This window comes from Malurus melanocephalus, unplaced genomic scaffold, assembly GCF_030028575.1.
Source record: "Malurus melanocephalus ecotype Western Australia unplaced genomic scaffold, MMel_1.1 scaffold_131, whole genome shotgun sequence".
Taxonomy (NCBI): Eukaryota; Metazoa; Chordata; class Aves; order Passeriformes; family Maluridae; genus Malurus; species Malurus melanocephalus.
In genome coordinates, this window is record NW_026623363.1 from 1,280,379 (window position 1) to 1,352,467 (window position 72,089).

Here is a 72,089-nt window from a genome sequence, read left to right on the forward strand (position 1 = left end):
CTTTGTAAAGGGTGTGAAACAGAAGTATTCCGCTAGGTCCTGCAATATGTGCCACCAGGTACTGTTATTCTCACAGCCGCGGTTCTGAGACAGCATCCTCAGAACCCTCAGGGGTGACAAACTGTGGGAGCAGAGGAGACGTGGCTGCAGAACTCCAGCGAAAGTTGAGAGAGGCGGCTGCTGGTGCTCGGGAGAGGCACGGCTKCCCAGGGCACCGCAGTCACTACCGTGCTGCAAGCGTAGCTTTGCGCGTAGTCTGCTTTAGGTTAGCACGGTAGGCAAGGGTGAACATAAAACTAATGGATTTTCATTACCCTTTCCCAAGTGCAACTTTAATGTGCCTTACCCGTCTGAGTCTTGGGGTTTTATTTGACATTTCTATAAAAATGTTTTTCTTAATTAATAATCCCTGAGAAACTGGTCATTATCAGCAGTTTATGAGCAGTTTGAAATGTAGGTCTGTCAGAGGATTATTTCCTCAAAAAGATGAGTCTTTGGGAGTTGTTGCTTTTTTAATAGTTTCCAACTCTTTGTTTGATAGAGGTAGATTTGGAYGCTGCTTGAACATTTGTTCAGGATAATCTGTGGCTTCAGACTGCCTTCCATCATCTGAGGAAACATGAGAGATTAAGTTTTTCGAACTCTAACCTTCCCCTTGTCTTCCTGTCTGAAGGAACACATTTCAGAGCATAGTCATTTAAATATTTAGTAGTGACTTTACTGCTTACTGCTCTTCATTTCAAAGGGGTTAGCCCCAGAAATAAGCACAGCTGCTGCATACTCAGGCATAAGTGTTTTCAGGATGGCGCCTTAGCACAGCATTTGTACAGGGCTTGTATGGTATTATCAATTTTAGGTCCTGAACCTGCAAACACTTACATGTTTCAGTAACTTTACTCCTGAGAGCAGTCTAGCAGTACTCACATGAGTGTGATTATGGACACCAGTAAGTGCTCACAAGATCCTGGCATTAGTTTTCAAAGGGACTGTAAACTCTGTGGACCATTGYAGAAATATATATACTGCAATGATCTGTGAAATTGCCACATGTATATGTAACTATATGAAGCAAACTGTGCAATTCCTTGTACTTAATTCTGTGAATGTTTAAATGAATGAGTAGATTTACTCATGCAAGTCAATCCAAGCAAACATAAGGAATGGTACAGGATTGCTTACAAGAGTAAAGTGGGACATGAATGTGTTTGCAAGTCTGTCCTGCACACTTTAGTGTTAAAAGCCGTGGTTTTATTCCATGTGTAGAATCACAAATGCAGTGCTCAGGTTTCAAATACCATGAGAAAAATAAGCTAGTGACTTTGTAGGGTGACACAGAAGCTACCAAAAATCTCTGCTGAAAAGGTATCTAGTAATTTAACAGTGAATTAAAAAATTATTAGAAAAACAAGTAATTTTATTTTTGTTTTTAAATTTTTAAAAAATGAATGTATATAAAATCTGTAAACATTAAATGATGTCACAAGACCAAAAATGGCACAATGATATTACTATTTCCTGCTTCTTTTTGTTCCCTGTCTTCTGTTGCATTCGGGTGAAATTCCCCAAAACGTTATTTATAAACKATAATATGTTGTGTAGTTATCTTTTCATTAAGAAATAATCAGCATTTCATGTTTCTGAGCACTTAAAGATAAGAAAAATCAAGAAAAGGCAATATCTCTGTTCTTTAGTATATAGGGCAGATAATACAAAAGACAATAAAAGAAAGAGATCTTTTTCTTGTTACCAATGGAAAAAGAAATAATTTCTTAAAACAGAACTGTGAGGTAGCTTTCAGTCATAGACAGCCCAAAGTCATAGAAAGTCATATTTGTAACTGCTGAGATAAMGACCAAGATTCTTCTCTAATAGATGTAAGAGAGACAATTCCATAAAAGCAACTTTAATATTTTCATCATGTTTTAAAAGGCATTCTTGTCAGTTTGTCCCATTTGTTATAGTACACAGGATAGATACATGTCTGTGTTCAGATGCAAACCAGGCTTTTGCTTCACAGAGCTACCTGAATTTAAAATATCAATGTCTGAGAAGTGAGTAATTCATTCTACTGTTTAAGAAAGTTGTGATAACATATCAAGCATTTAAATATCAACGATGCTTTTTTGAGCTATTATTGGAGAGTTAYTTGGGGACTGCTATTATGCTTTGTAGTTGCTATGGAAACTTTTCAATACATGCAGTTTGGGAACAAGAAATTGGAAGTAATTTTTGCATTCCTAAATCCAGTTTCCTAGTAATAAAAAGGACAATTGKGGATTATCAGATTGTTACCAAAGCTTTCCACAAGATCTTAAGGTTATTAATCTCCAGAAACAGGAGAGAAAAAAATTATGCTAATAAACTTCTATAAAGAAATAGGAAGAAATTATGATAACTATTTTTTCATCATGTGGAAACTAATCAATTCAGACCCCAGGAATTTAATACACTCTCATGAAAATGAATAGCCGATCAAAAAGGAGTTTTTTTAGAAAACAACTTCTTAATTATTTTAATAAAAAAGTGAGCGAATTATGAATAAAAATTGCTGTCTAATTATTACATGAAACATATATATTTTTAAAGTATTTATTTTCTTTATTCCCTTAATGCAGTCTTGTCATAGCAGAAAACATTTCTTAATATCATATAGATTTTACACTCGTTTAGAAGCCTGATCACAGGGGTCTTTTCTTTACTTGTGGTTTTTAATGCAGTAATATACAGAGAAAGATTGAAAAATGCTAAAACAGTTTTGAGAACAAAAATGCTTGAGCTGGTTAATATTTTTTTTTAATACTAAAAGGTAAACCACATCCACTGAAGAACAATAACAATCTTAATTTCTTTGCAAAATTATTCTAAAGGTGGTATTTTCTTGGTTTTTTTCCAGTTAAAAAAGGGTTTTAAAGTTTTTCAAAGTTTTTAATTGATTCTTATGCTCTAAAGTTTTTGGTGTTAATTTCCAGTGATAAAACATTAGTAAACAAGATTTGTAGGAAAGTATTCTGTTTTATTTGAATTTGAAAAATTGTTTCCCAGCATATTTTTTTTTAATTAATATAACTGTTGTTTCGGTGTTTATCCAATTTGGTAAAAGTTCGATTTTTTTCCTGGTAACGTAACTAAATTTTGGCAAGTCTAACTGCTTTAAAAAAATGTACAGTATTGCTGCTCCTCTCTTTGAGAAGAATGTCTTTCTTAAGAATCATAATTGGAATTTTTAAAAAGTGGCATCAGAAATAAAGCATTAAAAATGTAACCTGCCTAGGTACTGAAAATTTTCTTAAATTATTTCATTTTAATAACATACTTCTGTTTCAAACTAGTTYGAATTTCACCTGGAGGCTTTGTGTTTGAGGAGGCACATAATGTTTTATAAAATTAATGTTCAAAGATATAGTAGTGTAAAAATTTGAATTTAAATATTGATTAGATCTCTTCATTTTGCTTTCCTGCTTGTGAACTTGTCGATTGATTTCCACAGGGATATGAAAAATAGGTTTTAGACAGAGATAATCCACTATAATCCCAAAACAGAAATCAGAGGACAAAATGGTCACAGCAATAAATTATTCTTTTAAGCATTCTTGTTACCTTGATTCCTCCAAAATTTTCCAAATCCCCTGCTTAAGGTCACAGGAAATATGAACCTCACCAAAAACTTAAAATAAGGAGGTTGATACTACACAAAAAATTATAGATTATTTAAAATAACATTAGTTAATTATGTTAATTATCATTTATTCTTTAATTTGTTAGTCATATTTATTGTAGTGGAATTTTTTACTATATCTCCATGGCCTGGAAATTCTGTTTTCATTGATTAGATAAAGCTTTAAAATATTCCAGACAGTTCAAAGTTGGCTCCAGTCATTTCACATCAATCTATAAGAAAACATGTGTTCTCACAGACAGATGGGCACAGACCAACTTCTGTGAATGGAGTCCTGCAGTTAGAATTTTAAGGTGGGGGAGACTGAATTCACGAACGTGTTTTTTGTGATTTTCCCTTCCCTCCTTACTTCAGTTAGCCYACAGTTAGAAAAATTAATCTCTTTATGCTACTTGCATATTCTCTGTTCCATGGATATATGATGACTGGCATTTGTTTGTAAAAGAAACTGTTTTGCACAAATTACCATCTGTTTAAGGAAGTCAATATTGTACGCATGTCATGCTCTAAAATGATCATAGAGATGCAAATGACATTTTAGGAAAGAAGAGTAAAGATTTAGGAGCAAAAATTTGATGTAGTAAATATAGGCATTTTTTCAGTTGCCTTAAATATGAACATTAGTGATGATGGTAGGACTTGTGTTTAAAATGTTTGCAATATAATTTGTTGCTAGTAATCAATATATTTGGTAGAGGGAATGTGTAGTGTTGAATATTGTATAGATAGTTCATGGAATAGTAACTTAAATTGCAGTGCATATAAACTATCATCCAGAAAAATTGCCATTTCATTASAGGCATAAATTGCAAGTAGAAATTTCTGTTCAATAGTGTTACTTCAAGAAACAAGGATATAGGGCAGTTAGCACATTTCACTGTGCACTAATTTAAGACACATAGTAAATCAACCAGCACACAAAATTTGGAATTTGTATTCTGCCAGTATTTTAACTTCCGCTTTATTTCAGTGTAATTATTCAAATATTGTTAAAGCATGTACCAAACCGACTATGACAGTTGATATTGCATTAGAGGGTGTGTGTGAATTGCAAGGATTCCAACAGAAAGGAGGATTCAAAATCAATACATTCTCAGCAGCGAGGTAAATTTGAGCCAAGCTGACCTCTCTTTGCAGCTAATGTACAAGCTAGGAATTATTAGTGTTCACTCAGAGAAAAGTTTGAATGCAAACTGAACATACTTATTTTAGAGCAAACACGGAAAATTGAAGGACTTGCTTACCTATTTGATTAAATGCAAAAACGAGACTGCACATAGGATTTTGTTGTGCTGTGATAGAACTTATTTTACCAGTCACTTTCATAACCTTTAAACTGCCTTAAATAGTACATATGAAAAACACATTCATAACAGATTCCCCATAGGGAATTTTCTTTGGTTTAAGAAAATTTTATTAAAGATTGGCATTGCAAATAACATTTTTCATAACTATATGTAGACCTGTTAAAATTTTTATTAAAACTGGAGTTTGGCCTGTTCTTTTTCATCATTCTATCAGATATTAAACTCCAGCAGCAGCTGTAGGAAATGGAGAAAGGGATTTTCAAAGGGATTTGAGTCTCCCTGTCTCCGTGCCTTTAGTGATCATATTATCATAACTATCACACATAACAAAGCTCTAAATCTGTAATTCAGATAAAGTAGTCAGGACTTTGAAATACAAAAATCCAAACACATGCTGTAACATTTTTTTTGCTATGCTGGTTCCTTTAACATGGATTTTGTAAACTTGGGGAGGTATCCAACAGATTTTGTATACTAACACATGCTAAACGTCTTTATTACTTAAACGTTTGATGGAGATTTAATTAAAGGTATGTTCTGTTATACCTACAGKAGTTCCACTAAGAGTAAACGAGATACTGTTCTACCAGATGTTGAGCAAACCACTAAAGGTTAATAAGAAATGGTGTTAGAAGCTTTTTTTTTGGACTGAATTATGTAAGCTAAACTGCTGAGGAGGCAATGCCCATCTTTTCAACAGTGTGTGAGTCCTGTTTCATGAGGGGACAGCTCAGCATAATGCTGTGTTGAAATGGTAAGTGTGAACACAATTCTCTGATGAACTTATAAAGCTAAAGATGCAATGTAATAAAAGTTAAGGAGGCTAACTGGTTAAGTAAAAGCAATGTAGTACAAAAGAAATGGTTTCCAAAGTATTTTAAATATGTCTCTAAAGTTATTTACATTGAGAAGATGGTTTTGGTAYGAATTACCTAGGGAAAAAAGTAGATGTATTGTGAAAAGTTAGGAAAACTCTAAATCTCAATATCAAACCGGCTTGTAAATGAGCAGTCGCATATATATTTATTGTAACACTGCCTTCTGCTGGTCACACCTCATTTATGATGTAAGTGAAAGTGCTGGATAATAATGAGATGTTGTGTTTATCTCGAATTATTCTCAATATGAAATATTTGGTGCTTAGGAAATATTTATATGGAGGTAATGCACATCTAGAAACTATGTATGCATCAATTATAAAAACATTGCATCTGTGCTATATGCTTACAATTTTTATTTTGATATTTTCTTGACCTCAGTGGAGAGAAAACTTTTCATGTATAGCATACCAGAGAGTTATCAAATCCTTATGCTTTGTTGTTAAATTGATTCCTAGTTTTGGTTATTTGCATAGAGTTTGAATTTCTGCTTATTTCTGGTTTTTCAGCTGGGGAACTTTGGGTGTCAGAGAGCATATACCAAGCAAGACATCCCCTGAAAAATTTCTGTTTCGTAACAGAATGTCTGTGTGTAATAGAAGTTAGGARACTGTTAGATCTATGTGCTTATGTACACATTTTAGAAAGTGTTTGCATAAGCTGCACTTTTTGTTACTAAGTATTTTATTATTCCTTAGTTGTTCATTCAAAATACACACATATATTATGATAATTGCTCCTTAGAGGAAAAATACAGGATTTTGAATATGGTTCTGTTTTACTTCTAGCATGTCAAACATACTTGCCTCTAAAAATATCCAACAAACTGCTGTAAGAAGCATTTTCTGTTTCCTTAAGCATGCATAAATGGTGAAAAATGTAATGTGAATTTATATATATTTGACTGCMTGTTGTCAAAATTAGGGAAAATATTTATCACTGTATAGTAGCTTCATCATAATAGGTTTAGGAGGTATGAAATTATAATTTATTTCAGTCTGACATAAAACCCCAAAATTAAAAATCAAATATTTTGTAGGAGTTAACTTCAGTTGTACATAATATAATGGTTAAACCACACATTTACTTAGTGAAAACATTGGMTTGCATGTCTGGCTGCCTCCAGTAAAATTAATGACTAGATTGTGCAGTGTGGGAAAATTTTTATTTTACTTTGGTTTTCCTCAAGAACTGAAATCCTGCTTCTGTTGCCTGAGGCTACATTTTTAAGCACCTTTATTACAGCGCAGATAAAAACCCAGCTATCTGACAAAATGCATTCTGTTTTATTACAAAGGATTACTTCAAAAAGCACTATTCTGTACATTCTGGGAATAATTTAAACACCAAGAATCCCTATTGTATGGCAAATAAAAAGTAATTATCCATAATGCATACTAAAATTGCATTTTAATGGACAAGACCTATCAGAAGATATGCAGACTGAGAAATTTCCATTTTTAAGTTCCTTCCCAGAATTTGTGGGCCTTGCCTGACTGCCCGAGGAGGATTGTACCCTGACTCCATGGGATCTCTGTCTGAGCAGCAACTGCAGATTCCWACCCTGCAGTCCTCTGAGGATCTCTGTGGTCCCATCTGACCCTTGTAGTCTATGAACCTTAAGGTTTTAATAATCAAAGACCAGCCTAACCCCATGTGTCCATGTTTTTAAATTCCAAATCTCATCTTAGATGTAACAGTAATTAAAAAGTCACTTGCAAAGTGATAATAGAGTCAGACTTGTAAGAGCAGATAAAACAACAGGCATAATAAAGTACTCCTTGGCTGTGTGAGGAAAGACAAGGTACCRTTAAAGATAAAAAAGGAGGGAGAAAGAAAATATCTACAAGGTTTTAATCTTTGGCGGCAGAAAAATAAAGTTTTAATGGTCATAACCTGTCAGGAAAAATTTTGCATTAAAGGAGTTGCCACTATCTTTTTATGAATAATATTTAAACTGAATTGTTTTTTCCAGATTTATGGATTTTCAAGGAGATTCCTTATTCCTCAATATTTTTGTGTGTCTTTTATTTGCAAGCATCTGTCTGTGTCATTTGTTTGCTTGCATGTGTGTGAGCTCATTTGTGTGTGTACACACAGCGTATACGAGAATGAAAATCCCAGAGCGAGTTTATGTTTAGGGTGGTCACAGCAGCACASAAACACGTTTAAACCTGAGTGTTAAAGTGTGTGTATCCAGACAGATAATATGTGACAGTGGCAGCATAATTCACTCTCATTTCCCTGTGTTAGAAATGACTGCATAATTCATGAATGGCAGAACAAAGTCAAGCCAGGCGTGAGTCACACGTGGACATCCCTAATGAATGTGCATACTACCTACTGCCCATCAGATAATTCTTGAATCACAGATATTTTATGTCAGCATTCCCTTCTCCTCCTCCATTTTTAGTTGTCAAAGTGGTTTTACAACATTATGCTTATAAAAGTTTTTTTTTTTTTTTTGCATTACCCATGACAAAGTGTGTGGGGATTCCTTGCTCTCACTCAAGTCCCTTTGTATGTCAAGGCAGCAGAGTGCATTTGGCTTTTRGGTTTTCAGCTGTATCTTTATGCACATCTGTATTTTACCTTCACATTTGTGTCTATTGGCTCAAACATCTGTGTTTTACCTATATTTACTCTTATGCATAGTCCCTTTATTTCAGTCTTTTTCTTTCATGGTGATTTTGGGTTTTTTGGGGTTTGTTTTGTTTTGTTCATTTGGGTTGTGTGTGTGTGTGTGTGTGTTTTCCTACTGCATGTATTATTGTGCAACCTGTAATGAGCTATTTAGAAGTTCCCTTACTATATAAAGATAAGTAGAAAATCAGCAATTGTTGATTCCTTGAATGTAGCAACCTTAATAAATAGGGTCCAAACATGCATGTAACTGAGTGTGGTAATCTGTGTAGTGAAACATATTTCAAAGGTTTAGAAATAGGAGTGGAATTTTATCAAATACATAGATAGCACTTCAGAGACAAAAAAAAATGGAAGCAAATCAGCAATGACATTTTGCTTTCCTCAACACATAAGCATAAAAACAATTTTCAGTCCTTTTTTTTTGTTCATTCTGTCTGGAATTTGGAAAGAATAACGTAATTGTAAAATTGTTAAGTAATTTTTTTTCGCCTTRTATTTATTGATCTAACTTATTTACKAAATGAAATATTTTGTTGTGTGTAGCATGTGAGTGTTATAATATGGATAAAGTTCTTCCATTTGTAATATGGATTCCAGATTATACATWAAAAAATGTGGATTACTATGATTAAATATGTATAAAATCAGCATAATCCATTCATATGTTTGTAAGGGCCCAGAGTCCTCCAGAGAGAGTCACAAATCCACTTGATGTTCCTGAGTGCTGGATTTTTTTTCCTACCTGATTTTATCTAAAAGATGTGTAAAAATTCAAAAGTCAAAAGGATCCCTGTTGGTTACAGCTAAGTAGTCTCAAACATGTATATTTATCCTACCTAGACTAGGTGAAGTCCTGCACTTACATGTGTGGAACCGTTTTGGTTTTGGGGAGGTTTTGTTTTTTTGCTTTGGTTTCTTTGGGGGAAGATTTTCTTTTTGAGAGCTCTCCATGTCCGTTTCAGTAAGCAGTACCTGTCTTTAAGGTTTGAAGTATAAAATTTCTAAGTAAAATCTCTGTCTGTTGGGGACATTCTTCCTCATGTGTCTGTACACAATGAGAAGAGGTTCTGCATATTATGGGAGCAGTCTGTGCACCGTTTCATCATGTCTTAAATAAAACAGCTTCTTTCAAGTCATCCAGCTACCTATTTTGTCCAGATTTTCAGGAAAACGTAATATGAACAGATGGGTAAAATAACTAAACCAATCACATGAAATACTAACCTTTTTATTTATTTGCCTGCTTTTATTATTTTTTTATACTATAATTTGAAATTAGTAACCCAAAAATATGAGTTATGCATTCTCAGGAGAAAAACAAAAAGCTGCTTGTCTAAGAATGTGCGTCACATATGTGCTTATGTGTAATTACGCATACAATATAGGGAGAACCATCCCCCATTATGCCCACATTAAGTGTGTGACTCTTGCCCTTTTTACACCAGTTTTACACCAATGTGATACCTTTGATTGTATCGTACATTCTGCAAATCTCTCCAAGTTTCCACAGTTAAGTGAACTACAGAATAAACATTCTGCTATGTGATTACTGTATTACATAAGAATTTTAAAAAATAATTCTCTAGAAGAATTTTCCATGTTTCTTCTGCATTGGTAAGAATGAAACAAGTTGATTCCTTTCTTAACTAAGTGGAGCAGAATAAGTGTGATTTTTCAAGATAGCCATTGTTGTAAATCCTGTAACCAATACTATTGCGATCATTTTGGGGGCATCATACAGGTATTTAACAATTTGGTTCAGGTTGCCTAGGACAACAAAAATGCCACTATGCTGCATCTCAAAGCTTCTGGGATGAAATGAGTTGTGACATACCAGTGAAGATTAAATTTGTAACAGATAGAACACCTTTGAAGTACTAGCGTATGATTTCACAGTGGCATTAGGAGACTTACTGCAGTATTTAAGCAGTTAGAAAGAATGCTGGTTATTAGTGTTTGAATTTTGTAAAATAGGGTTTTACTGTCTTATAAACTGCCATGAAAGCAGTTTGTATTATCCAAGCACAACATTTTTATTGCTGTGTGTTACTGATGGAGAAGAGTTTTTCACACTGCCGTGTAGAAATTCTTAGCCACTTAAGCAGGTGAATACYTTTTGTCTGTTGTTCACTTTCAGCATCAAATTATACAACATTTTTCTTGGGCTCTTTTTGTTTCCTTCTCCCCTCTTTTCCTTGTCAGTGACTTAGACAGGGGAAAGAACAGAAACATTCAGTGTTTGTCTCAGATAACACTGAAAGATCATATGTCCAAAAATGTTCTAGGCCTGCACATTTTTGCATATGGTAAATTACTTTTAAAAAATAATAGCATAATTTCAGATGTCAGATATGCCTTTATCATATGGCTTTATGACATGGCATTACCAGGGCGTAAAGTTACTATGCTTTATGTCTGAATCGGATCACATCAAAATTTCCTGCCATATCATGTAACAGAAATAGAAACTTGTTCCTAAAAATAATGTCTAGAAATCTTCAAGTATTCATTAAACCATTTGAGGGGAAGCAGGCATGAGCCTCTTTCTCTGCAGTAATCTCTTAAGGATCACTGGACTCCATATTATAATTTCCAGTGTTACTAATTTGTGAAAGTTACTTTAAAATATTAATCTCTGCATTGGCAGGATTTTTTAATGAGCCTCTAGACTTCAATGGGTTAATTTTCAATGAGGGTCGGGTTTTATATGTTTATATTTTCTTAGCCTTGGTCAGGAGAAGTGGCTTTGCTTGCCCTTGTGCTGTGCCAAAGTGATAGGGTTTCATTCGTTTGAAAACCTAGCACATCCCAAGAGGTTACCTTGGTGTAGATTTCTTTCTTTCTGTATTAAATCGCTCATTGTCGCAAAGTGACTGGTGCTGCTGGGCTTTGAAAAGAACTTCTAAGAGGTTAAAAAAAAGCTTCTGTATAGAAGGATTTTTCAGTTCTGCAGACAGAATACAGTTTGCAGCTGTTTGACTTGCGACAGTGATATGGATCTGATTGTATACAGTATACTAGGAGCCGTGGATGCAGCTGGAATAGAGGTTATAAATTTTAAAAGCAATGCAGATTTTGGCCATTAATTGGCTGCTAATAAAAGCAAACTCAATGGGTTCTAACTGTGGGAGCCTGTAGCCTCTGTATCTGATATCAGGAATTCATACACATTACACAGTTTTAGTGATTCAGACCACGACTAATTGAAATATGAGGCATACTGATCAAATTTAGCATTACCAGCATGCACTCTGGTTTGGGACTGTATGGCGACAAGGTAGCATTTATTACTTATTCTCCATAACACTGCCTGATTGAAATATCTAGCTATGTTGTCAGCAGAGGCCCAGCTGGGCTTTAGTACAGCTAATTAAGTCATTAAAAGAGAGGTCAAGCAATCTAACTCTTGCATACTAAACTACATAAAAGTCTTTATTATTTTTTTTAATAAGTCAAGATTTGAATTTTTAAAGAAGTTTGTTTTAATAATAAATGCATTTGCTGACTGCTTTGTCTGGAGCTTGATTGAAATACGCATTTGTTAGCAACAAAATGAAAACTTCTTGAGGCTTAGTTTAATAAAACAACCCAGCAGAACTAAATCTTGTGCGATTTTTTTAAGTGTCTGAAAACTAAGCCTAACACAGGATGATAACGGGAACATGACTGTCCTTGTGCAGGCAGATAGAACTTAATTCTCAACTGCAGAAKGTAGCAAGGCACAATCTGTGCAGAAACCACTTGTGTTTCCCATGGAATATCTGTTCATTGACACATTGTGTGGAAGAAACACACCTAAAGGGACAGGTTTCATAAAACTAAGTACACAATAATGTTGGGTGACTATTGCTACCAGTTTTATGAATTAAGATGGAAGAGTGTGTAAGATGGAGTGAAGCAGCAGCAATTTATTCTTGGACTTGAAGAGCAAGAGGCTGTGGGTTGCCTGAATTTGGAAGAGTAAAGCAGTGAAAGGATAACAGTACTAGTGGTTGGCTGTGAGATCCTTCTCTATGGAACTTACCCTTCACAGCATCAGCAACCTTGCATGTTTCCATTGGTACAATACTGAAGCCTGAGGACCTCAAATAAAAAAAATGACAAAAGTATTCTGGAGCTGCAAATGGCAGCTTTGATGATTCTGTGTTTCAGTGAAAGGCCTATGAGGAACTCAACTATTTCCTTTGGAAATTTAGGATGTTTTGGTTTAGMAATACAAATTCTGGTCTCCTGTGTTCTTTCTTCTGCATGTTATGTTACAGCARCTGGGAAGAGACACCAGTAGGTCAGGTTGGTTATGGATTCAAGGCAAATGCCTGAGAGAACACCAGGAAATGAGGAATTGTTGGTTTTTTTGGTTTTTGGCTTTTTTTGGTTTTTGTTTATTTTTTGTCCTCCAGTTTATACATTATCCTTTAATAGCTAAAAGAAGCAAGTCTTGAAACCCCAAATCCCTGATATTAATCAAGTGGTTCCTCTGAGGTCAGGCTTTACTGCTGTGAAGTGGGAAAGTGCAACTCAGCAAGGCATATATTTCTAATGATAGCACATATTAGTATTGACAAGCTGCATGTTTCCAGTGTTGCAGCAAATGGATCTTACTCCTCTTCTGTTTCTTTCTTTGTTTCAGACTTTGAAATTTGTTACTCTCAATCTCTGAGCAAACCATAGAAATTGTAGTGTCTGGTTTAGAAACATGATGCTTTGGAAAATAAAAATCATGACAAAAAAGGTGGTTAGGGATTTGGAATATAGGTATAAGGAAGCAAAGATATTAGAGGGAAGTTAATAAATAATCCCAGTGGTGAGTTGCAAAATATTTTTCTCTTATTAAAGTGATATAGTGTTTTTAGAGAAAACTATTTTTATAGGATAAGAAGAGGATTATGACAGTAAATGTTTTGTTCCCTATACCTTAAAAATCYGGCAAAATCAACTTAGCGTGCTCTTCTTTATGAAGAGCACAACTATGGACTTGATGTGAATATTTTCCTGGYTTGGTTCATTTTATTGCTTGCAACAAACATGGTATATTTGCACCTCAATTTAACGTTCCAGGAAATACAATAGTTTGAGCAAAGAAGATACCTCAAGAGCAGTTTTCTGAACATCAGAAGATGCAGTGCAAGTAACTCTATACTGAAGWAGAAGAGGTCTACATGATGTTGCCTTGTGAATTCGTATTTTCTTATATAAATATTGGATGTTTTTTTCCTACCAGAATTATTAGAATATTTTACACTTTCCATTAATCCTTTGGAAAGATTAAAAAATTATAAAATATCAAATCATTATACTCATTGCRGGCAACTGATCTAAAATATACTGGATTTTAAAAATCTTTTCTTCATTACAATGGTGAGAGAAATTTTCAGAATAACAAAGGCCTTCTACTTAAAAAAAACTTCCCTGCCTTTTTAGCTTCTGAAAATAGACACCTGTTCACAAGTAGTATTTCAGAACTTTGCTCTTTTTCATCACTCTATTTCACAAACTAAAGCTAAGATCCAGATGCAAAAATCCAAATGTTTATAAATATGTAAAAAGATGTGCATGTTAAGTAGGAACTCCAAAATAAGCAGGTTTTTTAGATCTGTTATCTTCCCCCTTCTTAAAATTAGCAAATTATTGGTATAGACAGTAATTTTATTTTCATTTGGAGTCTTCAGCAGGTTGGAGCAGACAGTTAAATTTTGCATATTGACATAAAAAAATATTGTTTAGATCAGTGAATAGACATAATTCATAATAAAAAACCTCAGTTAAGAGAATRTAATGGTCAAAGTGATAATGTGTGTCTGACTGGTCCAGCAAAATGGACTGGAGCAGTAGCAGCAGGTAGCAAGAATGACTTTATAAATACTCTCTCAAGAGCATCTACCTCATCTCATGSTCTGTCTCTGATGATGGCCCTAAGTGTGTGCCAGGGAAAGAGCAAGAACAGAACCAGCGTCTATAATAACACTTTGCTTTAATGTCCTCTTGGCCTCTGATCATTTCAGAAGTTATCCAGAGCTTGTTACACATTGTCTATCTAATGTTTCCTAATGGCTTKCTCTTCCAAATACTTATTCCATCTTTCCTGGTCTTTCTCTATGACAGCTATTTACTCTGAGCTGGGAGGTGGGAGACACAAAGTAAAMGTAAAGAAACATGAGCATTCAGAAGTAAATTCAAGTGTGAACGAAGYCCTAGAAGTAACTATTACACTGAGCTAGAATAATGTACATTCTTTATTGTCAGTGAGAACAGCAAGGTATGGTTATGATGAGCTGGGCTGTAATTATTGTTCTGGTATTCCTGACTAAATTGGTATCAGGGAATCTTATAATCTGTTCTAATGGATGAAACTGGGACTGTTTTTACAAAGAAAATTCAGAAGTGTTCTCATAATAGTTTGCTGTCTTGGCATTTTCTCTTCAGAACCCATCCTCCAAACCTGTTGAGATGTGTCTATGAGTATTATGCATATGGGTGTGCATCACAGTACTCTGTTGACTGTAATTAATAATTCATATTATGTGATCATATTTCACTGTTCTTCTAAGTGCAGAACAAAGCCATACACAGGATGAATTCCACAGCTGAAATCAAAGACAAAACCTCTGTAAGCTTCAACAGGGTCAGAATTTTCCTTCATATGTTAATACGTTTGTTTGCAATGTAAAGATAAATTTCAACAACATATTTTCCCTTCCTTTAAATTTGCATGATACCGGGAGATTCTATTTCCTCAATAAAAAATTATTTAATTTTTTTTAAATTTTTGACATAATTTTAAAATTATTTTCTACCACTAGAAAAGAAAGTTATTTGATGGATTTATAAGTAGCACTAGGCTAGTACATTTAGGGAATGTGCTGAGGTCTTTGTGCTAGGGTTGCGTGTCTGTCTCCATTTGTCTGTGACACAGAGAACAGCTCAGAGGTGGTTTTGTGGTTCCAGCATAGGTGGAGCTCCATGTAACAGAGATGTGARTAGAATAGGATGATGTGCAATGTTATACCTCTGTATCACAACTGGGTGAATATAGAAGAGTKTTGTTCACCTATTCCTTTTTTCCGCTCAAAAAGTACCATAGAAACCCTATGGCAAAAAAAAAACCCACCTCTATGGTGTGACAGAGTGAAACACTTCAGTACTGTGACAATGACTGTGCTCAGAAACCTTAAATCTCTCCTTCATGTGGGTAATACAGTTTTTAAATAAGCTATAACATTCYTGTTTTCGCAAACTGTGCACATCTCCATTTTCCATTTCTTCATTGAGATTTGCTAAGTGTCAGGTTTTTTCCACCTTAAAGTCTCTTGGTCAGGATATCTGATACAGGGTTAGATTTACTCTTGTCCTATACAGATATTATTTGCAATAATGTGTCTGTCTCTTCTTGTGTCCTTTTGTCTTATACTTCAGTTCCCATGTATGATTATCAGTGGAAAAAGAGTAAGATAAAAAAAAATACTCCATCAGTAAACCATAGTTAATGCACCTGGAGCTCATCATCTGTGTTTTTAGGCTACCAAGAGAGAGCTCACCCGTGGAGAAGTAACAGCTCCAGCCACAGATTTCATGGTCTCTTTCAGAAGTGTTGGTTCAACAGTGATGAAAAAACGCAGCGTTTTAAACAAGCTGTGCTGYTCATCTTGAGACACCAGTCTGACTGAAAAATGAAGTGGTAGAGATAAAGACCATTGATATGCTGCTGAAACTCTTGTTTTTTAAATGTTCTGCTTAGGGTGAATGATTAAGATTCTGGACTGGTTGTACAAAAAAAAAAAAAAAAAAAATTAAGAAAAAAAAAAAAAAAAAAAAGGCCATGGGAATTCTGTCTTTTTCCCCCTTTAATTATTTTGGTTAATTCAGGACTAATGGATATTTTCACCTCTTTACTTTATTGAAAACATCCTTCACAAATATATGAGACAGCCTTGTACAAAAGGAGAGGACTTGAGATAATTCTTAGAGGCACAAACAGAAAACTCTTTGACTCATGTGCTTTCTCCGCTTTCTCAGAAAACAGAGGGGCAAACATGGCTCCACACTTTATCCAAAGAGAGTTTTCAGTTTCCTCAGCAGTATAAAGGTTTTTTCCAGTCTCAGCAGGCATTCCAACTTGGTAGTTTCTATACTGACAAACCATTTCATCACTACCTTAAACCCAAAGSGTTGTGAGAGACTGGGCCAAAAGGAATCTGGGTGGGAACGGAGGGGAATAAGAAAGATGGTAACACCTTCAACCCATTTTTTTGTCCATTTCTCTTTTGTCACTTGWTGTCACTTATGTTTTCTTAGTAATTCTGATCATTGAGTGACAGCCGAAATCAAACCAGACCATCTTGTAAGAAAGTATGTACTGAGCCATCTCCACTCCTCCCAGTGGAGACWGAAGAAAACCACATGAGTGCTGCTAGGCAGTCAGTTTTCAGTACAACGACTAGAGCACATAGAGTGATGCTAAGGAGTGCTTGAAACAGCAAATCTGTAACTTCAAAATCCTAAGCCAGGATTTTGGGTGCCAGCTGACCTGTAGCAACATGCTGTCCTGTACACAGCCCATGCCAAATGCTGTGATGCCTTTTTTCCAGTCTCTGGAGAATTAAGTGGGGTACACCTACAGTACCCCACTGTACTACTCCTCCTCCTGCCCCTGCCTGCAAAATATTTTGTGTTTTTGTTTGATAAGGCCCGTGGAAAGGACCATGAGAGTTTGGAAAGAAGTTGCATTTCTGATGAAAGAGTATTGTGTTTCATATCTCCTTTTGGTTTTAACTTTCCTGGGCAGAGCTGCCAGCCAAATTTATTCCTTTTGCCTTAAATCTGAAACCCATTAGRTTTACCACTAGAAGACCTACACAATTTCCTACCAGGACTAAAGTACCTGGGTATGTATTGTAAGCTTTCCCAGTCTCCCTTCCACCACCATTTCTGAAAAGAAGTTGCGCAGGCACTTTTCTCCCATCTCTTTGCATAGACTTCCATCCTGCTTTGTCCTTGCCTGAGCTGTTGYTCACAATCACAGGATTTATCCCATTGCAGCTGGTGCTAAGCACAGGATGACAACCCTCTTCTGGGAGCTGCCCATACCCAGGGAGTCCTCACCCTGACCATCAGACCTTCTCCTTTGCAGTTTGTCTCCCTTAGTAATTGTAAGTTACGGGTGTTGAAAGAATACAGAGAGAGAGTGAGACTTTTCCTTTCTGGGCTTCCAGAAAACCTCCGAGAGGGAAAGACCACACCAGTTTTAAATTATTGAAGAGGAAAAATTTTAGAGGCACTCATGAATTATGATGCTAATTATAACAGCAGAATTCAGAGAAGATCTGAAGAGATTTTAATCTAGGTATTATAACTGAAGTGCTCAGAAAAACCTGTCTTTACATAGTATTCAATGTGTTTAAAATCCTACCATTTTGAAGTTACTTATTTTTCTTTTAGAAATGGAGATAGCTCTGGAATAATATTATTTCTGCTTTTTCCTGTTAGTGGTCTGTGATTCCAGATAGTGTCATAAGGAGGTTGTAATTAAGTTGATGATAAGATACAGTATAATTAAAAATCCTGTCACTCCATCAGAACAAGAGGTTCACTCCAAAAGAGCTGTATTTATAATTCTAAAAAATATTTCTTTTACAATACATTTTTTGTTCTGTCAGACATTTGGCAATATTTTACTTTACATTTTGTAAGTCAAACACCATGGTATAGAGTCTAAATTCTTTGTCTGAAAGTCTTTTTGTTCTCAACCGTCAGAGAATATAAAAAAATCAGCTGTGGTATTTTCAGTCATCTCATATTTCAAATGCCTTTTACTCAGTTCTTTTACGACCAGTTGCTTGACAACATATAGATATAGTTACTTCATGTGAACAATGCCCCTGTGCAATTGGTGCTGGTATGTATTTTTCAGGGCATATGTCGATACACAGTAGTTCCCAGCCAAACGAGTTTTTTTGAAAGGGCTTTGCTGCAGCACATTTTTATATGGTGAAGTGATGTTTTCATTGAAACCTTTCCATGACATCCTCTCTAGGTTACATCTATTTTAAGATACAAGCTTTAGTAATACAAAGTATGCTAGGCCCTAGTGGTACAGCATTTTAATGTTTAAAGCATCTTTTACATGATGTTATCACGGTGTTACAATAAAAACAATGGCAAACAAAAAGAATTACCAACAACCATTCAAGAAATAATGAAAACCACTTTTGCTAAAAAGACTTTTTTGGTGAAAGGGGAAAGGATAATATTAAGAAAGAAAAATTAGAAAGTGTAAACAGAAATACTAAAAATCTTTGTAGGCTTACTTTCACTTCATATGATAAAAGAAGTGGTATTCTTTCCAGAAAAAAAATTCTTTGAAAAGTTATTATATTCTGTTGGAGTTTGAAATYATCTTTTAGAAAAAAATATGGCCTTGCTATATGCCATATGATAGTTGTGAGGAGCCTATAGAAAGTATATGATTACATGGTAAATGCTACCATTTTTTTGTACTAATTTCTACAAAATCCCACTTAATTTCTGTAGAACTCCAGCAATTTTATGCTTACTGTATTCCTTTTTCATGAGGAATTTGAGATTATTGTTTTAACCTTTTTCCCCCACTGAGTGGACAACAAGTGAGAATGACTGTGAGATTGTTGGATTTTTTCTTTTTTTAAAATTTTTGTTGTCAAATCCRTCTGCAATTTTTACACATTTCATAAAAGGGATTAGTCATGAGTACATTAAAATAGAAATAACTACATTAGTCTGGAGAAGTTTGAGCATGCTGCCTTTCTGAGTAGTGAGTGTTTATTTTTTTGGGCTATTTCCAAAAAAAGGCAGAATTATTATACAAGGAACTAACTCTGGAAAACCCCAAATGTAAACATTACTGTAAATTTGCTAGTCTTAAGGTCCTGGTTCATTTACTTGGAATTTAAGGTTTTCTGTCTTTGACAAACATCTTCGCTTGTCAGGTCAATTCTCTCCATCTTAAACAGAACAGGAAGGGTTTAAGCCTTTGCATGTGTTTACAAATTTGCTCACTACTGACTTTTGGTTCATTGGCATCAGGTACCTGGGGATTCCTCCTGGGTCTCCTAGCACAAGAGAGCAAGCATTTTGCATTTTGTCTATTCCATGCAGGAAATAGTCATGGGAGTGAATAAAARCAGTGCAGTACAAAATTGATAGGCTTGGTTAAACTATATATAGCTTTCAAAGTAGCTCTGACATGATTGTAGGTAGGATAATCCATCATATTTTTATTTTAGTGAATAAGTTAAGGTAAGTTACCAAGGCTATTTGTGTGGCAGTAAAGATGTTCTTGGGAAATGTGTTGTATTAAGTGAGTTTTGCAGCCATTTTCAGTGTTGATCCTAAACAGTTGGGTTTTTTCCTAATACATCAAATATAGTTTAGTGGGTCACCAAACAGTAGATTTATACAAAGAAAAAAACAGTTGATGGAAAACACAGAGAACTGATATATTTTCAAGGACTAGCCTGCTGCACTTGCAAGTGATGATAGATGTGTGTGAAATATAATCCTGATTAAAAATGCATGTGTGAAACTGCTTCAAAAAAAGTGCTGTGTCTGACAACATGTTCAGAGCTCCTTTATGTGAGAAGCACAGGGTAATGTAACAGCCCTTGTACCATTCACTTTCTCTTCATCACTTGCTAAACGCATTGTTCTTCCAAAATTTTCAGCTGTTGTAATGCCAAAGAGTTATGAATGCAGAAAGCAGCATGAGGAATTGTAAGGGATTTGCATTGGAAGTAGAGATTTTGAAAATACACCTAAACCGGACTAATGCTCACCTATGTCCAGCGTCTGCTTTTGTGTATGATAAGGAGTGCCATGTCTGGGATCGGGGACAGATGTGGTCATTTGGCAACATGAACATGTTGCCATAAAATCCTCAAACTGCTTTTGCTAGCAGTTAACTGCATTGGAAACATTTATCAAAGTTAAAGCAGTGGAAACCGATAAGGAATATTTGCTTTTAGGGCCAGATGAAGCCTCAGTGAAAGGGGCTGAGTGGCACCTGACAGTCCTGACTCTGTAAAAATAGGAAGTTGACAGAAATGGCAACCATACAAGAAATGGGGTGGTCTGTGCTGTTTACAGGGCCAGATCCTGCAACCATTTATACATATGCACGTTTTCTGCTTTTCTAGGACACCTTTACTCTTGATCCCCCAAGGCTGCTGCTTGGATTTTGTTTGCAGGAGCTCTTGCAAGTAGCAATTGACTGAATTATGAGGTTGTTGAGTGTTGTTCCCATCTGCTTCTGACTTCACTGACTGTGGACTTTCTGCATCCCTGGTTTTCCCTTAAAAAGGTTCGTAACTGCAAATGAGGATTCATGATTGCTTTGGTWAAGTGCTCCCTCTAAGCAAAGACTGCAGGAAAGCCAGGCTGGGGTGGATAATGTTTGAAAGCTGTGTTTTGGTGGAACTGTGCTCTTACAGGCACCTTTAGTTATAAGGTACAAAACAGCAACTCCGCCATGTCAGATGAAGCCTGGGGAAGAGCTATGCATTTGCGAGGCATTTCCTTCCTTTCCCTCTCCCTTGCCTGCCATTATTAAATGCCAGGGCCCACTCAGCAGTGCAGCCTGTGACATTTGAGATTTGCTGCTTTGCCCCTTCCTCATGCCTTGGAGGCAGYTTTGCATCCAACTGCATGAGAGGGCTTAGTGCTGCGCCCGGCCCAACACCTGCAGCAGCCATTAAGGTGGAAAGAAGTCWCCTGTGGGAATGTGGAAGAAAGAAAAAGGGGTGTCAGCCCTTCTTGCAGCATGTGAGCTATTAAAGCGGCATTTGGGGCCATTTTTAGAGGTATCCAGATGCCTACAGGTGCTGATAGGCACCCAAAGGGATTTTCCAAAGCTCACACTTTTAAAGGTATTTAGGCATTAATCCAACRTTGGAACGTCTAATTCTCAATTTCAAAAGTGCCTAAGGGCCAGATTCTTAAATATCCTTAGGTAGCGGGCTCCCCATGAAATCAAACAAAAGTTACAACAAATGATCTTATTTCCCAGGACAGTATTCTTAAAGAAGAATATTAATGCATTAAAGACCCAATTGATCTGAATTGGGAGGATATCCACAAGTTACTGTACATGTCAGCTTTACTCAGAAACCACGTCTTAAAAGATTCTTTCTCAGATAAAGATCTGCTCGCTCTTTAGTAATCTGGCATGATGACAACAGCCTATTAAGTTTGTAACTCAACTCAAAATAACTCAACATTCATTACGTGCTTTTAATATATAATTTTTGTGAATTATAGAGGTTATGACTGAGCAATGGCTAMGAGCCAGGGTGAATATAGTGTGTATTTCAGCCTTCCTGCCCAGCACATTATTTCCTCTGTTATGACAATATTTTCCCCATAACTTGAGGTTACAAACTTGACGCTGGCTTTATACATATAAGTATGTATATGGCAAAGTCTTGAGTGATCCTCTAAGGTTTTTCACTTTGCATGCAACCTGAATTTTGAACACAGGCCTCAGAGAGGGGGGAAAAATGCCCAGGTTAAACTGCAATTTGAAGCTTTCTTTTTTCTTTTGCTCTCCTTTGAAATTTAATTATATGCAAGTATTTCCATTTCAGGCAAATGCTTATAGAAGTAAATCTTCCTGTGCACAGTAATCCATGTGCTTATATTTGCCCATTATACTTAGCCCTTTACACAGGGCACTGAGATACTGAGACTTCAGTAAAGCTCCTCAGCCATGAGGAAATGGAGTTGTGTGGTGAACCCAGTGTGCTCTTCCTGCTTTGCCTCCTGCTCTGACCACCTGCAGAAGRGAAACTGAGTCAGAAAGTTCAGAAACTGAGGCACAAGAGCAAATTAAATCCCCTACCTTGGCATAGGAGCGAGCTGGCAATACAGTTCAGCCACATGTTTGGGAGCAGAGGGCCAGGCTGCCTGTACCTGCCCCCTCCTGCTGCAGATGCCGCTGGCACCTGCTCTGCTTCCCCTGCACACAGCTATGAGTGTCCCATGTGCGATGTGGCACAGAAAAGGCAGGTCAGCATTTGGTGAATTTTCAAATAAAAGCCTGATCTAGCAGTTGTTATTYGCAGGAAGGATCATGTGCAGGATCAGTCCCTGAAATAGGGCTGAGGAAATTCAGTACCAGCATTATTGCTTTCTTGATCTGCATGAAGAGCAACCAGCCGTAAATATCAGAGAGGAAAGGTATAACTTGCTTGCTTTTTCCTGCTGTCTCCTGTCACTGCTGGAGGGAGCTAGTTTGCCATAACTTATACAATTACCAATAGTCTTTTTTAATTTGACATTTTAAGAGCTGTGTTGGGCAGCGGATAATTAATAGCACTTGCTTGCTTTGAAGTTGAGCTTTAAATTATATATAGCATAATTATGTCTAAAGCCTCTAACTCACTACTTACTCTAGTAGATATTTCATCTGCRTTTTACAGTAACACAGCTCCTTCTGTACAGCAGCACTAATTCTTTACCTGGACTACTTAAGCTCAGAAACATTGATTACATGTTGTGATTTTCCTGCAATAACCTTAATTAATTCCTGATGTCTCTACCTTGTTTCAATTATTTTGAGTTTCAGCTCYACATTAAGGGAAATAAAATGGTGGATGAAATTTCATAACAAAATTTGTTGCAGGTAAAAACCAATGAATAAAAATTACCATCTTCAAGACCCAAACCCACCAACCTTCTAAAACCTTTAAGACCCTGAATATTTTTTCTAATCCCTGGGTGCCTTTTAACAACTGAAACTATTTTTTATTTTTTATAAAATTGTCAACGGCTTTTCTTCAGATTTATTGTGGCTTCTGTTTAGCTTCAATAGTTGACTTCTGTGTTCCAGCGATATATGCACTGATACTTCAGTATGTGATTGCATTTTTTTCTGTTATCCTGATAGCAGAGAAAATAAAGATGTAAAAATGAAGGCTCTACTTGTATAACCTACACAGAAAATTGTACAGTTGGGGTTCATTTATTCATTGCACACACGCTCACACAATCTGCTTTCCAATAAATATGCAGACATTAGTGACAATGAAATCTTGCTTATCCTTAGTATTCTGCAAATATTAATTTGCAATTAATTGTCTTACCAGGTTACATCTATATTAGTATATGTTTCCCTTCAAATTCTAAAGAGAGTAGAGTCTCTAATTTATTTCCCATCCTGCAGTTGATATAAGCAGGGTTTTAATGCTGGTGATCTCTTTCTTAGTTACAAATACACACTCTGAGTGCTCTGAGATTTATGTAAGAACCTGGAATTCAGACATGGGGTTTTGCACTGCTTCTTCAGTTAAGATTAATTAGCAATTATTATTAATAAAATTCGCAGTGTGAATAAAGTGTTGTCTTTCTAGTCTCTCTTGCARCCTCTTTTATTTGGACTTCAATATTGACATGGCTGTGAGTAGGGAAGGATGYTGTTGCCACCACAGTCACAAAAATTTATATTAAGGAAAGGCAGATGGTTGCTTAATATTATGCAAGGGGTAAATTGCAGTCTTGATTTAATTTTGGTTTAGGTGATTTTAGGAGTAGGGAGGGAAATCATTGACTGCCGAAAACACAAATGTACTTTTAAATATTTTAAATTTCTAATGAGCTTCAGCTTCTCAACTGAATTTAAAATGAGTAAGCTTTTCACTGTGCTCTAGATAATCAAGCTTGAAAACAGAATTTACTAGAAAGATGCCGTGCTATCTGAAGCAGCATTTTAGAGCACAATTAAAATAAACTCCCCTAATAATAGCAAATATCAGGTGATACCAAAAGCACTGCCATAAACTTTTGGCTTATTGCTGAGAGTGGGTTGCAAAAGTAAATAAATATACTGTTTAGAATGATAAAAATAATATAACATTAAAAGTCATGTGACCCATATTATTTCAGAATTTGTTCAGAGTTATTTTAACTGGAAAATGCACAACTTTGCATTGTCTTTCTTTCCCTCTCCCTCTCATTTTTAATTCGTGTGTTTTTAAAATATTTGGACCTGAGAAGTTTGTCCAGAGGAGCTGCAGGGTTCACCTTTGCATTTTAATGGACAAGAAATAATTTCCCACTGTCAAGCTGCACATGGCAGACTTTCTCTTGAATGATGATACAAGCTGGCTTTTGGCATCATTCCTTTGGCTCTAAGGAAAAGGCTGTGTCGATGCTCAAGGTCAGATAGGCTGTCACAGGTGTGGGGCTACGAGAGAGCCATTTGGGGCCAGACAATTCTTGGGAGCATTTGCTTCTGCAGGAGAGAAGCTTGGCCAGTTCTGGGCATGTTGTAAATAAGGATTAGACAAATTACYCTTTGGTTCTGATTGACCTTTCCAATATGCACTATACATAGGGAGGTTGTATGCTTTAAATGGCTCGTAATACTGATTGCTTATATAATAAATAAATTTTCCAAGTAAATGTGTTTCTTCTTAACCCTAACCAATGGCTACAGGGAATGATAACATGCCTACTGGCCTATAGTCCTTAGTTAAATCATCAGTTTGTTAACTGCTGTTTGCAACCTAAACCCTCCCTCTGGAATGGACTTCTTTAAAGCAAAATGAAATAAAATAAAGGTAAGTAAAAGTAAATAGATTTTCCTATTGAAAGTTATTACTTCAGGAATGAAGAAGATGGATATTGATCCACACCATCCTTTGCCATTACAGTCAGGTTCACATAGATAGCTCAGACACTTTATTCTAAGCAAACAGCTATTTTCTCTTCTGACTTGGATTCCAGTGAGAATTGAAAAAAGTAAAAGGTTTGTAAAAACATTTTTCTGTCCTTCTTACAGGGACAATTTATGTTGAAGTAACAGTTTCTGAGATACTTGCACCTGTTATTGATTTATTTCTTCTTTGTCATGAACAAGCTCCTGTTTTATAATACAGTTACCCTCATATGCTGCCCTAAGGTAGTTACTCAGAAATAGTTTAGCTAAAAGAAGTCCTAAAAGACTTCAAAAGATAAAAAATCATTCTGAATAAAGGAAYGGCCATTTGTCTATACATTGGGTTTTTTGCATCTTAGATGGCTTGTCCCAGTAAATTTAGTGTTTGTTTCCAATAGTAGTGAAGGGTACAACMTGACATGCAATTGTCATAACCCTGCAAATGATGCTGGGAATCTATAAGGTTCTTTTCCAACTTGGAAAATGACCTTGGGAGTCTGTGGAATGGAATATAATTGAGAAAGTGAAACAAAACAAACAGAAATTGTAAAGTGAATAAAAATAACAACATTTCTGTGTGCTGCATTCTGAAGTGCACTTTCCTTTCAGGAAAAAAAAATACATTGGGTCTGCTAATGAATCGGAAGTGAATGTAGGGTGAAAAAAAAAATAAGCATCTTTCACATATTAATGTACATGTAGGCATGCATAACTGTGTKCTTGTTTTAGTATATTTCCATTTTTCCTCTGCAGTGTACTATTTTATAGCTGGAAATAAATGTGTGACTTCTGCCTTCTTGACTCAACTGATTAYTACAGAGGAATTACTGTTTTTACTTTTTACCACATCTTCTGATATTTTAGTGAATAATACTTGACAGCTATGAATATCTGCAGAAGTTATTGTTATCATAACTTGAGCTCAACAGAGCTACTGTCTCTGATGCTTAGGAGAGATCACATTGCAAAAAAGATGGGGAATGTTTACATTCTCTTTTTAAAAAAAATCTTTTTGCATTTATCTTAGTTACGTTTGATTAGTGCACTTTTTCATCACTAAAGGCATGTCTCTTTTATATTTAAAAATGATAGGTGTAACACTTAYATTGCTTGACCATAAGTTTGCAGGCTAGCCAGGCTACTTGATGGAGCAGTTTTCTTTCATGTAAGATTTTTACACACATTGTGAAATTACTAGATTTGTTTGGTTTTTGATTTTTTTCCCCTTTCCCTTTTCCTTACTCATTTTTCAGTCTACTGGGCAAAGAACTATTCMTGGGCTAAGAGTCTCAAAGCAGATTTAAATAGTACAGCCTGTGAGTTATTTGTGTTAAAATAATTCCACTTTGTCCGATTGCTTATTCAGTATGCACCCGAGGAAACTGTTAGAGTCTCCTTGAAGACGGCAATGGAGACAGCAAATGCAGATAGTCATTTATGTGCATATTACAGTATAAATCACAAAGATTAAGGGCAGTCATTTTGGGGAGCACTGCAATTTTGCAACCAAAAGCACTTAAATAATTACCTTTTTAAGCAACTTTTATTGACTATGTAGGAGGATAAAAAGTAATCTTACTTGTTTTAAATGGCATAAAGCAACCAAATGCCATTAACAGAGTGTTACATTTCTTATTTCACTCAGATTGCTGAAGCTTACCAGCAAGAGATAAAAAATGTATAAATTCAGGAGCACTGGCTAGCAATATCCCAAGCCATTGTCAGTGGACTCCTACTTTCCCCTGCCAAAATATGTGGAAGCATGCATGGATTGTGCTAGATTAGTACGAAGGGCTTGTTTCCGTGGCATTAGCCAGGTATCTTAGCAACAGGATCATACCAGATTCTCGCAGTGCTCTGTGGTGGTGCATGTAATATCCTGGACATAATCTGTCTTTTAATTTTCTTTGGATTGTAGTGATATTACAGATACATGTGTTCAGTTATAGATCTTTATTTAATAAGAAGAATGCTTTAGCTGAAGATTTGTACTATGTCAGAAGTGGGCAACTCACAATAATGTTACTGGAGGTTTAGCCCAGGTACAGCCTTGTCTTGCATTTCAGATTGACAGGAAAACTTACTCCCTTCATTAAGATGTGCCTCGTAGTTCATATCTTTATGCTATGGAGACAGGGATGCTGCCAGAATTCATAATAATGAGAACGTTATTTAATGTCAGATAGAATGCAAATTGCTTGTACAATTGAAATGTCATCTAAAACATGCCACCGTATGCAACACCACTTTATTATAAGTCACTGAGAGCAATATCTTAAATTTGGAATTGCACTAATCCTTCATCTGCTTTTGTTTACCTTTCATCTATAATAGAGATGTCGAATTTCCTCCAAACTGCATTTGCATGTTTTAACTGCTTGCGCACACAGCTGAAAATGTGTGGGAGACGCATGAGCGAGAACTTGCTTTTGATTTTCATCATTTTTTSCTTGTTTGTTCAAAGCAAATTTATAGGAAAAGATAGCTTTCAAATACAAGATACAATGCCATGTCAACSCTTCTTTAAAAATAAGCTGAAGCTTCGATAAGAACACTTTTTGATTTAAGTATGTAATGCAATACAAATTTCATAGTATTGATTAGATTGTAATTGATTTTCTTGGTAATTTAGTTCCATACAGTAGTTTGTTTCATATAATTGRAACAATAACAATAACTTCACAATATTAACTTGCTTCACAGTAAGATGACATTTAATGTATTTAAGATTTTTTGCTTACTTTTCCCAGAAAAAATATCCAGAACAATTATTTTGTAAATTCAATATATGTGGAAAATACAGTTAGTGTACCAGACAGGACTGCACAACTTTGTTCATAAATATCAGTCAGATCAGGAACCCTTTTTAATTGGAAAGGTAATTTTTGAAATATTTGAAACAAAACCATGGTGGCACCTTCCCTCTGTTACTCTGCCCTGGCAGCCCTTCTTCCTGTGCTTGAGCAGGAGAGGTGAGAGGGGGAAAATGGAGTCCAGCTTCCCATTCTCGAGTGTGTCTACTGAGGTGCCACTAYACCGCCCATCTGGACACCTCTGCAAGTGCAACAGCACTTCTTTTTTCCCTTGACAGTGATTGGAGCCAGGGAATCCCATACTGAACACTCTGGGAATCCAGTTTTACAGAAAAATATTGCCTGGCTGGGGTTGTCTGGAGATCCTTAGCAGCCCCACAGTTGGCAGGCTCTGGGCAGTGCCCTTGCACTGAMGCCAGCTGCAGCCTCTGTTTCTGTTTGCCTTGTGGGCAAGAAAGAAAAAGAAGATGCTGGGGACAGGCTGTCAGATTTAGGAGCACCAGGTTTCCCAGGTGTGCTAAAAGTTTTAGCTTTTGACTTATTTAGTCTAAGACTAAGGAACCACTGGAAAATTTGTTTCAAAAATGTTCATACTGAAGAATAATAGAAGCTCTTTAAAGCTGAAAATCTATTATTTTAGGAAGCACTTTTTGCCAGAACTGTGCAGTATTGCTTAAAGGCAGACTTACTTTCCTGGACAAAAGGAAGGCAAGTAAGGCAAAGAATAATGTATCTTCTGTCTGGAAGTTCATCTTCCAAGTCCAAATTTACAGTGGGAAAATCTATTCTGTTGTATCCATATGCTTTACTTCAGAGCCAGATCTCATTTTGAGGATGCTCCTYTTGGTTCAAAAGGAATTTAATTTTATCAAACTCCTGCCTCTCTTCTGTTCCTTTTCCTCAAATCAGAGATTGGCTGAAACATCTACTAGAAACAGCCAGCCTTTAAGTGAAGACAGGAAAGAACTTGTTTGCATTTGCTGTGTAATTCATTTGTCTGCCACATCTCCCACTGTGGGACTTCTGACCTTTGTTTTACAATTAAGAAAAAAATGTGACCCGCTGTTTCAGTGGAAAACATGATGTCCAAAGAAACTATGTCTCAGATACAAAGAGCACTTTGATATTTCAATTGTGATAGCATTTGTTACAGAGAGCAAATATATTGTCTGCAGTTTTGCTTCAAGTGGAATAGAGAATATTCAAGTATGACTGGGTACTTAGTAAGGTTTGCCTGACATCTTAAATGCATGTGGGACCACTTCTCCTGGCTGCAAGTGCTCCCATATATATACTACTGTGGAGAAATTTACAAATTAGTTACWTGCCTTTCTCTTTGTGCTTCAGAGTTCTTGGAAGATAAATACAGCACTTCACATGTTGGTAGAACAAGCTTTATCATCATCTAAGTGGAGCRAAGCCTTGAAAACATGACCCAATGGCCTAAAGCAGCACTCTCAGAGTGCCTCAGAAAGGGCATATATGGTGCAAGGCTGGACTCACTAATCTGGTGTATTAATTCTGCCTTAATGGAGATACATGAGACTGCAGCCTGTAGGGTTTAGTTTCTTGGGGCTGGGTTTTTCCATATGTGTAAGAGTTTTTATTTTTGGTTAGAGTTAATGCTTCTCTCAAGAAAACAGTGCTACCTTTTTTATTTAACTAGTTCATGAATTTCTGACCATGTTGAATACTGCTGTGCTTGGGAATCAAATAAATGAGCTTGGTGAAAAAATTGTATTCATACTCAGAGCTTCAAAAATTTTTGTTTGTTTCTTTCATCTGTCTTAAGGCCTGTTCTATTGTAATTTTTTCTCTTTCCAATTGCAAATAATTTCTAAGCTATTCAAAAGTATGAAAGACTCTGTCTTTGCTTCCCTGTCTGTTATATATGCCTGACTGCTGCAGAGCCCTTTCACAAGTCTCCTTACAAACCCAAATTGACTCTTTATTTAAATCCTAATTGTATTTGTGGCCTAGAGCTGTCAGCCTGTCTTATTCTCCTATGCTAGACACTAAGCAAACATATAAGCTAATGATGGTCTCCACTCTTAAGAGCTTAAAATCTTTAAAAGACAAGACCTCCCAGATAGATAAGACAAAAAATGGGCCAGGTAACAAAACTCAAATGCACATGTGCCTTCTCTGCTTTTCATCTTCAATTTTGTGAATTTTCTTTTTTTTTACTGTAAGTAGGAGAGATGCTCRGGGCTGCCTGTCCTTGAATAAATTCATACCCAGAGATTTGATAATGAATTAGTATCTTTGTTATCTATCTCAGCCCCTTTTCATGGGGAACTGACTGAACAATGAATTTACACTGAATTTTTTGTACCTGTTTTTAGGAGGATTGTGTTAATTTACTGACTTTGAGAGCTTAATATCTTCATTTGTTTTGTTGGAACCCTTAAAAATATTTTTTCCTTCTTCACTGATCTCTCTCAATCTCTGTCATAAGCCTGAAATTGTTTCTTTAAGGCAACTTGACTTCTTTATCAAATATGATTTCTTCCTTCAAAGTTATATTCACAGCTGTTGCTGCACATTATTCTAGGCTGAGTTACTCTTGTATTTGATAACTCTCAGAGAGATTTACCRGAGAAATGTTAGACAAATTAAAATTTTTATATGTGCCTGCAGCACAGATTCTAATGCCCTTTTCAGATCATACCTAAGAGGAACTCAGCACCCTGATATGAGATAGTGCAAGGGTGAAATATGACAAATTAACAAAGCCAAGAGACACTATAAAATAATGTGGAATGTGAAGAGAAAAATACTACAGCTGTAAAAATGTACAAGAAAATTAACTTCTGAAAAATATAATTTTTGAGCTCTCAGTTGCCTGAGAGGGCCCTTTTCCATAAATTTCCAGGGCCCTTTTCCATAAATTTGTTTACCACATTCCAGAGGCTAGGGATTTCTGGATGATGATCGAAAACATATAAGTAACCTTCTGGATGGAGTGAGGTGAAGGGAAAAAAACTCTTAATTGAATTTAGAATTAATTTCAGAATGGTATGCCTACTCTTATTAATCAGGCTGCAGAGAAGACTATTTAAATCTACTATTCTAAAAATGTTTTAATTATGTTTTCTGTTGATYGTCATCTTTGGGCTTACAGAACCTGGTCTTTAGTTTTGTGTAACAGAAATGGCAGACTGCTTGATTTGCAATCAAGCAACTGATTTTTTACAATTGAATTCTAAAAGTCATCTTGGTCTTGAAGTATTCACTGTATTCCTGTTGAGGAAAGATAACATTACTTTGTGTCTCAGTACAAAGAAATATTAATGCAAGATTAATTAATTTCTTTGGTAAATGTCCTTCATAGCATGTACAGCTAATTTAAATTTTCATTAGGTATTTGAAATTTATCATCAATTAAATGCTCTTTTGTTTTGTTTAATCTCAATTATCCAATGGTCTGTTAACACTGACATGCAGCAGGCTGGCTCCTTTCAGGGAAAGAAGCAGATTCAGTGCAGGGGATTTAGCTCTTGCATCTTGACAGCACTTTGGGTGGGGCATAAGAAGGCAGGAAGAACTTAAATGGTAATAAATTGGMTCTTAGGTGGAACTTGAGTCACATGTTTAGACTTGAGCGTGGAAGACTTGGTTAATGAGAACAGAGGGACCAAAATACTCATGACCTCTCATTTTCCACCAAACCATTGCCCAAACCCCAATTAAGAAGGAGAGAATATAGTTACATTGGAATTCTACTCTTAGGCCCATATTTGATGCTGGGTTTCATTTTAAAATTCACCCTTATGAGGACTGTAGGAGTGTGCATCTTTTTCATAATCTGCATCACTAAGGTTATTGGTTTTAAAATTTTGTTAGCTGTAGCCAATCCTCAACTAAATTCTGTCACATGTTACTATACACGCTGGACTAGTATCAAAGGCTTTTTTTTCCTTACAAATGATTAAAGAACTTCTGAGTGACAATTCGACTTTTCGGGGATTTTTTTTTTTTACTGGCTTACTGAAATGTTCAAGACAAAGATATCACTAAATGCAGAAATATGACTCATTCTTGACCACAAGGTGAGCTGTCACAAAATGTATGCAAAAATTTAGCCTATGGAGACAGCTCTGCCTTTTCATGGGAAATGAACTGAAGTGATCCTTGTGAGCAATGGGGCCATGGAATAGAGCAAGTAACTAATTTTGCCATATGTGTGATCTTAAACTGGCTCGATCAAACTAGGCTTAGCATGCCTGCACAGGGAGCTTAGCCCATTTATCTGAACTATGGGAATAAAAAGTACTAAATTTGTTTGTTCAACGCTCTGTTAACTCGGATTGTTAAATAGTGGCTCCTTTGAAAATGCTTCCTAATTTTGAAAAAGATGCTTTTACACATGGAGGCTGATGATAAAAGAACTGAAGTAATTTGTCTGACACATTGGAGTCAGTGAATATCATTATAAAGTAATACTACTACCAGTATCTGTTGGACTTTGTAAATCAATGTTCATTTTTACCAAATACTGTTCAACAAATACCAACCCCAGAAGAGGTGACCCTTTTAATTCCTTAGTATAGGCTACGGTTCGGTTTGATTTACGGAAGACCACTAGTCTATTTATAAAAGATGTATCTGCAAGATGCCCTTTATGAGAAACTTGACTTTTGGGACACATTAATTCTAAGTGCAGATGCAACTTTCATGTTTTATAATATMGCCCTGACAGCTGTAATTTCAGATTAAAGATTTTTCATTCACATTCCCATCCTGATTGCACTGCATGGTCCTTATATTACCTTATTGTCAATAGCAAGTGTTCATCCTATTGGGAGTCATTTAATAACCAGCTGCCATTTAAAGTGTAGACAGAACATTTGTCTCGGCCAGCTCATCTCAAGTGTAGTTTCTTAGCATGAGGAGCTGGGACTACTTCAAGAAAAACAACAGCTGGACCTCACTATTGTTCCTTGCCTCTTCTTTTGTAGTGTCAAGTTAAAACAAACATGGGTACTCTTTGTGAATTTTCTGATTGCTTTTGTGGCACTGCGTTGTTTATTTATTTGTTTTTCAGGAATGAAGTACCTGCTCTATGAAATACATTTGTCTTTTTTGATACCAGACAAATCTGTAGTGCTCATTTTGTGTTATTTAAAGATGTTTGCTGAAAGTTAAGTAACAGCAAGATTCTAGATTTTGTGCCACTCCACAGAACCTCTGCCTTCCAATGTCATTATTTCCACTATRTCAAGCTACTCTGCTTTCAAAGTATTTTAAAGCCCATTTTGAAGCAATTCTTTAAGGGCATCACTTTATTTTCAGATGTGATTTTCCAGTCAAAGTCATTGGGAAATAAGTATAACTGGTATATATGAAAATGAATTCATGACTGGTAATGATTTTTTTTAGAACCTACCTTTTAAATTTCCTTAACTTGACAGATGGGGATTATCCTTTGTGGCAGTGATCTGTAACAAAAAAGTGGGGGAGGAAAGCCTTCAGAAAAAAAAATTGACTCTTTCATGGCTAATTAAACTGGAATACAGATCAATCAGCAGAAATAGCTGATGAATTTATTATGTCTGCGCAAGTTTACTGTATCCTAATGTGTTTGATGTTCACTAAAATTACTATTCCCATCATCTTATAGGGTAATCGTTTACCTTAAGCTTTACCTTTATCTATAATATTGATCTGAGACTCTCGGGCAAGTAATGGAAGTTTGGGTTTATGTGAGTGTGCCGGTTATAAACACTAGAGCCATGACAACTTGGAAAACCTGTCCTGGTGACTAAACCCTTTATTTTTCTTTTCAGATTAAGTTCTCTAGGTCCCCCAGGCTTGTAAACCTGTGGGTTAGCTTAATTAAGTTAATGGAAGGGTGGATGAAGAGGTGTGACCACTGAGAAGCTCTTTCAACCTGGTTTCTATAAACATTTTACCATGTAACATTTGTCCATGTGTCACTGTACAATGTGTCTTACAAATACTTCTGTTGCTAAACTCAAACATACTGGAGTTTGAATGCATTATAAATGTTACTTGGAAAAGTGTCCAGCAGCCAGGGGTTATAGAGAGAAATATATACCACMATGTTGAAACATTTTGAAAACTAGTTTAGAAATTTGAATGCTTTTACTCAGTTACAGTCAACATCTRAATGCTGGAGTCATGTAGCTGCTGACATGTAGTTTGTTGTCTGGTTAACTGTCACAACAGACTTTCCCTCAGCCACACAAGATGAGAAACTCAATTCTCCCACTGAGCTCAACCTCAAGTTAATTTCTGCCAGATTACTAGAATTTTCCATTCAATCCCTGGTTCCAAGGAAAAGAGCAACATTTGARCTAGTGTCTAAGTCACGTGTTGCTAGAGCAAAGAATGAGATCGGCTACTTGCAGTGTACGTCTTCTGACTGCAGATATGTATGAATAATAAATTATATTGTCTTTGTTAACAAAGGGTCAGAAGCGAATCCAGTCTCCAAACAGAGCAGTCACTGGGCTGTATGCAAAGCGTAGGTAGAGCAGRAAGCAACCTTTCCCCTTAACTGTCTAGGAAAGGGGGACACCCTGGTGTGCCTCTAAAGTGGTAACAACGTACAGGGTGGATTTCAGGCTTTATTGGATCTTCTCCCTAAAGCTCTCCCATCACATCATTCTTTTCTATCAACTGTAGTATTTGCCCAAATCCGTTCCACAGTCTGCAGAACTGGGTTCTGGATGCAAAACTTGGTGATTCCAGTTCACTTAGTACATGTTAGAGCAAAGTGTTGAAGGGCTGGAGAATAATAACAAATATCTGCATAAAGCTGGATAATGCTTAGTTAATGAAGGTTAGCACTCTCCCCTAATAATCCTGTGGAAAATGCTATATATATTGTCCATTATCAGTTACTTACTTTTGAAAATACATCTATTTGATTGAACTCTCTCTTTAACAAAAAAAAAAACAAAAAACAAAAAACAAAAAAACCCAACAAAACAACCGAACTTAAATGACTGTTAATTTTAAATGATTGCATATTCATCAGTGTTGTTTTCTTCTTWWWAAGAAGAAAACAATACCCAAGATTCCCCTGCACACAAACCCCAAACTTCCAAATGTTCCTGAAGCAGAACGGGAAAAGCCTCCTCAGCATTTCCTGTTCRTCCCTTCCCTGGCAGTGGTCTCGTATTTACCGTAAACAAACGATACAGTCCTCTGGAGGCTAATGGGGCTGTTGATTGGTGTTTGCTCATCACAGCAGGATCTGGTGTGCGATATCTGCTGCTCCTGTGTATTGATGAGTGTGGGCTGCCGGTGGGAGGTACAGCCCGCCCGAGGACAGGSAGGGGGGCGTGGGGGCTTGTTAGCTCTTTGTGCCTGGCTGGAATGGGAGACTTTGTTTATTTAGCATTCTTAGCAAGTCCTTCAGGACGCTTGCAAAGTCTACTAAAGTAGAATTCCCCCTATTCCCATGGATCTTTGTAGAAGTATCTAGCTGTTGAAAGACCAGACAAGATAGTTGCATGCTTACTTAAAATAACCCCCTTGCATCTGATCAAACATCTGCTCTCATCTGAAACAGCTTAGGACCTCCAGAGAGGCTTATTAAGCAGGTAGCAATTTAGAGTATGTCCCAGTCAAAGAATTGTGTGTAATTGTTTATGTTCTCTCATGCAATAATGCGAAGACAGAAAGAATATTTRCCAGACATTAGGGGTTTCAATCAGGTTTAGGCTCCTAAGAACACAATTTTTAAAAAAATTGCGATTAAATTTTAAGTGCTAAATTAAGTCCTATTAAATTCTTAATTAAATTAGTATCACAATCATATAGCAACCAGAAAGTTAGGAGCTTTTTTACAGATTTATATGTCTTAACACAAGAAGCAAAGCAGATGATTTTGACTAAAAGAAAGGACAGAGAAAGGTGAGAAATAGCAATTTTCATCCCAATTTGCTTTATGTTTCTTTTGTCACTTTCATTATTTCTAATTTGGTAGTCTATTGTGCTACTGATAGAAAGACATAATTGGGTATTTTTGATAGCTTTGTTTAGGAAGAAATATGTATGTTAAGAGAGAGCTCATTTAAAACCATTTAAAGCAAGGTAAGTAGGGGCATATTAGTTCTGCTGATAAGAAAGTTTTTAGAAAATATTTTTAATGATGGTGGCTGCCTGGTTTTTTGTTTCTCCCATCACAGAAAAGCTTTCAGTAGAAGCTAAATATTTGTGGTTGTCCTCCCCTCAAATTTTTTTATGCTTTTAATTTATATTATATATATATATATATATATATATATATATGTATAAAACCCCTTTTGGTCTTTACATTTATTGCTAATTTTCATGCTGCATGGCTGGGAACTCTGCTCTTATCAGTGCATAATTTGGAGATCTGATTTTTCTCCTTTTCCACAACACTGAACATGCTGAGAAGCTGCACCAGCGCTGCTTAAAGCTGGCCTGAGCTGGAAGCTCATATGCTGACATCCTGTTTATCCTAAAATGAGAGAATACATAAAAGWGTGAAAGCACTTGAATGTCAACAGTCAGAATTTGATATAACTGGTAATGTCAGGAAGAAGCAGCCCTAATACATACCTTTCCTTTTTTTTGATGTTTCTACAATGTTTTCATTCTCCTTTAATAGTATTCATGAAGTTATGTAGACTAAATGGTTTTTAAAATAAAGCAGTTTATCTTAAACCTTGAGCAGACATCTAGGAGGAAACATTAAGTTGAGGGTCTGCAGAGACAGAGAGACTTTCAAGAGATTTGAAAGAGCACAAATCAACTCCTCATTTATGATCACTTCTGAGGGAGTAAACATATTCGAGGACACTGAAGACCTGCTAGAAGGAGTCACAGAAGGATTGCATATTGCTGTGGAGATCACCTTAAGGCATTTTCTAAAAATAGGACAGACTCCTACGTTACTTGGATACTCTAAAAATATTTTTAATATTACTTTTTTTTAAAAATTAAAATACTTTTAATATGTATGTCAATGCAAAGATAACATGTAAAACCTATTAGCAAGAACAATGAAACATACCCTAACTGAGGATGCAGTGCTATCTATATATGTCTTTTCTTGGCATAGCTCTTTCTGTTACTGCCTTTCAGGATGATGTTGCATGTTTTTCTTTGAGCTTTTCTTTGACTAGCCCTAAATCTGTTGCTCTCCAAAAAGGAGAGCTTGTATCCCTTCTTCCCTCGTCTTCCATCTGATGGCTGTGTAGCCCTCCCTCTCTCAAAGGAACTTGAGCTGATCTGACTCACTAAACTGGCAGAAAAGTAATCCCACCAAAAAATGTCTGAGCTTTTGCTGGGGAAGAGAGCTGAATTGGCTCAGCAGAGACATGCTTCTGCTGGCACATGGAAAGGGTCAGGTCAAGCCTGGAGGAGGAACAGTAGTTGAAAGTAAGAAGGGAAGGAAGATCTTCCTGTTCTGGTGTCTTCAAGGTATTATGTTGTCTTTAATGTGTAATTTTGTTCTCAGTTTAGCTGACATGTTGTTTGTAGGGCTTCTCTGTCAACAAGATGATGAATGTAGAGGGCAAGCTGGCTTTGCTGTCAAAGGAGGCATTTGTGAAAATGCACTCTTGGACTATGATCTCTTTCAATTCCTCGGTGTTCCAACTGTCTGTGTTCGGTAACATTGGCTATTCAGGTTTTCTAGATTTAATGTGGATTTCTCCCTTTTCTCTTGAGGAAGGGAAATCTTGAAGAGCTAGAAAGTGCTTGGAATTTAACAAAATTTTTGACATTTTATATATATATAAAACTGAAAATAGATTCTATGATTTTTGTACAGATTTTGTTTAAGTTTCAAGCTAACTCTGCTTTATTTCTTCCTTTGAAGGAAAAAAGATTGATAGATTGCAAAAAGAAAATAACTATTATCTTTACCTTATCTGAATATGACCCATCCGTAGAGGATATGATAAACTATGACCACATACTCAAATTTAATGACCAGCATTTATGCATGTGGGACTAAAGCATAAATAAGAATTTTTTAGAACCTGATTAGTGCCCTCACCTGTTGCTAAATGATATCAGACCTGCTAAAGTGTTTGTGAGTTTGATATTTCACCCACTAGAGGCCAATTTACCAAAACTGGATATGAGTCRTCTGTGGCACTCCCCTCTCTTCCACTTGAGATAACCTCTCACTTATTTAGTCTCATGTTAGAGACTCATRCTTCAGTGGCTGTTTTCCAGAGATGCATTAACTTCACATATTTTCCAAGAGTCTAGATAATTATTTTCATTTAAACAATGTAAGAACACTTACCTTTTCAAACATAACATATTGAGAAACAGCCTTTTTCATCACAGAACTTGCAACTTTGTTGACATTAAAAATCATGTAATTGGGAGCAAGAATACTGAGAGTATTTTTCACTCAAAAATTTTGGAAAATTTTCTTCAAAAGTTAAAACTAAATTCCATACATTTCATAAAAGTAGTTCTGTTTTTTAGCAGAGAATGTTAGGGTAAATTGAAGCAAAAAAATAGTCATAGTGATGATTATAGGGAGATTGAGGATTGTCCAGCCTCAGGTWCTGCCCCTTCTTTCTCCATATGAATCCCTCCACTTTAATGATTGAATACTCCTTCCTTCCTTGGTTTCGTGGGACATTCACAACTGCCTGGACTGCTTTGCTGGGACACTTTTTGGCCTAACTGCCCTGTCAGTTACAATTAAAAGAGTTAATATGACAGTCAAAGGTCATAAATTGCTTGTGGCTAGTGTTCGCTGCTTGTCTCACACAATGGCAACCAGGAAATTGCCCTGTCAGTTACAATTAGAGGTGTTAATATGGTGGCTAAGGGTCAAAATACTTCAGTAGGAGGAAGGAGTTGCAGGGGACATTTGGTTTACATTAAGTGACGGTTCAGGAAAACTTTGCTTAAATGGGATGGTCACTAAATGGGGATGTATTTCAATGTGAGTAAGAGCCRAAACCCGATTGAGGTTTCTACTGCATCGCACTCTCAGTTTGAAGTGTTGGAATTATGCCATTTTGGGGGTTTTCTAAAGTTTACAGAAATGCCACACTGGTGAAAAAGAAAAAAAAGTTGGTAGGTCCCATGCTCTCTGGTGAAATATTTGTACAGTTTAGTTATGATGCAGGAAAAAACAACAAAGAAAAGTACTACTCATYATTGAAATTTGTGTGCACAAACTTATGTGAACAAGGTACCGAATTTCTCCTTTGCATGTGGKTTTTTAAAAAAAMAAAAMMCCTTGTCTCATGTTATCTTCATTGACCTTTGCAGTGAAACTCACCKGGGCTTTAGAAACAGCAGGTCGAGGTCCATCTTTTCTTACACTATGGTTTTTTCACTATTTCATACCTATTTCTTCGGGAAGTGGTTTTTCTACCAATTCCACTGTGGCCAGCTCCACACTTACAGATGAAATGAAGCGACAATAAGACAATAAGTACAATCCATTCTTCTAAAATCCCTTTGATTTCAAAGTGTAACTTACTGTTTGTGGGGGGTGATGGTAGTGCCTTAAAATGATTTTAGATGTTACAGGTAAAAACACTACTCTTGTTCTTACATTTCCATTGTAAGGTGATTATACTTGATTCCTRTGTGTACTAAAGGTGAATTTTCTAGTGTATCCACAAAACTGCTTGAGCAGCCAAGCAGTTAACTCATACTCAGCTCCAGTTTTGCATGGACCAGCTATGGACCAGGATTGGTGTAAGGCTAGTTCTGATGTGCCCACACAGATGTGGTAGATATGCATGATATTTAGGGACCGGAATACTTYTAATATCACTTAATGTCACTCAGTAATTATAATCCTCTGATATACACAGCCACCTTCTAAGAGCTTGATGTCTCTTTTTCTTTATTACTAAAGAGAACCACAATATTAGACCAAAAGCATTATCRAAATAAATGGTGAGATAAAAATCTGTGGGAAAGACTGATGATGTCTGATACACTAAGCTCAATGAAATACTGAATGAGAATAAGAGATGAGAACCATTCAAGCTGTTCTCTCAAAAATATTTTTAGTGCAAACATGAATGAAAGCAGTGGGTATAATRCCTCAGAGTTTTGATCCTTTTCAGTTGAGCTGACCATGTAGAAAAATTCTTGTAGCCCTACCAGTGAAGGACAAACCAAACAGCTAAGGGAAAAGAACATAGATCAGASAAGAACTTTCTTTAACTATTCTAACCCTGACCTGTTTGCCTTTTGGTAACACACATGTTATAGACAGAAGTCTGATATCCCGAATACCCCTGGTTGGCCTGCTTTGACTTTATCAGAACTTGACSTCACAGCATTTGAAGTTCTGTCCCTAATACTCCTCAGAGTCCACAGGGTGTAATAGAGGAGGCTACAGTGCAGCTGTAGGGGCAGCTTGCCAGGTGACACAGCGATCTGTCCTTGTGGTGCCACTTCTGTTGCAGGTGGGCATCTGCAGTGCATTTATTCCTACATCATCCATTCCTAAAGGGAACTGTATTTCTTACTGGGTAGCTGAAGAGACTGAAGAAGTACTGTCTGAAAGATGGTGCATGGGGCCTATGAAAGAACAATGAATTGAGCTTGGCTCTCATGTCACAGGACCTGTATTTAATGATATCTCACCTGTGCACGTTTCCATGCTGCCAGRTTGTTGAAATCAGTTGAGGTGGACAATGTCAATCCTCTATTGCTCCTACACAATGAATTGGATGTGTTTGAAATGGGGTTCAGAACTTTATTCCAGTTAGCAATTTCAGGTGGGAAGGGTTTGGCTGGAAGTCTGGCACTGCCTGTGCATATTGTCACAGTTYAGGTGCTGTTACACTGATTTTTAAATTTCTGGTTAAAAAAGAATGGCAGCAACTTCTTTGTGAATTCATAAAGTTTAAGACAAAATGACAGTTTATAGTTTATTTTGATCTAAATAGGGAAAACCAAAAAATTTCAAGCTATATCTTATTTTACAGAAATTAATGTACTTAGACCAATGAGTACTGTCTTTTTATTGTTACTGTGTATAATGCTTCTTAATRAAAATTTTTTTAAAGTCCAATCTCTCAGGGCTTTATCTATGTTCTTTTAGCATGTGGATATTGTTGGCAAACATGTCCAAAAATAGGCTGAGCATGGTATTTTGTTCTAGAAAGTCCCACATGTTTGATATTTGTAAAAAGTTTCTTATTGTATCTATATATTCTTGAAGTAAATTTGGGAAATTTCTTTAATTTAATATCCTTAAATTTCCAGGGATGATAAGAATAAATATGAATATTTCTTTACAAAAGATTTAATTTATAATTTCAAAATTGTAAGATAAAAGATTCAGCTATTTTAAAAACATATGAAAATGGCTAATAATTTCTTCCATCAGTAAAATGAGAATTAAGAATTTATTTGAAAGCAAAAATAAMTATAGCAAAATACCCTCCATATTGAAAAGTCAAGAAAGAAAAAAGGTTTAGTCTCATCAAAATTAGTCAAAASACTTTTATTAGAGATAGGATAATTATTCATGTGGTTCACTTCCCCTAAAAACATACTAGAAATGTGATCTTTGTTCTTTGGCTGAGAGATTGGTATGTTACTTCTCTGACTTTTAGAAGAACTGCTTCTTATGCTTCACCTCTGAATTGAAGTATCTTTGGGTTTATCCCCCTTAGAATAGGCWTCCTATTGATCTTGTGCCTTTAAAAAGTAAATCAGTCAGCAGTTATGAAAACCAGTTTTCTCTGATTTTTATAAATGATTTAAAGAAACTGCAGGGAAAGCAGGATGCTGAGGAGAAAGTGAGTCCTTAATTCTGGTATCACATGTCAACTGTTGGCAAATCATCTGTGTATGAAGATCTATGGACACGAAATCRAATTTCTGTGTTACACTTTTCAAAGTCATAAGCACAAGATAAATGCTGTTGGACTGATGTGAGGGAGAGATCAGATTTGTCCCACTTCATAATACTCTGACTACAGCAAAATGAAGCCTGTGTTCAATCAGTTTCATTTTTCATTATATCGGAGCATTTGCTAGTCATATTTTGAAAGAAGTTTCTATTGCATGGGTTGTCAAGTCTGGGGGTCCTTTAGTCATGCTTGATGTATTTAAGGGAATTGTTTGAAGGGCAGTGGCCACAGAGGGAAGAGCTTCTAGAAGATAACATTTCAAACAAACTAGGAAAGAAAAGAAAGCGTTGTAACAGAAGTATAAAGATTAGATTCTGCACTTCACATTTGATGGAGTGACAAAAGAAAATTCTTGAAGCATGTACATAGTTACACCTTTTCTAATTAATAAGATTCTACTCAGTATTCCTTGGGTTACTGGTTTTAGTCCTATCCACGTTCATGGTGGTTATCTCTTTCATGTGAATACAACAAAAAATCCATATATTTTTGCAACTGCAAGAGCACACTTCTCTGGGTGTTTTTTACGTGCAAAGCTGAGACAGAAAAGTCTTAATGAGACCTGGTTTGTTCTCCTGTCCTCTCCCACCCTAAGGGCAAAGGATAAAAAAAAATGKGTGCATGGCAACACACAGTTACTCACAAGATAGATGCAGGTTATATTTGTCCCTGAACTCTGTTCTGTGAAGAGGAATTTTACCTCAGTAAAGTCAAATTAGCAGAAGGATRTAACAAAATTGATACAAACTTCTAGAACACTGATAAGACACCTTAAAAGACTGGGAAATATTTTTCCTCATGTTCTAACTAGTGAGCTGAACAGAGGGCTAATAGTCTCTGTTGCTGAGGTGCTGATAATTCATAACTCTCAGCAGGGTTGCTGTTGTAATCATTGCCTAAAATCAGCTTATGATCAGTGTTAAAAGTCACCGCACTAAACCACTGCTACTGCAAAAAATGGTTCCCTTGCTTGAATCAAGCATATGATGTTTTGAATGACCAGTTGCTCTCCTAACATCTGAAATAAGTTAGAAGAGGGTGGAAAAATGTAATACCTTGGTGGCTGTCTATAAACAAACATTGTCACTCAGAGGGTGTTTTCAAAAGGCTTTTTTACTCCTAAAAATAAACTTACTGCTAATTATTTAAGGCTTGCCTTTCTCCTGTAGGTAAACAGTTTAATGAACTTAATTCGTCACTAATTGCTTTATTGGTTTTGAGCCTTCTTTCTGGGAAACTCTCCACTTAACCAGACCTGATGGGAAACCACAATCTTCACAGTGAGAGGTGGCAGGATCCAGGAAGGGATGGTGTGGAAACAAGCTTGAGGTCATGATTAGGAGAGGAGAGTTTGGGGATGGTATTTGTTGCCATGCTATGGTGTTCTCTTCTCTGGGGGAAGAAACCAGCTGTGTCAGAGCTGTGCAGATAACCAAAACCAGAGCAATTACGAGCTCATCTTTTCTTGGGTGGCTATCTGGCAGAAAATTGTCTGGTTGGGTTTAAAATGTTTTCTGCCATGGCGCTGTGAAGACAAGCAGCTACAGTGCAGAAACTGAGTTGCAATGCATTGTAGCAAGCAAGAAGAAAGACATTTGGAGAGGCTGCTTTGTGGCTGAAGTGCAGTCTGGTTACTCTAGGTGTTTATCAAGATATGTTTCACCTTTCTCCTGTAGCTACTGTCACTGAGTATGGGAGCCCAACAACAGCAATAAGTTGTGTTTCTATCAAAAGTGATGAAGCAAAGCATATATTTTAATTTGGGTCCAATATTTGCTTGATGAATACAGCATACAGTTTTTTGTTTTTTTTTTTTTTTTTTTTTTTTTTTTAAATCCTTGGAATTGCTGTAATTTCACAGTCTATAGAGATGGATGAGGAAACCAGGCAAGAGTGTTTTAATAAGCAATTTAAATATTTTTAAAGACAGTAATATCCCTGAGCTGTTGTTCAGGCAACATCTTCCCAGCATCCATGTGAATTCTCTGATCTCTAAACATTTCAGTTTCATTTCATTTTTTGTTAAACCATTCCCACATGAGAAGTTGAATTATTTTCTGTATATATTAAAACTCTCCCAGCTTTTTCTGAAGGATATTTTGACTTCTCATGGCTAGTCCAAGGACTAGAAGACCTTTCCAATATAATTTTTCTTTTTTTTTTTTTAACATCTCCAACCAGTGCTAGCTAAGCAAGTCAGAGTTAATAGAGCTTAACAGCTCTTCTTATTTTTTCTTTTTAGCTCTTTTAATTTCAAAGAAGAAAATCTGGAAAAGGAAGAGCAGAGAACCAGGAGATAAAGGAAAAAGAATTATTTGCGGATGGAAAAAGCAACACAACATACTTACTTGGTTTAATTTCTTTGGGATATGAAAGATTATTTTTTAACTGTTTGTGCCTGCATGTGTGTTATCAGAAACAATTTTTGCAAGCTGTCAAAAAAAATTTTATAGCCAATCTCAATTTTCTCAGTTGTTTTATAGACCACCAGCTACTCCATGGTAAATTATTTTATTTAGATCTATCGTTTTAAGCATTGCAGATGAATGAGACTGTTGGGATCTACTGAAAGGGACCAATTAGAGAGAGCTCACAGTTTAGAATAACATTGTGATATGTTCTATCCCAAAAGAGGATCTGTTAGTCTTACTGGCACTGTGGAGGGAGCTGCTCCTGGGGCACTGTCRAACTGACTGGTTGGAGCACCTGTGAAATGTGCTGCACCCTAAGGGCAACGTGGTGGTGATCGCTGCAGCATCACAGAATCACTCAGGTTAAAGGGACCACMGTGGGYCATCTGGTGAAACSTCCCTGCTCAAGCAGKATATGAGATCTGTCTAGATAGTCCTTGAAAATATCTCCAGCGARGGAGACTCCACAATTTCCCTGGGCAATCTCTTCCAGTGCTCAGTCACACCACACAGTAAGGAAATTCTTCCTCATATTCAGGTGGAACTTCCTGTGCATCAGTTTCTGCCTGCTGCCTCTTGTCCTGTTGCTCAACACCACCAAGCGGAGCTGGGCTCCATCCTCTTGACACCCTCCTTCAGATCCTGATAGATGTTGATACAGTCCCCTCTCAGTTGTTTCTCCTCCAGGCTGAACAGGCCCMGYTCCCTCATACTGTCCTCATAGTATTCCAGTCCCCTGGTCATGCTCATARCCCTCTGCTGGACCTGCTCCAGGAGCTCCCTGTCTCCGTTGTCCTGATGAGTTCAGAACWGGACACAGCRCTCCAAATGTGCCTCACCAGAGCTGAGTAGAGTGGTGGGATCTCATYCCTGCTGGCAATGCTCTTCCTAAAGCACTCAGTGGTAGTCCTAGAGTTGACATGTTGGGTTGCTGTTGCCAGAAACTCTCTGTTCACTCCTGAACCAAAGGCTACTGCTGCCTTTGCAAGAGCAGGAAGAATAAATGGACTGCAGATCTTCAGCTGCCATGTTTCATGGGCAGGTGGGTAAGTCTGGGACACAGATGCATTGACAAAGTAATGAAGGTGGTTTAGAAAATATGTCAGGCTGTGAGTTGTAGCGGCTGAAGGTCTGGCACAAGATTATTCCTGCTGCTGCTAAGTTTAGAGGTGGGTGACAGCTGCCAGTGGTGACATCTTAAATCACAGTATCTAAATACTCCAGAGCTGAGTGTCACCCCAGAGCCTAGACAATCTATTGATGAAACAGTTTTCCATGTCACTAGCATGTATGTAAGCATAAACAGTGAAGTAATGACACAATTGCTATAACTTACTTATCCTGGCTCCTCTTTGGTACAAAAGGTTTCAGAAATTAAGTTGCATCTTTATTTTCAAAATGTGAAACAAAAATTGCGCTCAAGATACAAAAGTTGCGGCTGCTACCRTTTGATAGGAAATAMAGTACATGGTTAGTAGGTGATATCKCATGTACTCTTATTTCTTATGTGAATGTGTCATAAAAATGCTAGTTTAATTTAAGATTAAAGATATAAGATCTAAGATTAATCTAAGATTGAAGCTCTCACTTTCTTTTTGGGACAAGAAGCTGTGTCTCTCATCAAGTAGCAATCTGGTGTTTGTCAATGTTTCTCCATTTTTGTATAGTTATGTGTAGAGTACATGGCTATTCTAATCTTGGCCTCCAAAATGAATCTGCCAGGAAAGTTTTGAGAGTTTTGCAATGTGAGCAATTGTTTGGAACTGGATGGAGATTGCCACTCATTTTGTCTAGATTAACAAGAAATTGTAAGGTTTTGTATTTCCCTAAACTAAGAGTGTGGTACAGTGATTTTAGTTGCCCTACTATAAAAGAAAGTTTTGCATAATTAAATGATGCTGTTACTAGTATTAACTGGTTTTAATGGAGTTCCTTGAATTTYAGTTAATTTTTTTCCCTATAGAAAGTTTAAAAAAAGTATAAAATATTTAGCAACTGTGGAGTGTATTTTTCCCTTGATGTGTATTCTTAATTCCCATTAAACTGAAATAGGAGAGACTACACCGCTGAATGTGCGTGTAACATTTTGATATGCTCCCAGTTGGTAAGARCGAGAGCGACACTGACAGCTGCTAACAGTGTCAACAGTCTCGYAGGATGAAGTGTGGCGAGCCCCCAACTGTTTCCCATTCAAATGAGTTATGAGCTCTCACTGCTCAGGGGTACCCTGATAAGAGACCGTTTGAGTAGAGCTGTGAGACTTGGGGAATATCCACCTGTCAGGATGGCTGCCATCCTTCAAATAAAGTAAAATGGGGGAAAACATCTCAGGAGAGAGAGAGAGTTAAAATAAGGAGAGATGATGTCAAAACCCCACTAAGGAGGGCTCAGGGGAGAAATAGCCCCTGGTTCAGGGAATAGGATGTGCTAAGGATGGGGAATGCTCTTAAGGAAATGCAATGAGGCAACATGAGATGATTTGGGGGCCTATCCACCATTCAACATCAAAGTCTGACTGCARAGAATGCTTGGTCATTTGCTGCTTAATATTACATGCTCTATATTGATGCCAAAATTATTGGCCTTCCTAGTGCTACTTATAGTACTTCATTCAATTTTCTTGCTTTTCTATTCACTTGTAATTTTCTTTAATCCCAAGAAACCTCATATGGGGACAATAAACTACTTACTCTTGATGGAGAAGAGCCAATATTATCTGTGGTCTGCACTTATGTTGCTTTCCATTTAGAATACTCCCAAGTTATTTCCTTTTCCTGCCATGTAAATAATGTGTGAAGTATTTCATAGAAGCATTYATTGTGAAAGGTGCCTGACAGATTTTGTAGTCTGTTTCCTGGGATTATGACAGAGTTAACTTCATTATCCCTAACCACTCCGTAACAGATGGTTGTTTAGCCCGGCCTGAAAAATCACCAAAAGCTTGTATTTCCCTGAAACTGTACTTTTGGATAGTTTGTTCTTTAAATTATCGAGTATTCCGTCAGAATTTTCCATACTAGATTCTGAAACTCTTACTGCTTTACTCTTTAGATACTTAGACTAGGGGCTTTTCTAAAATCCCCCTTTTAATCACCAAATGTTACTGGGTTTGTTATCTTTTTCTAAAAATATGGGTGTTTGAATCTCAATATCTGTTTATAGTTTAATTAAAGATGAAAGGGTACTTTGAATTTGGGGTGTGATTTTTTTTTTTATTGGGACATTGTTACTAATGCAGCTCAGGAACATGCTTTCCTTTCAGAAAAGGAGTGCTCCCAGTTTGTCAGCCACAAGTCTCTCAGTATAGTAGTCTTTATTCTTTTCTGTAAATTTTCCATTTCAGTAGTCTTCTCAGTACATATGGATCRGTGATGTCCATCTGTATTTGTTCTTTTTGTGTTGTGTTGGTGTTTTTAACGTGTTTCCAACCGTCACTTTAAAATTATTTTTTTAATCRTTGATCCCTCCCTGCTGGTTTAAATATGACCATTAGGAATAACTTGTGGTCAGATGTTTATCCAGTGATGTGTTTGCTTTATCATGCTGGAAAACCTTACTTTTGAGACTGATCCAAGTGTGATGTCATCCAGACATCATCCGTTGGTTTTCATCTGCTGCTTCTCCTTTCCCATGTCAACTAGTTAGGAAAAGTGTGGAATAAAAATGGTTGAATTGCTGCTAATGTTTTGGCTTCAGCTGAGTGGCTGAATAGTTGCCAAACAATCTTTCCTGCTCCTGGGGAGGAAAAAAAATCCAGAACAACTAAGCAAAATAACTGCTTATCTTCAGCTGACCAAACCCCAACCCCTTTCTCCCTTTTTCGTCAAATATTAATCTGTCAGAAAATCCTTTGGGGATCCTATGCATCCCGAGACAGCTTGTTCCATCTCCTGTCACCTCTGGGATTCTGGAAGACAGAAGTCTTCCAAACTCAGGCCACCTCATGCACTGATCCTGAAAGTATATGAATTGCAGAGACAACTATGAATAAAAAGATAAAATCATCCTATCTKCACTTCACAGTGAATAGTAGTTCTTTTATTCTTCCTATTTTGTTTGCACATCAGATGGCAGATTTGGCATATTTAGTTAGCAGCTGCAATGAATACATTTATATGGTTGTAAATTTAACATACACTCTAAGATTCTAAGATGCATTCCCACGTAGGCTGAAAACATGGCTGACTGATGCATTATTAGAAGGTGTGGAGGTCATAAAAAGCTGCAGAGTGGAAAACCATGGCACTGATGGTGGCTGCTGATGATGGAGGCTGCTGGAAGGTACCTGTGTACATACCTGTATTCACCACGGTCAAAGTTGTGCTCCCTTCCATAGCCACACAACAACTTGTGTGAAATGCACCCAGTGGAGCTTGTTTTGAAATTTTGAGAATTTTTATCCATTAAGCCACCCCGTGTTTGGCTGGTACCAAAGATATTATTGGGATTTGCCTTAGCTGTGGGTGGGCTCTTTACMAAGTCTCTCCATGCAATATGAATGTGTTGACAATGACAGGAAAAAGCCTACAATATTTTTTTTTAAAGCTACAAATATTTAAACATAAAAACATCAAGTCAAAAAGAAGTATTTTTTTCATTTCAGGTTAAAGCCTRTCTAAAAAGTATTGCAGAAATCATACTTTACACTACATCCAGTTTTGCCATCCCTATGTTGAATAAAGCTGTGTATCTCAGATAGTTTTAGCACATCAGAATCTGTCCACAGAAAAGTGGACATCAGAATTTATTTGTGCAATGACCTTCTGTTATCAAAATATCAAGAACAATATTCTTTTGATGTTTTAAACTACASTGTATCTCCAGAAACAAAACAAGAATAGCAGTAGTATTCTGTTTAGCTGGTAAATAGGGAAAAGTTTGATTCCTCTTTTGAAAAGAACAGTGCTGATCTTTAGATGCCTTATATTATTAAATACTTTTAAAATAACTCAGTTGATGGTGGTCGCTATCCAAATAATTGGTTTTTTCCAAYGACCATATTGTAGTGCTTGCACCAAAATCAAATACATTCCTGGAGTTTCTAGATAAATCAAAAATATTTTTTAAAATATAGTTAATCTACAAGGGGACATGATCAGCTAGTCATATGATACACATTTGCCAAATACTTAATTTTTTTGAAAGCGTTAATGGCTCTAAGGACTTTTTTCCACTGATTAAGTGCTCTTACTTAAAATAACATGCCTTATCATTTTCAAGCTATGCCCAAAAGCTGCTTTCAGGCATTATATTTCCCCTTGGGTGCTGTCAGCTGGRGAAACCAATGTTTCCAGGTCTTTTGTTCATGTCTGCAGTTACCAGTCATTTCCTACTGACAACATTCTCAATAAATTGAGCCATAGAGCATCTTTCTGAGTAGGGTGATACGCTCCATTTTTCGAATGCTTCTTGTTATTTTCCTCCTCATTTTCTTTTAACTATCTTTTTCAAATTGTAGAATCTTTCACTACAAGTCCCAAAACCCTGTTTTCTTTTTATATAAGACTAACAGTAAGGAAAAGTCCAAATTCAGGAGAGTGTGGAAACATTTGTCAAATTGTAGTCACATTGTTATCATCTCACTGAGATGATACTAATGAAATGCTTRATTTTAATATGTACCTAAGATATAGGTACATAGGCTTTCAGACAGATCAGAGTATCTTTACTTTGATGATGAGTAGTGCACTAGGCAATGCCCTTTAATTGTTTTGACTTAATATAACTATTTTCCAGGTRTGTTTGCTCAGTAAGCTATATAAATTGCTAGCAGTTGTCACATTATTGAGGATTTTTTCATTGTTGCTTTTCACTTGTTAAATTTTCACATAACCAGTATTTGAGKCTCAGTAGCCCCAGATAGTTCATGTTCTTTAGTGGCTCTCTGTTACAGTTTTATAGACTTCAATATGTATAATGACAACATCTAGTRCTATGTAAATAATACTCAGTGTGAATCCATACTAAATCCCTTCAAGATATGTCTAAGCATAGTTTTAAGTTCTTGTTTCAAGTCTGTTTTCCAAGGAGTCAGTTGCTCTATTCTGTGCTATAAACTAGCCCATTAGCCCAGGTAACACATTTACTTTCTATAGGAGTAATTATTTATTTGAAGGACACAAGAAGTCTGTACTCCAAAGAGGAAAAAAGCTGTGCTATTTATACCATTTGGCTTAGAGGTTTGCAGAAAGTTGAAACACATGAAAATGAGATTTATACTTTTCCCAAAGCCCAGTTAGAGGTAATGAAGAAACAGTCTGGGCACGATACTGGATTAAAAACTAACAATAAGGAGTTATTAGATTATAAAAGCAGGAAAGAGTAATCATCATAGCACTTTGCTGGGCTTAGTCCATGTGTCAAGTGTCAACTGCTTTTTGTCTTTCTTTTTCTCTGAATGCTTTCTAAAGACAATGGCATTGTTTATAGTTTCTSCTGAGTATTTGCAAGCTGGCTTTGTTGGACTTTGCTGAACTGTGTTCAGCATGTTGAGGTGTGGCCACATGGCAAGAAGCAGAAAGGAAATGTCAAGGCAGCACCTCTAGAATGATAATACCTGTTTACATTTTCTGCTGCTACCGAAGGGAGACTTGTTGAATCATGAAAGAAATCCCTGAGGCCACATTTATGTCATAAGTTCTGTGTGTTATATGGAATGAAGCCTTGTCCCATCTCCATGACAGCTTAAACCTCAGCTAAATATGTTTGTACAGCCACATCACCTTGAGTAGTGATTTTTGTCAGACATTCRAAGTAAAGAAATGTCAAGTATTTCAATGGAGTAACCCTAGATAAAATGCAGGATTGGTAATTCACTGGGACAGAAGTAACATCAGTCTCTGATGTTGGTTTAAATGGTGCTGAACAGCAAAAGAGGAAGTGCAAAATAAGGATGAAAACTGTRGCTTGGATATTAAGTCCATAAGTAATCATAGGTGTGTCTATTTTTTTTAACATATTGCAAGCTGTTCTGGAAGAGTTAATGGAAAATGTCGTATCATTTAATTTGGGCAGATCTACTAATGATGACTTTAGAGGAATCTGAACTGGAAGTTGTTTTATAATTTAATACATACRTTTGAAATAGATTCTGATGGTAGTTGAAGCCAAAAAGGGCTTTACCCTTACTAGAGGGGACCCAACCTGGCAAATTTTGGATTTTTTGCATGTCTTGGAATTCTTTAAAAGAGTGACATACGTATTATAAATTGCAGCTTAAGGTTCTAGGTATACTAACACAGGGAGTTAACCCAGTTCATTTTATTTGCTGGATACCACATAGTGAACTTTTAAGATAAATAATCTTCTGCTGGATCTGTCTAGTCTTTAAAGTTACACTTCCTGTTTTCTTGATTTAAACTGAACCCTGATAACTAAGGAGGAAAAAATTACTAAGAATCAGATCACACTGYGTTCCTTTTAGTAACTGATGTATTTTCCAAAAAGGAAATTTAAAGTCAGATGTAATAAATGGAAGAAGAACTTACTAAGATGGGGCAGACTGCCAGGGATGGTCAGAGTAATGACTATGCTACAAAAGCACCTTGAATATGGGGAGTCCTGGGTGGATATTAATGAMCTTCCATTATGTCTTTTTGAGAGGATCTCCATTTCATAGATGGAGACATGGAGGCATAAGGTGACAGTGAACATAAATCCTTGATTTACTCATATCGATTGGTAAAATTGACTTGTTTCCAGTTTATTCCTAATTTATCTGCCTCTCCTAATGTAGGTTTGGTTATGTTTGGACTTTTTTGAGACAAATGCTCCAAACCTATTTGTCACAATCTGTAAGCAGCAAGAATGGTGATAGCTGATGGAGAGGAGGAGTAAGAGGGGTCTTGACTCCAGTGCTTCTTTACATCTTGGAATACAGAATGATGATGCCTGAATACTGGATGTCAGTTCCTTGCTACACTGTATTTCAATAACAGTATATGCAATAGTTTTGTGTAAAACTCACTATGWATAGCCATTTGTAACATGTGCTTTGTCAAACACTTCACAGATAAAACAGGCATTTTGAGATAGTGTGACAGATACTCTACATTTGTTATGTAGCCAGTGAGGTAGGAGACAAGTGAACATTGCACATTCATTCTAGGGCTGATATGGTGGCTTTAGTGTAATTGATGTAATGCGTTGTTATTACATAATGATGAACAGGCTATCTGCCTGCTTTACAAATGACATTRTTTAAAACAGCTAAATTGTTATCTAGAGCAATGTTTCTCAAAACAAGAATCTTTCAGGAGGAGGCTCAGGCAAAGCCATSTAAGCTAGGATAAGTAAAAAAGAAAGAAACATTGGTCTCTCCATTTKGTTTAATCCTTATTGGAAATCAGCAGCACTGGAATAATCTATCATTTGTAGGGCAGTGGCACATGCAGGTCAGGCCCTTAAGGCAGGTGTGACAACTCCCTGTAGCTCCCCACAGTTTTGCAAGTGCAGCTCAGTCTGTTCTGATGACATTCCCCAGTGTCTGTACCTCCGTTCTAGACCTGCTCTTGGAAGGCTCTTGCTGGAACTGGCTGCACACGGCTGGGGCCTCCAGCAGCTGCCTGTGCAGGGCTCTCCTGGGTCTGCCTCTAGRAAACTTGTGCCATCTTCCCATCCTCTAGATTCTCAGCTGCTCTGCAGGTCAGAAAACCTGCTGGTTGCTTTAAATGATGGCAGCCCATCCCAGGCTTCTTCTGGGGTTGTTGTATGGCCCACAGTCCTTAAAGCATGTCTAATTCTGCCCCTTGGCACATTTCCTCTGCAGGTGCGTGCAAGGAGAGAGGAAGCAGCTTCACGGTTTGATTTATGATTGCAGCTCCCAAACAAACCCTTGCAATGGCAATGTATTAAGGAGTTGGGCAGGGAACCAAATCCATGGGCAGTGAAGAGTGGATCYAGCTACATGTAATTTAATTTAATTTACATTTCTCACTGGACAAAGGTGGCAGTGGTAAAGCATCTTTTTTCCCCTCTACTACATGTGCAGCATGCATCTTTGAAATGAATTCATTTCTATTTCTTCCTGGGAATGGTTCTTGCACACTTCTCTTCCAACATTGTCTTTTGGGAGGTTCACATATCATTTATGCATCTTTGGGGAAAAGCGTTGCCTGGGACTAGRTTTAAGAAATGTGGACCAAGACAAATGTGGCAGTTTTCCAGCCTGTAATTGTATTAYGTTTTAAGGCAAAATGATTTTACAGTAGTTATGCAATAATCATATGTAATATATATATATATATGTACAACTTATGTAATTAATCAGACATTTGAAGCATTATTTTTGAAAGAAAAAGTTGGCTCTCACCTTAAAGCTAAAGGAAATAATTTTGACTAAAATAAAAAAAAATACTTCTGCACTAAACTTTGGAAGTCAGCAAACCCATCCYGAGGAACATACCCACGTCTTCATGACACAGTGCATTACTGTCAGCATGTTCTAAATATGATCATGATTTCCAGCTCAAGATATGAAAATTGGGCTTTCTAATACAAGCAAAAGAATCATCTTGTGAAATTAATTTGTTGCCATTTTGATATGCTGGATATTTTATAGGAAACATTTGTTTAAATTTCAGTTGTTCCATAGACTGTACAGAGAAAAAAATGACTACAATGTATTAACATAAATCACAAAAAAAAAGGCAGAAGTTGGATTTACTAAGTTTCCTTGAAGCCCCCTGGAAAATGTGCTGATTTTTGTTTCCGAGAGCTTGAGCTGCTCTGGGTGAGTGATATCACATGTGGTGGTGAGAGCCATGTAATTAGTATGTGTTTCTTAGGCATCTTTGACCACTCATCTGTCTCTACCAGAATTGCCTTTCACAGTTTCTGAAGTTACCACTGTTTTTTTTTTAACTTTGCTTTTCTTTTTCTCCTCTGAGCATTTGCAAATTTTCCCAACATGCCCCATTTTTTTTGGTAACATAAAGAGCTCATCATGTTGGATTATTGACTTCTCATTGGGATGAATGTCATATTGAAAGTTACTTTAAACAATTTCTAGGAAACAGTTCCCAACATAAATTTTTCAGTAATCTTTCCTGTCTCCCAATGATATTTTCATGTTACTGATTGTTGTCAGAATTCTTGTCTTTCTGTTTCTGTTGAGTTTTTATTGCATTGTCCATATATATTTATATATGGTTATATAAACACTTTCATACATGGATATCGATGCAGGTTTTGATCCTGGAATAAGACATTTTCTGAGGATGAAAAGTATTTTATACTAATGTCTATAAAATGCTGCATTTACTTATGGTGTACAGATATTTTATTAATATTAATGAATGTGTAATTGAAATTAGCAAGCTCCCTTGGAAAGGTAAACTATTCCCTTTGTGTTTTGGTTTCTAAAATAGATCTTTGTTTCTTAAAGCATACTTCTAATCTGTCATTCTGCTGGCATGTAATTCCCATTCTGTTCCCCTGAAATTCAGTCTTCCAACTTCTATACAAAAAGAACTATCTCAAGAGAAGTAATTCTGTTCAATTTTTTTTTTTTCCTGGATAGTTTTTGGTGACTTTGCCTCGGAGAATTATGGTTGAATGTTTGGATCTAGGTCTGAGGAAGAAAAAAAGGACAGGGTCTTTTAAGTGGTACTATCAGGAGAAAGAGAAGTTATAGACACATCTATGAATATCCTATTTATAAAGCTGCTGGGCAGTAACCTTTAGGAATGTTCAAATCCTAACAGCCTTTTATTGGAGGACAAGTGGGGACAAATGGGGAGATACTACCATGGAGCTTTTACTGTTCTGTGATCTGTACTGTGCTGTTCTGCCTATAGCTTACATACAGGGTAATTAATTTTTAGTGTCAGAGGAACCCAATATGATCATCTATCCCAAACAAGATTACACAAGCCAGAGATCCAAACTTCCTATGTGTTGCTGAGAGCCTGGTATTTTTTTCTGGTTACATTATAGAAAAAGGACTAACTTGGTCCAAGTATGKTACATGATGGTGAATCCCCTACATCTTCAGTGAAATGCTGCAACAGTCAATRACCCTTTTGAAATCAGTGTTCCCAATATCAGTTTCCTTCCACAAGATGTCATKTTGTCTTCCTCTCTTCAAGATATATTGCAGAGTTCCCTGTTATCACAAATGTCTTCCTTATGTTGTGACCTGGAGTCTGTGGTCAGTCACTTGGATTTGTCTGTGGTGAGCTAAATGGGTTGAATTTTTTCAGTCTCTTATTATAAGATAGTATTTTCAAGATGTTGAATGACTTTGTGGCTCTCATCTGAGMTATTACCAGTTTTCTGAATTCTTTCAGGGAGCTCCCAGTGTGCTACTTATGGACTCACTAATGCTACATGCAGAGGGTAATACCAGCTCATTACTCCTGCTTGCYATATGCTATTTTGCTCCTTATGAATTAAAGGGTTGTATTAGTTCTCTTGGCCACTGTACCTCCTCGTGAGATTTACTGCTGGGAGGACTTGGATAAAGCTCAGAGTTAYTCAGACAGCAGATGGGAAGACCTTATTCACAGGTAATGGCTAAGGCTCCTTCAAGAAATCTGTCAGCGATCTGGAAATTTTACAGTAGTGATAGAAATGAGARCAAGTCCTGGCTGCACCTCTCCTTGAGAAATACTCTGGTTTACTTTCCAGCTAAAACACAGTCCATTGCTGTGGTGCCAAAGTGTACAGCTTTCTTTCCAGACCCGGAAGAGCCAGGACATCACGCATATACATCATGCAAGTACAATCCTGCTTGCTTAGCTCAACAGCCAGGCAGTGCAGAGAAATAGAAAATGATGTGCATCTTCTCTGGCTTTGCTTGCAGAAATATCCATGGTGGCTTTATTTTTCCTACCTCTGTGACTYAGAAAATGCTTTTAACTCATTTCTTGCCATGTAGTTCTTCCTTTCTTTCTTTTGAGGGCTAACAAAATCCTTAAATGAACTAGTTGGGAGCCTCATATGTGACATTACTGGTGCCATCATGAGATTATTGTCCCCTTCTGAAGCAGTAGGAGCATGCTGTCCATCCAACCAGATGCCAAGCAAGCTGTATCTTTGCTGATTGCCAATGTGTTGGCCAGGAAARTGGCCATAGTAGAGAACATTTTGACCTGTTTACTTTTGTTGTTTTTTGGTTTTGAGGGTTTTGTTGGTTGCTTGGGGATTTTTGTTGTTGTTTTGGGGKTTTTTTTAGTTTTTGTTACATGTTTTTCATGGCTTACAAAAAATAGAATAGTGAAAAGAGTTTTATAAAAATTGTGACAGACAATTTTTTTCAATAACAATATATTATATCTAGAAATGATTTTGCTTATGACTAGTGCCATATACTGTTAYGGAAAACTGTAGATTTTGGTTTAGGGTGTCTGGGCCTATATATGTTGTATAGGAATAAAATATGACTAAGACAAGGATGCTGTTATGAACTGAAAACTATTGACTAAACTTTACATGTAATTAGAAACAGGTCTGTACGCACACTGAGAAACACTTCTGGAGTTTCAAATTGAAGAACAGTGAAAATTGGTCATGCAAGGTGAATACCAGTGGTCAACAGCTATTTTCAGCATCAGTTCTACTTGGAACAAAACAGGTATGTCTTATTGCCTGCAGTTTTTTCTTTGGAGGTTTGGAACTGGAATTTCACCATTTGCTCTTTCTTTGTTTTGTTTTCTCCTGTTATGTGACAAAATGATCCTGCTCTTTGTAATATGCTTGGACCCCAGTCAAAGCCACCCTCCRACAGGCAGCAGCCATGTGTTTTTTTTCCCTTTTGGCAAAGAAAATGCAGAACAGAGGAGGTGAAAAAGTGGTGATTTTAAAATTCTTTTCCTTTTCAAATAACTATCAGTTCAGGGAACAAATGAATCTTCATAGGAGTACAGTGGGCACAGATAACCTATGAGCACAGGTTTTGAAAGAGGATATTGTCAAAATTGCACCTCCTTCCGTTATGATTTTCAGATTAATATGAAAAAATAGTGTCTATTAGGCTGACAGAGTTTGTAGACACTGTGAACTAAAAAACCCACTCTTTTCTAAACTTTCATTAGAAGAGTTAGAAGCCTTCTTTCATGTGTAAAATGATTGTCTAGGATATTATCCCAAGTCTGAATGAAACTTCATTAGGCTTCAATTCTTATCTCATRCATCTTTTTATTCTTATTATTTTTATTGATTAGAGAAATTTAATGGATGATATTGTGTAAAAACTCCATCACAGTAAGCATTGTTTTCATTTSTACAAAAAGAAACTCTCTGCTATTCTCTTGTTTGCCATTATGGTTAATTACCCTCCAAATTACTCCAGATCCTTAGTGCCACAGTTGGGGTAAAACTTAGAAGTTACAAGATTCATTGAGTAGTGCATCATACAAAAGCTTTAGTTTAATAAAATAAAATCTCTTAATATGGCTTACCTGCAAATTGTCATGCACCTGTTTTGTTGAATATAAATATCACTTTAGTAGATTTGGTTTAGAAAGGCTCAAACCTCTCAGTTAAAAACAAAGTGAATTCTGTGTAATTTAAATCAGCTGTGGTATTACACAGRCCTGGGTTTGACTAAACAGGTTTAAAATTTGGATTTGAGAAAAATTATTTTTCCCAATTTAAAACAGGTATGATTCTTCCATGCCTGCCCGATTCCAGCCAAACAATCAATCCTTTGTGCTTTTGTCTCATTTATTTTAGATTTTATTTTTTCTTTTTACTTTTTTTCCCATCCCCCTGTTTGCATGTTTGAATTACTAGATCATAATGAAGGATAGGGCATGCTAGATTTCTGTGCTCAGTTTGGCAGTTTGGGAATGACAAATGAAAGCAGCTAGTCATTTGATTTTCCTGCCCATCTGCTTTAATCATTAAAAAGGAAACACAATGAACTTTATTTTTTGTTACAGAAAAATAGGAAACTTATAATTTGGTTTAGGTCTTGTCAGAGACCAAAATCATCCTGTGTTCTACATCCAACTCTACATTTTGTGCTTTTCACAAACAGGCACTAGTAGAGCAGCAAACCTGTGCACTTCTGATGCTCCTCAAAGGTGAGTTTCTGCGAGTGCTGCAGCAGTGACAGCTTCATTCTGCCCAGCTAGAGCCTGGAYTCTTAAGTGCTATGGATGCTTTTATTTTCCTAACAAAATGAGAAGCCTTGAGAAAATAAGGGAATCAGAGCACATTAATCAGAATTACCAATGTGAAGACTGTGACAGAAATTTGAAAAAAACCCAACCACATAAACAATGGTTCCTCTGTAAGAAAAATCATTTCAACCCAGTAAAAAATTGATTGGTAATTCAAACCAGAAATTGCCCTGACTGTTGAACATATATTGAAATATTTCATGGGCTGTTTTATCATTGCAACTTGTTGACATTATTTTGTACTTGTAACTTCATAGACTATAGCCATTTATCACATCAGCATCAGACATCTGCACAAGCATTTGTCATGCTGCTGTTGGTTTTTTTCTTTTYCTTTTTTTCTTTCCCCTCCCCCCCACCATTGGCTGATGGAAAGCTGTAGCTAACAGAACAATACAGTGGAATGTGAAGGCTATCATTAGGGGGCAAAATCAGACTTCAAAGAGTAAGCACATATGGTTTTGACTTTTATAAAAATGGCAGGTGGACATGAAGAAAGGTTGATTTCAAATTTATTTTCATGATAGCTGCAACTTCTTAAAAGTCCAAGGTGATTAATTTTCAATTTGGCATTCCTAATATCTGAAACAAGATCACAGTTTTACAACTTCCTGAGGCAGAGAATGAGAGTGACAAGGTCATGTTGGCATAAACTGATTGCAACSCAAAGCAGGAGGGCTCTTCAGCAGCAAGAAACATTTTGCAAAAGGCTTTCTGAATGTAAAGCATRTATATGAAGCAAAATGTTCCTGAGGACAGCCTCAGTTGTGAAACATATGTTAAACTTTAGGATGCTGGGTGAGATTTGAAARGAGAACCATTTGTTTATAGACTGCTAAGTGTCACTTATGTTACTAACTGCTATAGCAGTTGAATACAAAAACACAAAATGAAACACCACCACCACCCCAACAATGCTGTCTTCCCCTTAGTGATAGGTGTTTCTTTTTATATGAAGGAATACATGACACTTAATTTTCATTTCTGGATTAACATATGTCATTTTAAATCCGGCATCTGAAATTCTCGTGGCTGGAAAGCCACAGCTCTCCGCACCTGTGGGTGACTTGCTGATGATGTGAAAGAATAAGCAACTGTCATTTCTAAGTACAAGTCAAATTTTTCCTTCTTAGATGCTGTGTATGGTATTTTAATTGAAAAAGAATGTTACATATCTTGCCTATATATGTTTATGCATTAAAACCAGGAGATTTGATAGAAAATATTTCTGGTTGAATGTTTTCTTCAGTGCTTCTCAGAAATATGGCAGTGCTATTRTCTATGGCTCAAATCTAACTGCAACCTGCATGTGACCAGCTTTGRATCCCTATCCCAGCTTTGCTGCTCCTCTGTTGAGGAGATTTCTTCTATCCTCATTCCTTCTAATTCACTTCCTATTTCTTGTATCTAGTTCTGAAAYTGGGGACTACTCAGAATGTGTTATAACTAAACCTCACCTAAAATGGCATTCATTTCAACAAAGTATAAGTTATATAAAAATAATGATGGTATCGTACAATGATTATTTATCTTTTCTTCGAAAGCCATTGTTGTATCAGGSTGGGATATATTACAAAAACACAATTTTTCAGGGAAAAAACCAAACATAAACCCCCAAACTTTCTTCTGTTTGTTACTTATTCTCTCTGAAAGTGTCAAGAAAAGTTTCATTTTCCCTAAACAATAAATAATTGAATGTCTTTTATCAAGAGGTTGGAACTGCAATAGGACTGTATTCCAGAAGTTTCTGCAAACTGGGACTTGATTATTCATTATTACTGCAGAAAGACAAGATTGCTGTTTCTTATAATCATCTTGCATTTTTCTTGCATCTTTGAGAATGGTACTGTATTGTTCTCTCTAGTGACAAATATTATTTTAGTACCTGAGACATTAGGCTGCTAAATTGTGTCTGTCCTCAAGAAACAGTCTCCAGGAATGGCTTTGTGAGGTTTTCTTTTGAGGGTGGTCTTTGTTTTATTTCATTCAGGGTTATGTGGGCTTTTTAGGTCAAGTTAAAGAAATGAGAACTTACATGAAAGAAATGAGATGTTGATCCATGACAGCCCATCTTCTGCCATTGAATTTGAAGAAATAAATGGTTTGTCAGCAATTTAGTTTTTCGTGCTCAGGCTGTGGGACACAAGTTCTTCCTAGCTAAAAGCAAGTATTTCTGGGTGTTTGCCTTCTCCCACCAGCCAGTCTTGCTGATAAAGCTCCTACCTGATCCCCTCAATAAAGCCACTTTCTGGAGCACTTGGACAGAGAATGGCACCAGYTGAACTGAGGATGGCCCCATGCCTCCATGCTCTCTGAGGTCCCATCAATTTCCTCTGCTGAAAGCCTGGTAGCAACATTTTCAAGGGTTCCCTGAAGACAGATATGATCATCAAAGAATCTTTGAGTGCACTTCTTCTTACATCTGAATCAGCTTGCCTGGCTTCCTCATGAGTATAGAAAAATGTTTCCTTTAGTCAGTTAACATTATATGTTCTRGAGTGCTGTTGGGACCTATCTTCAGACTGCTTCCTTGCTAGAAAATTTTGTGCCACTGGAGCTGCAGAATTATAGTAAWAGAAGTGTTAAGCTGTCCAAGGGGTAACAAGATGCAACCACTCAGCCCTTCTATCTCTTTTGATGGGGTTTACTATCAGAAACTGCTRTTTTCAGCACTGGTATTTTCGGGAGTTGCTGAATGGATCCATGCATCTGCTCATAAATTTATTCTTAACTTACACAGAGGAACATTTAAAAATCAAACTGCAGTCTTTTCATTTGCAATAGAAGCACASTAATTGTATGTGTAAAATTTTAAAAGCTTCCTCCTATAGGCAATCATGAAGGTAGCACTGGCAGAGCTGTTCATTATCTCTTGTACCTGTCTTGATGAAAAATCATCAGAAAATTCTCCATTTTTCGCATGAAAAATCAGTGTGAAAGAAGGGGCAGGAGAAATTAATTTTGACCCTGTAGAAAATACAGACATTCTATAAATACAAGAGAAAAAAATCCCTAACATATACACTATTGATTCAATGTTGGACCACAAATGGATTGATTTAGGTTTTGACATCTTCTAGGAAAAGCAAGCAGTCCCACAGCTTGTTTTGTTTGGCCAAAATTCAGGTTTGACTCAGTTTTCCACCATATTAAGTCTGATTGAATAAATTTGAATTAGACTGCGTTTTTGAGTGGATAAATTTACACATAGATGTCTTTAAACAAGGTATGTATGAAGCATCTTCATTAAAAATTCTTTTCTTTATGTTAATTAAGTGAAAAAGATTGGTTTACACTGGGAAAGTATTGAGGTAGAAAACTGAATTAGGGAATATAGCATGGAAGCAAGACCAGGGAAACTATTTTAATTAGAAATTGCAGTGGTCTCAGTAAGAATTAGTATAAAGCCAGTGAAAACCACAGTCTTCAATGTGCCATGGAGGGGACAGAGATGATCTATGGAAAAATATCCAGATATCAATTAATTTTCTATTGAGAAAAATTCTTTCAATCAAAACCACCTTTTTACCAGGCCTAGCAGGATATTTGATGTTTTGTTCTGTTGTGGTTTAACCCCAGCTGGCAGGTAAGCACCAMATTCATTCCTCTCATTCATTCCCCACTGATGGGATGGCTGAAGAAATGGTAAGGGCAGAAGTGAGAAAATCCATGGGTTCAGATAAAAGTCAGTTTAATAGCTAAAGCAAAAGCCAAAACAAGCAATTCCTTCAACACTTCCTGTGGGCAGGCAGGTGTTCAGCCACTGCCAGGAAAGCAGGGCTCCTTCACACATAATGGTGGCTTGGGAAGACTAATGTCTTCACTGTTTCCTTATTCCCACAGTGCCACGTGCCAAATATGGCACCATGTGGTCTGGAATACTCCTTGGGTCATTTTGGCTCAGCTGTCCTGGCTGTGTCCCCTCTCAKCTTGTTCACTCCCAGCCTCTTTCCTGGCGAGTTGGGTGAGAGAGAGAAAAGACAATGATTGTGTGAACTCAGCAGTAACACTGAGATGTCTTTGTTACATCTTCCAGCACGAGTCCAAAGTATAGCTCTGTAGCAGATGCTATGAAGAAAATTCTCTCTATCCCAGACAAAATCAACAGACATTCACTCCCTCTGTGAGTACCCATATTGCTGTGCTCTTGGAATACAGGGATAAAAGAAACTGCCAAGTACTCTCTTCCTAACCCACAGAGGAGTCCTTTATAATGGTGTTGCTCTTGACGGGCTTCTGTCCAATCTATTCTCCATGATCCCTGGTATGGGAGATGCTTTGTTCCTCAAAACAATCTACTGCAGTCTTTCACTATCCATACATTTTCAAACATCTAATCTCTTTAAGTAATTTTAGCCACCTCAGCCATCCACCAAAGACTCAGAGTAGAATAAGATCTTCATCTATTTGAAGACCTATAATCTACCTCTCTTCCTAACCAAATTAGTCCAGACTTTCCCTAAATTTCTTCTTGTACTRTATTGATACTCTCTCTTTACTGTCTTTGAATACTCTGAAATTGGTCCACATAAAAAGCACCCCAACCAGTTATTTCTCATCCTCTATTTGTGCAGTCAATTATACCTACATTTTTTTCTATTTTTTAGTGTTTCACCAGTTTTCAAGATTGTTTTAGAGTCTGTGTTTGCTTTCTAGCATATCTATATTTGGCTTCATGCTATGAGCAAATTTAAGAAGCATACTTACTGATGAATACATTCCTTTTAGTCAGTGAATGATTCTGGGTGATTTAACAGTAAATGTAAATAAAATGAGGAGCACATCTGCCTAATAATGTAGTGACATTGATTAGAAGGAAAAAAGTGTGAAAGCAAAAGATTTCAGAGTCATCATTCACACAGGATGACTGGAGCGTTGCTTAAAGTAAAAAYCTAGATGCTGCATAGAAGCTATTACCATTTGCTGGAAACCTTCGATTCTGAAGAAGTAGGCTATTTTGAATGGCTCTTAAATAAAAAGATAAAGAATTAGTTGATGTTTTCCAAATTAAAATGTGTAGTCAGTACACCCAGAAATTCTCTATTCCATGTCTGCATGGTTAGACAATACAACCCTCAGAGATCCCTTCCAACATCAACTATTCTGTGATAGGTTTCAGAGTTTTCAATTTCAAATATATCTTACAGTACAGATTCAGAAGTAGTGGTATTGTCACACAAGGAGGTATCTCCAAGTCTCTCAGTTCTTGGATCATTTCAAAGTCTTCAGGTCCCTTTTGCTCCCTTAAGAAGTATTGCAAAATGGATGAGGAGACTATTTTCCAGTATCCAGTAAAAGAATCTGAGAGAACACTTGAGAGACCCTGCATTCAAAAGAAAAAAAAAAAGTGTCTCTCTGTGTCTCTGTCTCTCTGGGAGTGGTAAGGTATCAAAATGAGTCCTTGCCTGTCATCAAGGTAAGTTGACACTAACATGCAGGTGAGTATATGTCAATATTCATGGGTGCTGGTCATATCTCATTAAGGGAAGTACACATGCACATCCAGAATATGGTTCCAAGTAAGCAGGAGTTTGCATGTGCACAGAGAAAACGTTATACCTGATATCACTCTTCTTGTTTTGCCCCAGCTGCAACTAAGTGCACAGAACTGAGTCCTCTTTTTTGAGAGGCAACTCATAATGTTCTTTCATAGCTCCTGTTCTCCTCTTGACATGATGAAGAAATCATAGAAACTATAAATCACTATGAAAGCCCAGTTTTACTGTTTATTATTGCTTAGMRTGAGAACAGAAAGTCCCCGTAGTCTAATTGCTATTGTGAAGCCYCTGGAAAGTCAAGTTATTAAATAAAATTGCCTGTATTTCTAAAATRATTCCTAAAATTAAGATGTAAATACTTTTCTTTGTTTGTGATTCAGCTTCCAGTGGCTGTTGAAGTATTCAATTGAGGCATAACATTTTAAAGCCTTTTAAGAGCCAAATAAAATTATTACTTATAAATTATTAAAAGCTTTCCACAAATGGAAAAATACTTACTGAAAAGTCCTTCATAAATAATGTTCAAACTAAATTAAGTAGTAGTATAAGGAATGCATTAAAGTTTGCGAATGAGATATTAGCAGTGTGCTCTCTTAACCTTAAAGTTATGATAGCTGGAGCACTTGCTACCCCTCCGAAACCTTGCGACTCCAAGTCATGGCTCACTCTGGGAAAGAAACATGTGGTGCTACTGGAGATTGGAAAAAGAGCTCGGGGTCAGGGGTCGACACAGTAAGGGAGTTTGCTCTTTAAGAGGTTATCTGTGGATCTGCAAAGCCAAAGTGCAATTGGGTTCTGTGATGTGATTTTAGTGAGTAATTGTATCTGATCRTAGGTAGTTTCAAAGACAAGGTTGGAAGATTTTTCTGCCCTGCTTGTGATATCAATTTTGGGGAGTCTGTGTAGCTTGAGATGGACAATGCGGTTTCTTCAGAAATTGTCATCTGAAATGATACAGCTGGTAACTGATTCATTTAAATTATAAATTTAGCAGACTGGTAATATTTCTTTTTCTTTCTCCTCCCTGTGATACCTGTCATGCAACTTAGCACCTTTGTAGTCTTGTACATTTTTTCCACTGGTAAACTCATGTTTGCTTTTGAGCTGGTACTGCATSGGAGAAAATTTTGCATCTTTATTAAGTCCGTACAAGTCAGTGTAATTGATCTGCTTGGATATTGCTTTTTCTTTGGTCTATGAGTTTGCCAGTGGGTTATCAAGTTACTGGCTCTTGATTATTCAAAACAATGTGAAACAAACATTTCCTATTGTTTTAGTTGTTTAGGGTTTCCTTGATTAAGCTGTCACTGCTGTCAGTTATGTTCTTATAAGCCTGCTCGGATCTATTTCATGTTAAGAAAAAGCTCAGATAAATCCAGGAAAGCTTAATGTTTATCCAATGTGAAAATAATTACTCAAAAGTGTTATTCTTAATCCAGATAATTAGAGTGAGGAAGGAGAGATCAGTGTCATTGTGAATTATGCCCTGGCAATTGACTCTTGGTCCTTGTAAGTTTCAGGTGAAGATGTGAATGGATAAAGGTTAGATTAACCATAATCCCAAGTAGCTGCAACCTAAATCTGTTATGATACAAGGATGATCACTTAAAAAGAGCTGGATTGTGGGATTGTTTCTGGTTGGATAAGATGCCGCTCGACTGGGACTAGTCTTAAAACATGCTTAGCACCATGTCACTGCAGCTGTAAGCACTTGTGCACGGTTTCAGGCTGCCGCAGACTGCCGGGCTCTCCCTGCACAGWGTAATACTACACTGCATTGCACTATCTGTACTTTACATTAACATGCTTTTCCCTGTGCTTCATGGAAAATAGCTGGTAACTTATGCAGAGTGATTTGCTCAATGATCACTTCTCTGTGCTGTTAAACATATTTCTTTGTGTTCCCCATTTGAAACATTCCATGYACCTACATGTAGTGTAGTGTACAATGGTACAGGTACACAGGTACAACAGTACAGTTGTAAAAATAGACCAATAAAAAATGTAAAAGAGACAAAATGTTTCCTCTCTCTATTTTGATTTATACCATGATTTTGTAGGGTTACTAATTATTAGAAGAGAAAAACCAGAACAATATTGTCTACGTAAAGATACAGTTTGCAGATGTTTTTCTCTTTGAAGTTGCACAGTTTTCAGAAATCCATTATAAATTAACAAGAATAAATCAAAACAAATTCRTTTTGAATTCAGGTAAAGTAGCATTGAAAAGGGAACATGCATGTATTAGCACATACTGTGAGCAGGAAATACTTGATGATTCAGACTTCCCTGTTTTTAGATATGGACATAATGGTGACAGCTCAGATGACAGTATGTGTGGTAACTCTTCATATATCTATAGACTCTTGAATGTCAATGGTTATTTATTTGGAATAACACTCCTGAAAGAGGAAGATAAGAGGGTGAAAGACAGGCCCTTTCTTGAAAAACTGCACAGGAAATATTTGGTCTCTGCAGATAATTTAATTGCATGCYCCAGTCTTTCTCAGTTTTCCAGTACAAATGGAAAATAAGGTGAAGACATTTTTTATTTCCTATTCAGTTTTTGTAATAAATTACATGCATTTGTACTGAAGAGGTACATTTGTGCAGATCGCCTTCATTGTTGCTGGAAAACTGCAAGCAGCATTCCTTGATGCATGACTRAGGTGAGGAAATAGTTAAAAAATTAATTAATGGAATGCAAAAGCTAATAAAAGGAAAGCACTTTAATACACACTTGAGGTAGAATCTTCTCTGTGAATAATTAAAATTATTTRAAGTTCATTTCTGGATTTTTAATAAAGTATGTCTCAATAAGACTTGTTCCTAGTTTTAAACCATTCTACACAGAGCTCACTMTCTTCTTATTGTAGTTATTTTTGTAACTATTACTTCTTYTTAAAGGRAGGTTTAGRTAATGTTTATTAAAAGTAAATTCTRCAAGAGGCRTAACATTCCTAAGTTTTGTTCCTAACATAAAAATTATCCATTTAGRACATCACATGTAGAATTAGAAATARCAYTTTCATTATATGCTATGGATTTGTGTCTGTATAGTTAATTTGTTCTCCTGTATCCTAAAGTCCCTGCCTTTAAAATAATGTTTCATGGAAGTGTATGCCACTAATAAAAATTTTCAGACCTATGTCAGGAAAGATTTTAGGGTGAGGATTTAAGTTTTCAAACTTTAGAATAGAAGTCCAACTTCAATTAAAGTAGGTGAGGAAGAAGATTCCCYGCTTGATAGGTCATTACAAGGGTGTATGGCACAGTTTCCCCACACCTTTCAACAAAGGCTTTTTAGTGATTGATACTGAAGGGACCACTGGTCTCGTATAGTGATTCTTAAGTTAGAGAAAGAGGAGTGTAAGACAAATTCCCCTAGTTTAAAGGGCAATAAGAACTAAATGTAGAMTTGCTAATGCAAATTTGGACTGAAAATATTAACATGGAAAATCTTGTTAATAAGGCAAAACGTCTCTTCAGGATTGAAACTGCAGAGAAGGCAGTGTCTGGACAGAGGTGGGGTGTGCAGGTTTCCTGAGTGGAAAAGATGAGTGAGGATGAAAATGAAACAGTAGAATTGAGAGTTGAGCACTCTTGRCCCCTTCTGCATTTTGCAAGTAGGCTGGTGGAGAGTTGACTGCCTAAGTCACGGAAATGTTGCTATTGRCATATAAGGAAACTAAACAGTAAAAAGGAAAATAATAACTTTGGTAAAAACCTTGAAAATTTTAGAAAATTAAAAATTCAGTGACACAAAACTAGAAATGGTACCACATTTATTCTGTTGAAAAAAAAAGAGAATGTCCTCTGAGAGTGTTTGTAGTGTCAAAGACCACAATCGGGTGTGTGCCAATATCTRTAACTTTAGGTTCTTTAAGTAGCTTGAAATTACTTAACTATTAGGGATCATAGAAACTAATAGTAATTAACACAAAGGAGATAATATAACTACACCTATCGAAAGAGAAATAATGAAATAATTTAAACATCAAGTTGCAAATAGTCAYGGAAGATAGAAGGTTTTGCTCTGAAGAAACTGACGTAACTGGTAAAAATATGACATTTATCTCTTTTAATCAGCTTCAGTGTTGAGTGATGACCAAACTCTGTCAGTTTTTTTGAGTAGTGATGATCCCAGAAGCTCAGGGAATAGGAAAAGAGTTTCTGATGAATCAGGCTGACTTTTGCTACAGGGTGAGCAGATTGTTTCCCTGTTCAGGTTCTCTGAGGTCTGGAAGCCATACGTCAGTGGAAAAAGCCTTGGCTGATTTCTCTAATTTCCCAGGATTAGTGGGGGTTTAAGCTAAAATTATGATCTTCTGTAACTTCCATTAGTGTACCAGAAAATGTAGTTCAAGAATAAAGCAATTCTTTTATTGACTTTACATTTTATCTACTTACTTGCATGTTCAACATGCATCAACCAGCTACATTAGTGATTCAGAATTTTATATTTTTTATAGAATAATACAGAAAGAAGTGTTAGAATATCTCTTGTTCTGAGACAGCATAGTAATTTACTGACCATGGACAATTAAGAAAGAAGTAGGTACCTAAGGACAACCATGAAACCAGTGCAGATTAGTCACAGCTAATCTATTCTTGTAACCCAACAGAGCTTTTCAGTTTCAGAGAAAGAGGAATTTTACTTGTGTTTAAGACTTGTTCAAAGCAATTTGAACATTCAGGGATTGTCATTGATTAATTCAAGTTTCTCAACTTGCAAGAAATTGAAGCATTTTTTGGCAAAAAATGCAGAAGAGCATAAAATGTAATTACTAGAAAATGTAAATGTTTTTGTCAACATTTTCTAATATTTTGTTCTTCCCACTAGACAAAAATAAACCAGTTTTCTTGGTGTTTTGGCAGAGAATATGAGTGATTGTTTTGAAACACATGAGAAGTACATTTTGTCTATTAGTCTATTTCTGACAGTGGCCAGTAAGTTAGTACAAGAAAATGTCCAGTAGAGAATATTTTCCATCTTCTAATCATCTCAGCTTTCAATATTTCTTTTCATAGGCTTTACCATATTGTTGTATTTTAGTGCCCTTGGTAGTCCTCTGTTCATTCGATTTGCCCAGTTGCATTTTAATTCTATTTACACATGTGGCACAATGCAGCAATGACGTAGGCTAAACAACTAATTTAATTATTAATTGTTTGAGAAAAAGAATTCCTGGTAAAGTGCTTATTTAAAATGGGCTGCCTAACAATTTAATTTGATATTCCCTACTTCTACTGTCGTGAGAAATTATTACCTGAGAGAATAAAGAGGGAACAAATTCTCTTGCACCATGTTTTTACAGTGTTGAAGGGTCCCACGTCTAATTAATTTGTCTGTCTGGAATGGTACTTGTGAATTTGTTTATTCTTTGTCATCTTCGGGACACTTCTTTGTATTTTTTGAAGCTCTGCTATATTTTTATGAACATCATTCAGTCTTCAAGAAGTGTCTACTACACCAATGAYTTACACTGCCCTCTAGTATTTACAGAAAAATGTTAAACATTTTATCTATTTTTCCTTCTGCTGCCCAATGAGTTGGTGCTTACTGTCCACTATGGGTCCACACTAGTCTTCCTTAAACTTGACACTATTATCTATTGTGATATCATTTGGATTGCCTTTCCTTCGTATTCATTGAAAGCAAATTTTTCTGTCCCAATCTTGTAATCATGAAATATTTCTGCAACCAAATGATYAATTTTTGTGGCGTCAAAATTCTTTTTGAAAGTCATTTATGAGGCAGTTGAACTGTGCAGAATCCTATGGAAATCCACTGACAATTGTCCTCCATTTTGAAATCTGGGGGGTTTTAAGTCTGTTTCCCTATTTTTATTTTTTTTTTTTAATTATATGGCCTTTTTTTAATTCTGCAAAAGATTGCCTTAAAAACTACTGGTGAGGATTCCTTTCTGGTTTTAAAATTTTATTAAATTTGTCTATTTTCAGTCAGTTTACCTGGCCCAGAGATCAGTTTCTACTTCTAGTCTAGCCAAGCACAGACATATTTGATTAAAAGGTTGGGCAACCTGTATGCAGCTTTATTTTGCAGTCTGTACTCATCTTGTTCAGATAAACTTTTACTTCTGCTCCAGATCTTTGTGAAGATAATGGTTGGCTTCTAAGTTAGAGGATCAGACYTTACGTTTGGTTTGAGTTGTGAGCAGCATGTCAATTTGGTTGCCGTTTTATTGGCTGTTGCTTCAGCAAGAATAATAAAATACATTGGAATTTGATTCCTCAAAATTGGAAATCCTTATCTCGGTAAGGATGTTGAATAGCACTGATTTTTCYCTGAAGTTCTATGTCATAAAATCCTTTATATGCAATTCAATASCCTATGTTAAGAAACTAAAAGTAATAACAAATTATTTGTTTAACTTTGTCCTTTGATTACTGTTTCTTCACTCCGATGTTACTTGGAAGAGCCTTGCAAGATTGTTAAGTAAGTTCTCATTACTGGGGTAGGTTTTTAGAAAAGTGTGTCTWTCAAAAGTCCATTACTTCAGCATAGTTTTTTTGGTAAATATTGCAAATATTTCCTGTATTAGTTTAATGAAAACTGAATATCCCTAGTTTAAGCAAGAGGGGTAACAACATAAACAGCTACTACTGTACATATATGTATATATTTTTTAAATGGAGTATATGTTTCTAAAAGTACTGTTACTTAACATAAAAACTTCTCTGCTCCACATGGCRAAATGACTGAAACCATGTTTAATARACRCAAACATATGYATACAATAGAAATTTTGTGAAAGGAAACACAACTAGCTGTGTCCYGTAGTTTCTGTTTAATTGTTCTCTATTAATACTGATGAATTATAGCTTCTGTGTTCTTCACAGTCCCTTCACACGGAGAGTTTTGCTGTTAAGCACGAGATGACCATGAACGTTTGAGCTAAACAGCCTTTTGTCCAGTTAAAAATATAATTTTTTTTAAAAAAGATTAATTTGTATAATTTTTAATATAAAATTGCTAAGTGAATAAATACTTCTTGTTCTAAAAGAAATTCATKCAGAGGCATTTTGTAGTGAAATCAATATTATGGCATTTGCATAAACGCATTTGTGTTCTCTAAATTTGTGTGGTTTTTTCCCTCAAATGGAAAATCTCCCATGTATGATGTGTTTTAAGGCATTATTGRTRTTAGGGTTTTTTTTWWAACTTCTCAATTCCATTGTGGTTGCAGACTTGCAAGCCAAATGGGACACTTAAAGACATTTTTATAATATGAAATGAATAATTTTATGTCCTATTGTATRTGAAATGTTTGAACTAAATGTTTTATGTTTGAACTAATAAATCCTACGATCTCTACAGTGACCCTGTCAGATGATTAATGTACATTTTGGACTAACAAAGTCAAATAAGAAATTTTCTTTGGTTGGGACACCTGTCCCCGAACATGTACCCTACGGCATAGTATTTCTGGAGCTCATCCTGTTCATTGTCATGCCCATAAAGAAAGCTTTTTGCAAATTCCACAGGTCTCACGTATGGCAATAATAATCTAATATGCAATGCAGAGAGAGAGAGAGAGTAGAAAGAAAATCTGTTTCTGTTTTTGCATGCTCTTCAAATGCAAGTCTTTCAAATAATGCAAGATACAAGGCTGTGCTCATTAAGGTATTTCTCATGTGCCTGATGGTGTCTGGATGCTGCTTGCTCCAATGAAGATGAAGTTCCTCTCTTGAGAACAAGATTTCTTGTAAGTTTTCTCAGGCTTTCTAGTTCTGATCAAAGCACTATTGGTGCAAAATTGTTTGTGCGTTCCGGATTCCCATCCTAATAATAAAAAATCTGCACAAAAAAAGTATTGTAAACCAAATTTATCTGCTTGTTTCAAATTAGAGCATTCAAGCTTGCTTTAGTTTGGAACTTCAAGTCCTATTTAGGTAATTTCTAGCAGTATCTGAAGTAATTTACATATTAGTCTCATTTTCAGATAACTTGTTGGTTATGTTTTTCTTCCCCAGTTTAAAGATGAAAGGTTTTCAAATAGAGATTACTATCATTTGGAACAAGTCTGAGATATGCACACACACTCTACTCTTCCCTTTTATAAATTTCCCATTATTTCAAGGATCTGAAATAGTAACAGTACATTTCTATTTTCTTTCTAAGACTTGCTATTGCTCTTCTTTCTTTTTTCTTTCCCTTTTT